Here is a 72,089-nt window from a genome sequence, read left to right on the forward strand (position 1 = left end):
GCAGTGGGGGAATTGCTTTTGAAGAACAACAATCCAGAACTTCTCAAAGGCTGGTGAATGCAAGAGAAAATGTACAATTGTGATTATGACTGCCATTACTGATTTCTTAAGAAACCCCTAGTCGCTGAAGAGGTCCTAGAACACAGTTCAAACCTGTCTTTTGTTAAGGAGGTATTGCACATAAAACAATAAGCAGTTAGCTTTAGGGCTCTGTGTAAAATTATACTTTATCTTAAAATGTGTGCAAGGAATTTTCGGCTCAGTTCTTTTGACACAGACTGCTGGTCCTACCCTGTTAATTGGCCAGAAAGTGAGCTTAGCTAGGCTCCTTAGGGAGATCTACATAAAGCATGATCTCAGCAACAGATGTCTTATTATCCAGAAACCCCTCTCTTGGCATGATGTGCTAACCACCTGCCTCAAACAATTGTGATTGCCTGTAGTTTAGAGAGCCTCTAATTTTGTCAGAGACAAGATGGTTCCAAGGGAAATGAGGGCATTGCTTTAAGACAATCAGTATTTATCACATTTTAGCGGTTTGTTTTGTTTTCAGGTCTGTTGTTATGACAGCAAAGTACAGTTTTGTTTCTTTATGGGTGATCATGTTTGTGTATCTTCTGTGAACTAGTAGCACCTCATGGATCTGTGCTCTTACACCACTGATATTGAACCTGCATAGATTTAGTTCTTGTACTCTTCAGTTTTGTATTACTTATCCCGATTTAATTCTTGTTCAGAATTAAAAATAAAGTTTGTTTCTGCACATTTTTAATCTTGCGAGTGATAAAACAATTGTTTATTGATGCTGTCATTAATGATTAAGACTTCTCCTCCCCAAATAAAAAAATAGTATGTTTGGGTGCATTGTTACAGCTGGCTTCTAGGACTGGACTTTTCAGCAACAGTGCATATCTGTAATACCCACTGCAACCATCAGTACTACAATGATTATTCTATACTGCTAAAACTGCAATGAATTGTTTTTAAGCAGAGAAAGAACAGTATTTCAGGACAGAATTATTTCCAGTAAAGAACTGGCATGCATCCTATTAGCTTTCTAGCATGCTGTAAATGACAACACTTAAGCATTGAGAATGTCAGTTACACTCAAGATTAGTACAGATCTTTATGAAGAGAGGATAGACTTGATGCATTACTGTATTAAATTTTCCACAACTGAAATGTATTGCAAATTGACATTTGTCAGATTATGGTTCCTCCATTATTATATCCAAGAAGTTTCTTTTTCACAAAACCTCTCCCCACAATAGATTTTTTTTCCAAGGGACCAACACTCATTTTAAAAAGTCTTAAAGATATTAAGTCTTAAACAAGTTAATGAAATTAAGACAAAGGCCTAGATACGTTGATCTAACTTTTCCACATTCATTTAAGGCGACATGGTTCCTGTAACACCACAGGCCCCCACTCATTGGCAAGTGTTTTATGTCGTTTACAAACCTAGTAACATGGATGTGGCAGCTGAGAGAGAATCAGCGGCAATGAGATCCGTTCTTTGCAAATCAAACGCTTTTTACTCTATCAGTTCTGCTTTAGAGTGGCAGTAGATCTCATCTGTAGTGTATGACCTAAACTAGATGTTATCTATGAAGAGACCAGAGGCTACTTTCAGAAAACCTCATTAAGTGAGAAATTCTGCTGGTAGGTAAACTAAAAAAGCTATCTGAAAAGTCTCAGAACAAACTGATTAAAAGTTTTAGATTTTTAATTTTTTTCAAATATAAAATTATCAAATGAAACCAATTACAAAATCCTTCATCTAATGCTAAGTAGCATACAGTGAGTATGCAATGTAAAATAAATACAGCATTTGTTAGTGGAAATAGAAATAAGGAAATGCCTTGAGAAAATACTATTGAACTGTCTTGAGAAAAGGCAAACAGATATGTATACATATGAATGTGCCTCTAAAGGCTGTTTTAAACTCTAAAGTGGGTCCTTCCCATTTAATGACAAACAGTCCTTCCAGTCAAGCTTAGCCTCCGGTAACAAAGTGGACACTGCCATGTAGTTTTCTTGGCAACAAAGAAAGTGATTTGCTTTGACTGGTCTCAGAAAATAAAACAGTCTGAACTGGTTAGTATTTATATGGGAGGCCTCCAGAAAGAAGCAAGTGGCAAATTATTTCTACATTTGTTGCCACAATAACTACTTGGATGTGACCATGAAGTCATCAGTAGTCAAGCTCAGCTTAAAGGAGACTTTCTCTTTGTAAATTTCAAGATTACATTCAGATCAGAAATGTCTGCAGGAGATGGGAGCATCAAGGGAGGATAACTGATAAAAGCAGTGTTATGTCATAAGCTTGTCCCTTTTTATACATATATTGTGACATTGTGCATGTATACAAAAGAGGCAGGGGTTACAGTGTGATGCTGCTTTCATTAATTACGTTGATGAAAGCCTCCAATCCTGCAGATATCTCTGATTCAGATCTTTAACAACACCGTCTTGTATACATCTACTCAGAAGTTATCTGGAATACAATGGGGCTTATTCACAAGCAGGTAAGTGCAAGATTGCACAGTAAGTCTCTTTAAGACTCTCCAGTATGAGTATAACAGTTTGCAGAGAGAGGCTACACCTAAGGCTGAAAGCATATGCCAGAGATAGCAGAGGCAATGGAGTTAGAATTTTGAACCAAGTTTGGGAGGTGGTTATTTTTATTAAAGTAAGTTTACCTGACGTTTTTCCTTAAAAAAAAATTACAGCCAGGTAAAAAATACAGTACCTGAAGTGGTCATGTTAGGCACTGATGGGGTTGACCATTACCTCCTGTAGCTTGAGTCAGTGCTGAAGTAAAATCTACATGCAAATTATTACAGATCTGGAATTCTAACCTAAAACTTTTCAAATCAACCAGCAGAAAAGCACAAAATCAGCAGCAAAATGCAGCTAGTAAGAATTATAATGAACAATACTTCTTCCAACTGAAGAAGCTGAATTAGAAATAACACTTTTGTAATCACCCAGAATTTTATCAGCAGATCCTAACTTTCTTTCTGCCTGCTACTGTAAGAGAAAGAACCTGAATTATTAGGCATTATTATATTCTGATAAGCTCCTGAGGGAGGTCCAGTATTCATCTTTGCTAGCCCTGTCTTTGTCACAAAACAAAGCATGCATTCTAAGCATATCCCACAACATCCACCAGAGGGCATTCCTGAAGCCTCACGGATACCCTCAAAGTGCTTCAGTTGTCTTTTTCTCCAGACTCAACCAACTAAATTTACAACTTTTCTGAAATTATAAAAATTTATTTTTTCTTTCAAATTTAAGAAAACATTAAAAATACTGAAAGCTCCCAATGCATTTTTCCAACATAAAGTTGCACATGGCCTATACACAGCTGTAATTATGTTTTCTATGTATTGAGAATGGGAATTATTTACAGACCAACCATTACTCTGAATCATATAGTCCTTTAACAATCTATTAATATATTTTTTTAAAAATGAGCAGCAACTGCCAGGCCCACTTGAAGTTCCCAACAATGTGGCTTCCAGGTTTTAAAAAAACAACACAAAGCATCTGTCATTTTCTATCAGTTTTAGCAGTCCTTATTTGCAACTCTAGTTGCCACCAGAGGCTGCAAAAATGTCCCAAGCTGATGAATCAGAGTGTAAAAAGCCTCCTGAAGAACCTAACAATAAAATGCAAGGTTCTCAGAACAAAGAATAAAATTAATTTTTAATCTGGTATTAGAGAAGCTTTCAAGAAGCTTTGCTGCCATGCAAACAAATTAAATTGCCAGGGAAATCTTTATGGAAAATCTTCTGTATAGTCAGGGGACACCACCTGAATTAGATCCCTTTCCAAATAGACAAGAGGGACATGCCAATCAACAAGCATCTACCTATGGAAACAAGATCAGCAGCAGCAATAGTACTACTACCACCAGCTCTCAAAAAGCTGAAATCACTCCACCACCATCACTCTGGTTTGAGTGCAGTAGAAAACAGTAGAGATCCCTTGCTACCTGCAGCACAAAGCAAGGGTGTGTGTGGGTGTGTGTGTGTGTTTGTGTACGCCTGGAGCCCACATTACATGAAGACTCCATTCAGATTTTTGTGGTGCTCCATGACACCCCCTGCTAACGGGTGCTGGCTAAGCGTACTTTCCAAACAGAATAAGACCAAATAGAGAAGGCTGCCAGTTTGATGGCAGGATGCCCTTTAAGATGGTACAGTAGCCAGACTATAGGCAGACATAAAATGGCAGTGAAGCTCAGACTAGGACTGCAGAATTCTAGAGTAAACCAAATCGTTATTTCCTCATGAAAAAAAGGGAGAAAAGAACAAGGACATCTCAAAAATAAGGAAGGGGGGAAGATGGGGAAGATCCTTTTTTTTTTTCTTCTCATTCGCTGATGCAAACTTCAGTGGCATGATTTTCCCATTCAGGCCAACTCTTAAGAGAGTTCTGAAGATCTCGTACATGATTAGAAGTCAGAAATCTCTAGCCCAAAGCTGGCCAGCAGACAGAGATGATCAGATGAACAGAAAGGATTTGGCAAGCCATTTGCTGACCAAAGGATATCTTCAGAGAGAAGGGAGAGGCGGCCAAGCAGCTTTAGGGCTCCATCTTGGTACATCCTGCGATCTAAATAAGAAACAGAACAGGAAGTATGAACAGGGCTCCACAAACTAAAGCTATAATGGAGCTGTCAGAAGATAAAAGAAATGCAGATAGAGATACAAACAACAGTCACAGCAATGCAAGAAATATTTACAATAGATACATTTCTTAGCCCAAACATTTACCCAGCCTCTTAATATCCTTTTCTATAACTGTTTTTTAAAATGTGACGTGACCATGTCTCAATGGCAAGTTCTCAAATGTCCATATAACGCATTTTCAGCATTCAGAAGAATGTGGGCAATGAAACAAATGAAGGAAGTTACACAATAAAAATGTGTTTCTAGTCGTGCTGCTGTCACTATATATGTGTCAATTTTTGGGCTTCCATGCTGCTGAATTTAAACTCGGTTTGCAACCAACCAGTTGCACTCATCAGGTTAGACCTCAAATGAATGGGAAGAGAGTGAACCCTAGATTAGAGTAGGATTACAACTAAGCACGCAGAACTAAGCAAAACAATAGAAAGTCAGCACTCTGGGCAGAATTCAGGGGTCCATTTCTCTAGGTAGATCAGTTTCTGTTCAGAGCTGGACAATTTCCCTTCCAGCCTGAAGTTCTCTCACTTCATCTCACAGCACTTGCACCAGAAAATTCTTCATCTCTTAAATAGGTTTTATGGATTTGGGAAAAGGGAACACAAGAGGGAAGGAGAACAAGGGGAAGCCCCACTGCATGAATAGAGGTTCATATAATTTTGGACACCTCCCCCGCATCTGACAATCATCAAAGGAAAGCCATAAGAAACAGAAAAGATACATACTCAGAACACTTTTTTTAAAAAGCTGAAGTTACAGAACTTGGGCCTCTATAAACTGATACATTCAATGGCCCACTAGAGGAATGTGACAAATCAACAAAGAGGTCTCAGAAAATACATATGCTTGCTGAAAGAAAGATCCCTACTCACATTCTTCCTTATCATTCTTGATTGGCGTTGCTGAGTAGAATATATAATCCACAGTGGCCCCCACTCCCATTGGCATGGTTGTAATCTCTGGGCAGCCTCTCTCAGGCAGGAAGTGGCTGTAAGCTGAGGTCAGGGTGAGGCCATGGTGAATACTGCCTGCATACCTGCATCCAGGAAAGAGATTCCACCCCCAAAGCAGAAGAGGGGGCAGATGACATTTAACAATAGAACTGGAAGCAAAAAGAGCAAACTCAGCATTCACTGTTTTTACTACTGCCATGCTTCAGAAATTTACTCCAGCCAAAGCTGTACCCTAAGGACTGATGGTTATCAGGGTCACAGCCCATGAAAAAGAGGTTAATCTTTTTCTCTCTTTCTGCATTCCTAACAAAATCAACTATTTGAAGCTGCATGAGAAGAAAACGTCAGTGATAGGCAACATCCCCACTTCCAATAGATTTTTTTTTTTACTGTTATTGAATGCTCATGTTATTTTCAGGGTGATTTCATGTCATTTTTAATTAGTCTAAGACATTATGCAAAGGACAAACATAATGTACTGCAGCATTTCCATGCAGAAATGCAAAGTTGCAAACTGTTCCAGGAGAACATACTGGCAAAGGACTCTAATAGGGCATTATCAACCAACACAACTGTATGAACTTTGCCCCAGGATTAGATTGCGATGGAAAGTGCTCAGAAAATTAAGGGCACTTTTCCTCAGGATTAACCAAGCAGTTGCTAACTGCTCAGATGTAACAAATGTCAAGGGAAATTTGTATTTATAAAATTCCCAAACTAAGAAATCATCTGGAACCTTATTAATATAACATTTAAAAGTGACATGAAGTAGTACATTGTTCTAGCACATCTCTCATTATAGCTTCAAGGAGATTCTTCACTTCCTTAGCCTTCCTCTGGTTAGCTGTATTTCTTTCACTACTGAAAGCAAAAAAATTATCTACGGTGACCAAAAGAGTTCAAGTGATTTAGAAGACAAAATGTCTACCTCAACCTCACTTTGACAAGCATTCTTTCATTACTTATTGCAGCCTTCCCCAATCTGGTGCCCCCCAGATGTGTTGGAATTAGAACTCCCCAAATTCCGACCCAGCATACAGATTACCTTGAACAAAACAGTTCTGGATCAGAGTTGTTCTCTACAGTGAGGGCCTTAGGCCAGTCTGCAGGACGGTCTGCAATGCAGCAAAACAAAAACGAAACCCTTGGTCAAACACAACAGCCAATTTGTATTATTTGGGGTCAAACAGACATAACAAAACCAGTTATCCCCAACTTCCTATAGCAAAATACAACGAAGTGTCAAGACTCAAAAGTTCAGTTCCAATGATGTATGCAAACTATCATATTTTTGCACAACAGCCTGGAAGAATTTCCAGAACTTTCTGGATAAATCCAAGCACCAGCATTTATCAAGTTAGAAATGCCTTTGACTGTTTCATTGCTGCATTCTAGCAGCATGTGTGCAGACATGAATCAGAAATAAAAATTAAAGCTCAAGAGAGAAATACTACTACTTTTTGAGTCGTAGATATGATTCAGAACTGAAACAAAATACTGAAAGCAAACAGTGATGGCTTCAGGAATTCTTCCCAAACTTTTCATTAGGCGTGGCCAGAGACGGTGCCTGTATTTTTTTTCTGTGTAGTAAAGTAGCATGTTGCATCTGTGTGAGGTGAATGTGTGCACACATGCACTTTTCCCCCAGGCACTAATCAAGCAGCATGCATACATGCTGCCTGTGCATACTTGTCTGGGAAAATCTAATCAGGGCAGGTGCCTATGTATCACCTCTGGGTGTATTTTTCTGCTCTTTCCTTAGGTTGTGTCTGGGCACTGAGAAGCACGGGGCAGGCAGCATACACTCTACTCTGAGTCATGTGATCAGACAGCTTAGAATGGAAGAGTCAGCAACATTCCAAGCCAATGCCCAACTCTTTCTCCCATATGGATGAAATGGGAGGATTTTTTTCTTCTTCTCTATAGTCCCTGGCCAGGTCCAGCAGATTTTTAAGCTCTTTGCCAGTTTCTCCACTCAAATCAAATTTGGTCCTGCTGTGTTCAGTTTTCAGAAAGTTATCTCACTGATGGACAGTGTCTTGACCCCTTTACATAATTTCTTTCCAGCTTCAGCTTCATAGGGCATACCACAAATTTAAAGAAAATAATCATAACACATGAACGCTCTGTTTATTGCCTGAATGATTTAGCCCAAAGCTCCCCACAGCCTGCAGAAGTCATTGATGGTTTTTTGAATACTATGAAAATTAAGCAAGACCATGCAGGATGTTTTTCCCTACCTGGTGGTCTCTCAATATGGGATTCTAAACTATCAATCCCTACCAAGCATAGGCAATAGTGCCCAGGAATAATGGAGTATAAAGTCCAATCTTCTAGAGGTCACCAAGTTGGGAAAGGCTGCTTTAACTCCACCTACAAGCCCTTGTGGAGTGTCTTGTTAAATATTAAAAGCCTTCTGCAATGAGGTATATTATTGCTGAAAAAGGTAAAAGCAGGAGAGAATCCTGGACACCTGGCATGGCATCTGTCACACCTTCCAACAGGATCAAGTCTGCAGGTCGCTCACAGGCAGTATCACAGTAACGGAACTGAAGCAGGAAGTCACGACTGTATTTAAGTCTGTCTGCAGAAGAAAACCAGATCCAAAGGAGGAAAATAGAATGGTTACAGTGTGTTCAAACTCATTATTCATATCTACTTTCCTGCTGACACTTGTTAAAATGAAGCTGCATGCCCCCATGCATCCATACAGTTACAATTTCAAAAACTAAGGATTCATGAAACCAAAAAAACTTAAACCCCTGGTATAAATACACACATACTTATAAAATCATATACACGTAGGTTACAAGGCTTTGAAGAACCAAATGCAAACTAAGCTTTCTAGCCTGGACCCATCCAATTATCCACATTCATATCCGCTTATACCCTTAGACGTGACTACCATGCCTTCACAACAGCTAGAAATTCAGATCACTGTCTTATAAACCTCTGTATCTGAGCACTGAGTAAACAGAGCAGGATAAATTGATATAGAATAAGATCAGCTTCTCGTTTCTCAGATAAAAATGGACATTTCTAATCAGAAAGCTCAATAATGTTGCTCACAGCATGTTGATTTTTTTTCAAAGCAAGGCTGTGCTCTGTGGAACCAAAGAATCATGGAACTAGCATGTAACCATTCGAATGTTCCCCTTCCTGACTTCTGAACCCTACTCTTGGGAGAAGGGTGAAGACTAATCAGTGTTATGTTTTCAAAACATTTGGAGCCATCAGGAATTTTAGCTGATGGCCAAGACCAGTGCAAATTGCTCGATTCCTGCCCATGATATGCATTTATTTTATCTAATAATTAATTATCTCTGAGGTTACTACACTATACGAATTCATCTAATTTTAATATGCAGTCCAAAAAGCCAACCACACACTCCAGTGTAGGATATAAGCTGGTACAAAAAGCTGGAAAATCATTAATTGTTCATTCCCAAATCACTACTGATCCTGTTTACTCAGTGAGTTTACTACTGTCATTGAGTAGTGTGCATGCAAGGGAAGTAATTCTTTAAACAAAATGAGGAACCCCAGAGATTGAAAAGCCAGTCATGCTGAGGAACTCACACTGAAAAAAAGACATTAGTTTCTGAGCATACATTACTAAAGAGCAGAAGACCTACGATTTCAATTTCACCGTGAGATTCACCTGACTTCTTGCTTTGGCAAAGGGTTATATACTGGCAGTCATCTGTTATACCCAGGCAGCTGGGCCACAGAGGAAACAGCAATTTCCGTTGGTGTGGGTTCTGGCAGAATTCCTCCTGTCCAGACACCTGTAGAGGCAGAAAAGACAGAACACAAATTTTCCTCACAAAGTATTCTGAGGAAAATAATCTCCAAAGATCCCCAAATCTACAATAACCATATGGAAATCAGAAAGCCAGAACTCATCATCTAGAACAGTGTTTCTCAACCATGGCACCTTCAAGATGTGTGGACCTCAACTCCCAGGTTGGCTGGGGAATTCTGGGAGTTGAAGTCCACATATCTTTAAGTTGCCAAGGCTGAGAAACACTGATCTAGAATGCAAGCATACTAGGCCTGTATTAGCATTAGCAAGCAAATTAGTAACTATTACAGAGAAATAACTCCTCACCCTAACCCCACATCCCAAACTCTTAACTTTGGAAATCTAGCTGAGTAAGACATGTTGATACTTCCAATCTTCATGTTTACTAACATAGTAAAATGCAAGAAGCATATATATAAATTCTACTTTAATTATTATTTTGCAAAAGGAAACCTTTCCGCCATGAGGACACATGTCAGATCACTGACCATAAGCTTCCTCAGGCAATGGCTTTCTCCCTACAAAGAGGCACTGCACTTCTTCCCCACTGCCCAAACAGTGGCTTGGTAGGCATAACAGGACTGGCGGGGGGGGGGGGGGGGGGCTGGGTAGGACTTAAAGCCAACTTCTCCCCCAGCAGTGCCCATCACAATATTTAAATATCTGGTTGGCTATTAGTTGGAAATAGCACTTTCTGTTGCGACATGATTGCGGATGGCCTCTATAATAACCAGGTCAGTGAATGAACTAAGCCTGAAAAAGATAGTGCTGTGATGGAGAGAAAAGCAAGCAAGCTTCTCAGGAGGTGTTGGAAACCATGAGACTATTTAAGAGCTAAACCAAGACTATCTGGTCCCCTTCCTTTGCTTACCTTCCAGGCTGGCATCCCGTGATAGTACAACTGGCCGTTCCTGATGAACTTATACAGTGGTGAGTCAGGCACAGAGTTCAGGTCCCCACATAAGATGACGGGGCAGTAACTGCCATCAGCCAGTTTGGCGGTTTTGTCAATCTCTGCCAAGAGCAGAGCCATCTGGGCCAGTTTGATGTCTCCCCGACGGGGACTGTACAATATGTGAGTGTTTGCCACACACAAAGGGCTGATTGCCTTGTCTCCCTGGCTTTCTGTTAATAAGGGCTGTAGCAGTAACACCAGGCCCACGTTGTCCCTGCTGAGGATATCCAAGCCAGGCCGGAGGTATTCAACAGGGCTAGCACTGATCAGTTGGAACTTGTTCTGCTTGTAACAGATTGCACAACCATCTGTCTTCCTTCCTGTCCGCCGCTTGTAGATACAGGTAAAGCCTAGCCAAATGACAAAAGCTTCTCGTTACACATGCCTCTTACGTCTAGCCTGACCTTTGAGATGAAGAAGCCACTGCTCATCTTGGCTCAACCTCATTCAAAAAGCAATGCATGGGAAAGGAGAAGTAAAACTAAGCTCAGTACACCCTCCCGTCCAAAACTTGATACCCACTGGAGCTTTAAAGGCATCCAGGAAGCTCCAAGCTCACCCAAACCATGTCTGCTATCAAAGTAAGGCCAATCATCCCAAAACATTGATGGCTGCTAAATACTGAGTTAGAGCCACTTTTACTGATCCTGCTTGGAAGCATCAAGAGGCATATTCTTGAGCTAAGCTGACTATCAAAAGGAAGTTTTACCCATCATCATCAGTGTTGGCTCCAGCTGCTCCCAAAAGTGATTCTCCTGAACTTCTTGGAGACAGAGAATCTAGAAGAAAATAACTACAATGAGTTACAACATAGCTTTCCAAGGCAGAATAATAAGTTATTTTACCCTAGATACATTCCACTTCTACTAAATATATTATCTTCATTAATTACATTTGCCACGGAATGAAAAAATACTGTATAGCGTATTTTGAGATTGTATTCAGCTATGTATTCAAGTGAAAACAGGGAGAGAAAGTGCAGAGCATCGAAGAAGCACATGATTCAACAGGCAGGATCACAGTTATGAATGGTATTAGCTAAAAAGCTAAATGGTTCTCTCCTCCTCAGAAGATGACCCCTAATTATTCAGAGAAGATAGGCTTAAGGAAAGGTGAACAATAGACTTTGGGTGAGGAATAATCTGAAGATTCATTATAATACTGTATAATGTATTATATTATAATGAGTCTTGCATATCCTTTTCTTCTCTTGCCGACCACTCACTCAGCAACCATTTGAATTTGCCACAGTGCTCAGTGGGTGGTAGTTATGACTGGTCCTCGAAGTTCTGGCCGTCGCAGCACCTGCATGGTCACGTGATTGAGAACTGGGTGCTTGGCAACTGGCTCGCACTTAAAATGGTGGCAGTGTCCTGCAATCACGTGATCGTCATTCGCAACCTTCCCTACCAGCTTCCCGCAAGCAAAGTCAATGGAAAGCCTGCAAAGTAGGTTGTAAGTCACTCTGGTAAGTCCCCCCAGCCTTCCTGCATTCACACCCTGCCGCGACATCCACCCCTCAGCCTTCCTGACCTCGCGCCTTGCTGCACCGTTCATCCCCCGGCCTTTTTGCCTCACACGCCATCCATCCCCCAGCCTTCCTGCACTGATGTGCGGGCCTCCCCCACCCCCTGGCACCACCACACTCCTTACCTGGGATTCCTGTCACTTCCCACTTAACAACCCACGTGTCTTGGGGTTATGACGGCATCCGGGACTACTGGAATTGTCATTGCTACACGATGCAGTCACATGACATCACACTTTATGCCCGCATTGCTTAGCAACACCAATTGCAGTCCCAATTGCTGTCGTAAGCCAAGGACTACTGTATACTCAAATACAGCAAAACTGCCAAGTTATACTCACATCAGGATCCCAGTGCTGGATCTCCTGTAAGAGATTTGCAAGACGATAGCTCCAGTTTAGGGTATCTGGATGGCAATGCATATAAAGATGAGGGCACTGCTCAATCAGGTCCTGGGCCAGAATGTTGTAAGACATTACTCTGAATTCAAATAAAGACCCACTCTCTGGGTTCAGCTCTGGGATGCAGGCAGAGAGATCTTCCCAGTCTCTCCACAGAATCTCTGCACAAGAGCAAAAAGTGGAAGACACAGTTTGGATCTATGCTGGAAATGCCTGCTTGTGGTTGATACCCTGATGTCGTCCTTGAAGGCAAAAAGCAACTTGAGAGAGGATTTAACTAGAGACTGAGCCTGTGCCTCATAGTAAGCTAATAAGCTGTAAGGACCAATTTATACAAATGCATCCTCTGACTCTTCACCCTGAGCAACTCATGTGCCTCTGGCTTGTTTTGAGTTAGTATATCATCTGAATGCACAATATGTGCCACAATTTTGTTAGCCGTCCAGAGTTGCTGTTGCAAGATGGGGGGGCATAAAATTGATTAAACACATTCATAAATAAATAGTTTGGAACTAATAAAAATGCAGCTAGGACTTTCATTGGTGTGTTTATGGCTACATTCTTTGGCTTGTTCCAGCCATAAGAAGCCTGCATTCCGCATTTGGATGATACACTTGAAAAGCTATGCATGATGTGCTTTAGTAGATGTGCTGTGACCCACAGGAAACTGTGCAGGGGAGAGGTATAAATTTTCTTTTCCCAGGACCACAGTGTCAATCTCTTTCAATTATTTCATTTTAAAAGCTTTTTTTTAAGTTAAATGCAGTACTCTGATGTAAAATCACCTATAATTTGACCAAAAGAGCAAAACTAGACATAATGTTATATACCTCTGTATTTAACCTAAATAAATCTTTGTTCGTAGAATTGAGTAATTCTTATTTTTCCAGAGTTTTTACTAGAACAAAAGTCTTCCTTCACGACTACAACAATCCTCTGCAAATTAATAAATGTGTTATACTTTACAAACACATTTTTACTGCAACAGACTAACAGCTTCTTTGCCAAAATCAAAAATGTTCAGAAGCTAGCATTTGATCAATATATTCAGAAATATCAAAGAAGCCTCTGGATTCCTCTTGGAACTGGACTCTAGAAATCCATTCTACACGGATGATGGTACTAGCTAAAGGTATTATTTTTGCCCTTCTAGTCTGAAGGCAACTATCTGAAAAGTTCCTGCCTATACCCTGTAACTGGGTATACTTCTTGAGCATAAATAATGCAGTGGATTAAATTAGTATGTACTATTTGTATATTTGTACTAGTTATTTTACATGTTTTTGCCCTTATTAGCACTCACAGTGAGTAGTAATAATATCTCTAACCATCAAAGGAATTTAGAAGATTCAGCAGATACTTTGAAGGATTTCAAGGGAAGGGAAGGCTGAGATGTTTCCACAATATTTAGCACAACTAATATTCACACACAGTAGAAATCATGAAGTCACATTGTAATGGCAAGGAAGGTCAAAATCACACAACAAAATACATTAGTACTCACCATGATAAGGTATCTCTAGTGGGAGTGGCTGGAATTGACCTGCATCTGCAAAAGGCCACATTACTCCCTCGGCTGATACCGCATCAGTCTCCTGGGCAGGACTCCAGGCTAACACAGCAGGATCTTCAATCCACACTTCTGTGGACATAGGAGCGTCCACATCTGGAGGATCAGCCTCTGTCCGTACTGCTGCCCATGGAGCATTGACTTCTAAATCCTCTCTTTCCTCTGTTGGTGAGCTTGCCAGGGTAGTTTCTACAAATTCCTGTAGTTCAGAAGATCCTTCAGTTGGGACCCCTGGCAGCAGCTGCTGCTGCTCTTCCTCCTCCCGGCCACCAGACTGGGGTGAGACAATCAAGTTGCTTAAGCTTGTCATCAGTAGCTCTGGGCCTTCTTGCCACTCCACAGCCGAAATGGCTGACACTTGGTCCGGTTCTGAAGCTCTCTCATTAGTGCAAAGCCCCCCAGCTCCCTTCTCCAGCCACTGCTGCAGCAGGGCTTGCTGCTCCTCCGAGCCTGGCTTCCCACCGACTGGAGCAGAAAGGCCGTCTATAGGTGTGCTCTTCGGCAGAAGCACGTTCTTTCGACATGTAAAGAAAGCATCTGTCAAAAATAGACACATGTTGACTTTAAAAACAACTTGCTTAAGTGTAGTAAAATGAACTGTAATAATGCCTTTAACAATTCAAAAAGACCAACAAATGTTGGCACAGGCCAAATCACTGTTTTCTGTTTCAGGGATTCCCAATCTCTCTGGGCCAGTGGGCAAGTTTCGAATTTTGAGAGCCCACTGTAGGTACATTCATAAAATGGTTGACTGGTGGCTGTGGCCAAATACCCATTATGGGAAGGCAAGCAAAGCCCTGGATTGCAGTCACTCACCATTTTATTTCATATAAGATGATGACGGTGATTATTATTTCCTAAAAAAGCCTCTGGGATCTACGTTGGGTCCAGAGGCATTCTAGGGAAGACAGGTTATGTTTGAGGGTAGTGTTGTGCTTTGCAGCATGCTGCCTTCTCATTCTTTTTTTTTTTTAACTATTTAACTAGTCCACAAAAAAATTAAGATTGAGTAGAGGAAGAAGCCTGGAAAGCACAAAGAAATTTGTTAGTGGATATGTTGTTGCTTTTGTAATCAAACTAGGGGGCCAAGATTTAAAACAATTCTGTATTATGTAAGTCTGACACAGGACTTTGAATATTTGGGTTTAGCAACTTCAACATTTCTTTTATCATTTTGGCTGAATTTGATATCAGCCAGCAAACAAGAACGGCTTACTGAAAAGTACAACTTTCCCAATCTTGATTCAAATAAAAGCAAATTAACTGACATTTGCTTTCAAAAATTAGTTGACCAAGTCAAGAGGCACTATTGTATTAATAAAGACCACAATGTAAATCCTAAGTAATTACTTTGTAAACAAGATTAAAAGAAATGAGACAGAATGAAGTAATACACAGGAAGTTTTAAGCCATGCAATTTAGTTGCTATCTGCATGCTATCTAGGATCAAGGGCCTTAAATTTGATATACGTGCAGTCTCAAACCATTCTGATTACTAGAAAGTAAGCAGTTAAACCAGTGGGTCATTTATATCCGACTTAAAACAGGACACGAAACGAGTCCACAAAAATAAAATGTTTTCAAGGCCATCCAGAAAATTGAAATGTGGCACATAATCAAAATCACAGATAGATTTTGTAGAAAAAAATACTAACTGAATGAATACCCATGAAGTCAAAACTTCGGATATTCCTGCTCTGGCGCCCTCTCCATTCCAATTACACTGCAGGGAAAATAAAGCTGGCCTACCTCATAAGGTTGCTACAAGAAAACAATGCAAGTAAAGCCTTATGTAAAAGTTAAGCATTACCAAAGTTATCAGCTTGTTTCTGTCTCCCCAATCCTACCAGCCCAACTGCCTCCTTATTTTCACAGACACATATACACACCCTCATGTCGCTCCAACCATTAGCTTTTTCTTACATGTTTTAAAACGCAATATTATTTCCGGGTGTCATTTCAATACCATCTTAGTTATGGCAACGTCGCGACCACCCCTGTCCGGCTGTTTTGATCCTCTGCGGAGGATAAACTTCACCAGCATGCCGAGAGGCGGGACGGGGAGGGGGCGGGAGGCCGCCAATGAAACCCCGGCTCCCAGCGCTGGGCGGAGAGGGGCGGCGCAAGCGGGACGCTCTTCGCGCGAGTCCTGCTGCTGTTGGGCCAGCCGCCTGGCGTAGGCCGGGGCCTGGCAGACGAGCGAGAGGCCTCCCCGGGGCGGCGGCAGCGAAGGGCGGCTGGGCAGCCGTGCCCCTGCCTGGTTGGACGCTCCGTCCCATCCCGCCCTGGGAGGGGAGCGAAGGCCAGCCTGCTTCTCCTGAGCGGGGGGACGAGTCCGAAGGGGAGGCCGTTACCTTGGAAAGCCTGCAGGAGCCGCGACAGGGGCAGCAGGACGTAACAGAGGACCGTCCCGATCATCCCGCCAGCCCGCTCCTCCCTCCCGGCCGCCAGCCAGCCAGCCACGCGGAAGACTGGCTCCGCCTCGCCCAAGCTCCCGGAGGTCGACGGGGAGCTGCGGCAAGGCGGGCGGCTCGGGCTTTCTCGGCTGGCTTGGAGGCTGGTGGGACGGAGGCCCTTCCCCGGAACCAAGCCGAGTGGTAGCTTGCGCAGCCCCGCCCGCTGTCTCCCTTCTCCCGGTTCCACCGACTTGCAACGAGAAGCACGCGGAAAGCCAAACTCCAGACCGCACCCCTTCTACGCGGTGCCTGTTAATCCCAACTTCGGCCCTGTTGGACAGTCCCGCGTGCTGGAGTTTGGCAAAAGGGCAGATTGAAAGGGGGCCGTGAGACTACCCTACCTCGCAGGGCTGTCCAGCGGGCGGGGAGTCAACTGTTTATGCCGCCCTTCCCCTCCCTGAGTTGGTCGAAGAGAAAACGGGATGGGTGGACTTCCCAAAGTTTAATGGAATGTAACCGCGGAGCACCTGCTCAGCTATAGACGGTGACAGAATCAAGGGACCAGTTCAGCTCGCGGTTTATAGTTAAAAGGGGTGTGTAAATTGGCAGCTAATGCTGTGCTAATTTGTTAGAGACATACAGGAGAAAACAGTAATCGCACTATAAGCACTGGTGCTGAAGACTTTGCTTCCTAGTTTGGCTGTCCAGATAGATGCGCAGAAGTGCAAATCAGGTTTACCCATTATCTCATAATCCCAATATATTGATAGTTTAAGTCAATACCTAAGAAGATTTCTTAAATTCTGAATTGAAAGATCACTGAGTTTCTTACACTGTTTTAAAATAAAGATGAAGTTTTTGTTTGCTAGTTTCTGTTACATATATTAGTGTCACCCATTTTAACTTTTTTGTTCTGCCATCAGTTAGAATAGCTGTCAGTACTCTTTTTTTAGTACTAATATCTTAAATTACCCAGTTCTAAGCTTTTAAAACCTACCATTTACACTGGTCCAGTTCTCTACTCTTTTGGCTTTATTCCACGCACACACACAAACACGACCCGTGAGGAATGGTTTTACTAAATTTACCCCTGTGATTGCTTCTCCCAGAATTATTCCATTTGAATTGTCTGCATAATTGCTCCTCCCTACCTGTGACTCTGGTTGAGTCTATTTACATGCTTTCTATGTAAATCAAAGATCAAACTAGATGAAAAACTGGAAACTCTTACCTGCTGGTTATATCCAGTATGGCCTTTATTAGGAAATACCAGAATATCCTCAGCCAGTTAGAATCATAGGCAGCTCATATTCTACTGTTACCCAAAATAACTAGCAAGGCTATATAATGTGGCAAACAACAGAATCTCATCTAGAGATGGCCATGCTTAGGATTCACATAGTTCATCTTTTAAATAACTAAGATCATAAGGGGATGACGGAAGCAGCATATAGCTTCATTCGTTCTTTTCTGCATCTAGCATGGATAATGGGCCATTTTATTATATATATCATCTCAGTTTGTTTGTTTTTCTTTTTTGGTGCCTTCAAGTCAGTTTTTGACTCCTGGCCACTGCCTGGACAAGTCCCTGCAGTTTTCTGGGCAAGATTTTCAGAAGTGGCTTGCCACTGCCTCCTTCCTAGGGTTGAGAGAGAGGGACTGGCCAAAGGTCTGACTTTGTGCCTAAGGCAGAACTAGAACTCACATTCTCCTGTTTTCTAGCCTGGTGCCTTAGCCACTACACCACACTGGCTTATACCACCTCTGGCCAGGATAAAACTTGTTCAGTGTTATCTGAAAACAGTAGTTTCACGTCTAGGGTTATGGAATATTTGAAATCTCATATATATAGAAAAGAAAGTACAAATAAAATTTCCTCGATCTGTTATTTGTAGAGAGTCAAATAGGGACAGCTCAGGGAATTTATTGTGGGTAGAAAACTTACTAGAAAATAGCCACAGAAAATAGAGTGTGAATATCTGTGATTCAGCTCATTTGTGCATTAGTTGTCACTAGTGTTTCAGCTCATATCAGACCCATATTTTGATGTTAATAGATCATCTAAACTGAATACTGCCAGAAATAGCCAGTATCTGCCATGGTTGTTGAAAGAAAATCCTGGCCAGGTTGTGCAACAACCACAAAACAAAGGTGTTTTTCATGAATGTTAGAAAAAACCAACATACACAATCTAATGTAGTTTCTCCTCACTGCCCCTTAAATTACCAACAGCACCACTTTCTGAAACAAGATCTCTGACCTGAATTCTGATCCATTTTGATCCAGCTCAGCAAAGAAGACTTGACCCAAGTCTCAGCTATGTGACTATAGGAGATATCATATATCTTAGGTCACAATGTCTAGGTGAGGTCATGGAAGACTTCAAATGAAATTAAAGTGACCTGAACTTAAGTTGAGGCAATCAGCATGCATAATATACAGGCAATCTTAGTGACGTGGAAATGTGGTCATTATAATCAGAAACAATGTAATCTGGGATTCTCCATCACCAGCTGACATTTTAAGACATGAACATTTCTGTGATTCATAATTGTTGTTGGAGGGCTCAGGTAAAGGTTTTGCTTTAGAAGGGCCTGAAAGAAAGAAATAAACTGTATTACTAAAATACAGTAAAGAAGAATCAACAGATTACCTGATTTCTCAGCAACATCATGGAGTTTTTGCAGTTTTTGGAGGAGGAGGAAGAAGAAGGTGAGATTGTAGTAGATGTGTTCATTTAAAAAAAAATAAACATGGCCAAAAGAATGCCATTCAACTTTTAGCAAATGTCATAATTGTGCAATGTTGACTGTATACATGTGAGATCCAAAAAGGGGAGATAGACACTGATGTCTTTGTATGACGATAAAGTGGGCCAGCAGCCAGATTTGTATAAATTCAGAAATGAAGAAAACTTTGCCAGTGCATTTCTTTTCAGGAAGAAACAGAAAATTGAGTAGAAGTTTACCTTTGTTGTAAGAAATGTGAACAATTGCATCCAATTAAGCAGCCAATAATAAAAAGTCTATCCCTAGCCCCAAAGAATAAAACAATACTATTATTACAAATGGAATAACACCTGTTGCAGGAATGGGATATCAGTGGCTTACTCACTGCATATTCCTCACAGGTTACACTGCTGGAATTCAGCTACACAATTAGTATTTGTTTTAAAAATGTAACTGATAAGCAAAATAGGTATGTTAAGCTTCCTGTGAACCTTCTTACAGTATTTACTTTAACCTTCTGCTTCCCTGCCAATTTTCTCTACGTAGTGAAGTCACCATCTCCCCTGATAAGAAAAATGTAGCTTGTGAGTGCAAAACATTACTCTCTTCCTGCAGTATCATAACAAAAGTTTGTTTGGCCTGAAACCAGGGGCTTTAAGAAATAGCCTGAGTAACAAATATTGCCTTTTAAGAGAAAGTTATCTAAGATCTAAAGGCTACCAGATTTTGGCTACAAAAATCTGAATATCCATTAGATATCAAGAAAGAGTTGGAGTTTTATGTATCTAATTAGAAATCCTGACTATGGTTTGAATTGTACTAATAATGTTTGTTCTTCACAAACTATCATCCCATGACAGGCAAAGACAAGAGCTGTTGGACAGGTTTCTTGTTCAACATTGAGAACAAAACCAGTGAAACAAGAGAGATCTGTCAATGGCCACAGCTAGTATTCTTTCTTTTCACACATATCTAGAGCTGGATGGCTCAATGTGGATCTCATGTCAGCTTTGAATATTAAGTAACACTTAAGAAGGGTCCAAAAGTATAAGTCAGTAACCTAATGACTGGAAGGAAGAGGCAAACATTCCTGCATACCCCCCCCAAAAAGTAACTATTGTAAAGCGCCCAGAGTCCCTCTGTCGGGGAGATGGGTGGTGGTGAAATTTGATAAATAAATAGAAAAATCAGAACACCAATATCAGATTTAATAACAATATTCCCTGGGGCCCTTGTATGGTTTTGACTTTCTTAAAGGGAAGCTTTCTAGAGTCTGCTTCTGCTTAGTTGTAAAATAAGTTATGAATTGGGAGTGAGAGAAGTGGTATCATGTCTAATGGCATCCAGTTACAAATCTTGCTTCCAATCCTTGCACACACTGGCATTCAAACGATTTCACTCCATTGAAGGAGAACCCGGCACACTACCTGTCTTCCAATTGTTACAGGAGATTACTACTAGGGTCTTTCAGTTAGTGGCAGGAAAGGAATACAAGAAAAGGAAAGGGAAAGGCGTAATTTTAGGTGAAAGATCAACAAATGGTGGGAAACATAACTGATAACAGAAGCAAGTAACAGGGAAAACAGAAGATGTTTTCTAACCTTAGCATCGCATCCTTTTGAAACTAGCAATGGTATCCTTTTGAACCAAGACTACAGGTCTCCAAAAGACTGCCTGTGGTTAACTCTTCTGACTCTGGCCATAGAGAACATCCATTGATTTTTAACAGCTTTTTCATGATTGTTTTGCACAACTGGGCAACATGAACTCAAGAGCAGGGGGAAAAAAATGAGCAGCCATCTAAGGTTCTCTGAAGTTCATTAATAGATTCACTAATGAGCAATGTGAACTTTCTGGACAGCATGCCACATACTCAATATCACAAGAACCTTCCATTCACACAGAAAGTAATTCATCTTGTTGCAGATGGCGAGATGTCGGAAATCAGCACATTTGCAGAGACATTGTCAGTCGCTGATGTCTCTGAGGCAGCAGAAGAGAAGAGGGAAGACAGTTCTGACACAGACCTTGAGATTGAAGGTGAATGTTTCTATTCTGTCTTTCATACAAACATTTCCCACCCCTTACCTTGTGAGAGTTGCCCAGAGTGCTCTGTAGCTGTCACCTTAAAATAGGGCTTCTGTTGTTCATTTAAAGAGATTGTTTGTAATGTAGTTCACCAACCCAAAAGAAGACAAAACTGTCATAAAGTATTATTTTCAACACCATTTGACAGGAATAGCCTAATCAAAGTAAATTCATAAATCTAAAATTGATCTGAAACAATCCACCTCTAACAGTACTTCATTGCATGGGAGGGTGATGCACGGCCAAATTGTTACCAGACTTCAAATGAAATGAAGACCAGTTATGTAGGTTGTGCATTTCTATCTGCTCTGTGTTTACCCCTTGTTATATTAGGTTGACCATGTTATCCTGATCATAAATAAGACTTGGTTGACTAAGCTTGATTGACATAGATGAAAGAAAGAAAATTGGATCTCTTTCTAATTTGGTGACTTTATTTGGTGACTTCATTTCATGGTGACTTTCGCAGTTGCAATGTATAAGGAGAAGTTTCTGAAGTACTTGTACACACAGATATGTTAAGGGTCACCAATTCCATTCTCTTTAATAATTGTCTTGTGTAGCCCTCGATGGGGCTTAGTTTGTTTTCTCTGTATTGAGCAAGAGTATGCACTCTCATCCATACTGTTTCCTTTGCAGATGCTGAGCGCTCATTTACAACTATAAAGGGTGCGGAGCTGTATCGAGAGGCGTGCAAACTGGTGGGAGTGATTCCTGTCTCATACTTCATCCGGAACATGGAAGAGCCTGTTATGAATCTCAGCCATCATGGTCTTGGTCCAAAGGGAACCAAAGCCATTGCTATTGCTCTGGTGGTAAGTACTTTTACCTGGTGCTGTTGCACTTCAACATACTTTTCCCAGTTTGGAGAAGAAGGGTTAACAGAACACATTATAACACTGCTAGATTAGGTTTAAGCACATAGTAAAACTGGCAATTTCCATGACTCTTCCTACTTCCTCCCACCTTTTAAGCATTTTAACCAGAACTGTAGTTGCTTTTATATTCTTTGTAGCATAGATGAGCAGAATTGACAGTAATCATCTACTGAATATTAAAGATATAATCACACAGCACTTTTTAAATTCACTTGATCATTGACCAACTGGTATACCAGCCCTCCTTATATATTAAACCACTGACTGGTGGTATAGGGATGACGAGCTGAAAGAGATATAACATTTGACATACTAGCTTTAATGTCTGCTACACAGACACAACAATGAAGAGGAAAGTCAGAGTTAAAGAGATGTTTTAATCTAACTTAATGTTTTAGGCATACAGCATTGCTAGCTAAAGACTCTCACTGTGAATATGTTCAGTATGATCTATGAGGCTGAAGACCCTCCAGAAGCTGCTGGTGGTCCAGAATGTGGCAGCTTGAATTGTTATGGGCACTTCTAGTTTTACCCAGATAACACCTGTACTGTAAGTGCAGCAGTGGTGGCATTTGGCTTCTGGGTGCATTTCAGGTGCTGGTTGTACATGGCTCAGGATCTGGATATCTTTGGGACCTCTGGTTTTCAGTTGTTTTTGACCAGGATTTGGAAATCACAGCTTGTAGCTTAGCGACTAAGTAAACCCAGTTGATTTTGGTTAAGCAGACTATGGCTTTTCATGATATAAAAACCCAATTAGTGTTTGGGGATTGTGAGTTTTCAAAAACAATATTTAGGGCAGATATAGTAATGGCTGTTTTTGTAAATTAATGTCACTAAGTGTCTGCAAATTTATTTACTTTTTTGAATTCTTCATTCTGTAGTCCAACACAACCATCACTCACCTGGAGCTAGAGGATAACTGGATTCTGGGTGAAGGAGCTACATACTTAGTACAGATGCTTCGAGAGAACTGCTACATCCAAGAGATGGTATTCCGTGTTTCCCTCATATGGAAATTCTCTCGTACTGGACTGTAAAATTATGGCTGGCTATTCTGCTAGGCTATTTCATGATTTTATGGATATGCTATGAGTTTCACAGTCTTTTCTTGTTTGACCCTGTGATTTACTATATCTTTATCAAAGGTGAACAACCTAGGGTCACATGCAGCCCCTAAAGCCTGAGGGTTGTCTTCAGGGAAATCCAAAAGTTGCTATTACATTTGAGTGTTTAATGTGACCAAAGGGAACATTATTAAATGGGACAGTAGGGACTATTGGAATCCTGAATAGCTGCATTCCATTCTACAATATCTGTGGCAGAACCTATATGTTCAGTACTATTATTATTATTATTATTATTATTATTATTATTACTATTACTATTACTATTATTATTATTATTACTATTATTATTATTTTCTCAATAAAAATTATATATGTGTTTTGTAATCAGCTTGAGCAGCTATGACAGCAAGAGGAAAAGTGTAAAATTCTTCCTACAATCCTCCCCCCACCCCCCACCCCGGAATCCTATAAAATTTGCTCTCCTTATATGAAGAAAGGTGAATAAACAGGACCATTGACTGTATTCCCAAAGTTACTAGAATGTCTTCTTAGTCTCTCAGTTTCATCACTCTTCTTTTTCAGAAGATGGAGGAAGGGTGGAAAAGGGCTTCTGAGTACATTGTCGTCTTCTGGGGGGTGGGGGTGGGAGGGGAGGCAAATCTTATATTGATAAAATTGGCCCATTTTCTTCTACTTGCTTTCAGTTGCAGGCCCCAGAAAGTGCTTTTCAGTAAAATAATAATACAGTCACATTCAATGGATCTACTCATTAGCATGCCCATTGTCCTTTAGAAACTTATGTTAGGTGCAGGAGAAATGGACGAAATGGTCAGTGTTTCTTCCATGTTTTGATTTGCCTGTTTTTAACTATTTTGTTTGATACAATTTCCACAATAATCTGCTAACTGAAAAAAGAATTCATTGCTAGATAATGAATATCTATTTATCTACAAATGAATATATCATTTACAAAAATTAAGTGTGTGTGTATATTTGTGGATACACAGAGAAACATCAGTTTAATGGACTCACTGGGGGAGGGGTTTGTTATTCCTGAATATCTATTAAACTGCAAATTACATCACTTGCAGCAGTACGCCATTTGTATAGTGACATCTTTACATAAAAGATTTAAATTGGCACAAATAGAGTGACCAAAATATAAATTTAACTGCCTGACCTAGACTACTTTAGGTGCAATAAACTTAACTGTTAAGTCTAGGTAGAAATTTGATCAGCTCTATCTGAGTTTTAAGCCTGTTGGTTGTGCTTGGGAGATCAGGCTGCTGGGCTTAGCCTTCTCTGAGTGTTCATCAGTTCTAAGATGTGCATCTTAGCCCTTCCAACCCTTCCCTTCTTGTGTCAATGGGGAAAACCTGAGAAAGTGCATTTTTGTGGCTGATTCCTCATACCTTTTTTTAAAAAAAATCTCTGCCTTTTGGTAGTCTTCATTCAAAGTTTGCAACAGCAATGACATGGCATTTGGCTAAATGTAGGTCCATTAAAGTATATGTAAACATACACACAGACATTTGAAAAAGAAAGCATTTGGAAAAGAGTAAACTCCTGCTAGTTAAGTTCTGACTGACATACCAGTCTGGATAACAAGGACCATGTCATTCTGTAGGAATTCACAAATATCCAATTGCTCAATTACTGTTAAGTGGATCAACTTCATCCTCTTATTTTTTTTTTCCAACTCTTCTCTATATGTTATTCTCCTTCCTCTCAGAATATTTCCTATAATCACCTGAGCACTGATGGAGCTGAAGCTATCTGCAGGATGTTTTTCAATAATATTTCTAATATCCGAGCCATTCGACTTGCAGGTAGGTTTCCTATACTTAGAAGGGCAGAATGATGCAACAGAGAAATATTCAGGCATCAGCTTTGCAGAATAAGGCATTTGCTCTTAGAAAGTAAAGATCTACTGAAAGATCCAAGGATTGTGGCTGGCGGGGATGGAATTATATACAGAATAATGATATGGCCCACATCCACACCTTTTGAGCCTGTATATCACAGGTGAGAAACCTGTGATACTTTAGATGTTGCTGCATGGTAACTGCCAACATATACCTCCTCTTTGAGCATACAGGTTGAACCCTAACTGTAGTTTTGGACCACAGATCTCCAGCTTGGGCACACAAATCCAAATATGAGGCACTTCAGATCAGAAATATTTTCTCCCATCATATAAGACTGTAGTGGAGATCTAAAATTCAACATGAATTTTCCAATCTCTAACTCAGTATCACAAAGCTTCATGAAAACTAAAAAAAACAAAAAACAACAAAAGCAATCAACCAATATTTCTTTTTACATGTAAGAAGCATGAGAGCCACACAGGATTAGTCATGTCCTCCCTCTCTCCCTTGCAAATGATTTTAAAAGCCACCATAGATCTTGATCTAGCTTTTACTTGCCTCTATCTGATTTATAGCATGTTTAATTACTTCTGTAAGTGCCAGCTGGCTTAATTCATCATATATGGCTTGGTAATACAATTAATGATTTGCATGTGTAAAATTCCAGGTTCATCCCTGACAGCTTACTGACTTAAACAATCTTAGGTAGCAGGGCTCTGATTCTAGCCTTTGAGAGATGTTGTCAGGATATGGAGAGGTCTGGATAGGCAACTCTGCAGCTAAATGAAATACTGGACTACAGATATTACCCTAATGCAGCTGTCTTAAATAACCAAAGTAGGCCAAGAGCATGTATTTCAGACATGTTTATAGAACTCAAAAGAAACAGTGCAAATTCTAAATGATGCTGACATATAATTCCAACCATGAGGGTTATCTAGCTAGTTTGGTTAAATTCATGAGAACTGGTTGTACACATTAGAGCCAAGTGAAAAACTCATGTTTTTCCTGCTCTTCCTGGAAAGGCTGGCTTATCCACACAGAGCAGGATAGAAATCCCAGATTGCATCTGATAGGCAAAGCAAAAACTCCAACAGAATAGCACTCCATGCTTTCCAGACAACCAGCTTGTCCAGGCAGAGCAGGGGGAAATGTGAGTTTATATTTTAGTTCTTGTTGTTGTTTATTCATTTAGTTGCTTCCAACTCTTCGTGACTTCATGGACCAGCCCATGCCAGAACTTCCTGTCGGTCATCAACACCCTCAGCTCCCCCAGGGACAAGTCCGTCCCCTTTAGAATATCATCCATCCATCTTGCCCTTGGTCGGCCCCTCTTCCTTTTGCCCTCCACTCTCCCTAGCATCAGCATCTTCTCCAGGGTGTCCTGTCTTCTCATTATGTGGCCAAAGTATTTCGGTTTTGCCTTAACATCATTCCCTCAAGTGAGCAGTCTGGCTTTATTTCCTGGAGGATGGACTGGTTGGATCTTCTTGCAGTCCAAGGCACTCTCAGAATTTTCCTCCAACGCCACAGTTCAAAAGCATCTATCTTCTTTCTCTCAGCCTTCCTTATGGTCCAGCTCTCGCAGCCATATGTTACTACGGGGAACACCATTGCTTTAACTATGCGGACCTTTGTTGTCAGTGTGATGTCTCTGCTCTTAACTATTTTATCGAGATTTGTCATTGCTCTTCTCCCAAGGATTAAGCGTCTTCTGATTTCCTGACTGCAGTCAGCATCTGCAGTAATCTTTGCACCTAGGAATACAAAGTCTTTCACTGCTTCTACATTTTCTCCCTCTATTTGCCAGTTATCAATCAAGCTGGTTGCCATAATCTTGGTTTTTTTGAGGTTTAGCTGCAAGCCAGCTTTTGCACTTTCTTCTTTCACCTTCATCATAAGGCTCCTCAGTTCCTCTTCACTTTCAGCCATCAAAGTGGTATCATCTGCATATCTGAGATTGTTAATGTTTCTTCCAGAGATTTTAACTCCAGCCTTGGATTCCTCAAGCCCAGCTTGTCGCATGATGTGTTCTGCATACAAGTTGAATAGGTAGGGTGAGAGTATACAGCCCTGCCGTACTCCTTTCCCAATCTTAAACCAGTCCGTTGTTCCGTGGTCTGTTCTTACTGTTGCTACTTGGTCGTTTTACAGATTCTTCAGGAGGCAGACAAGATGACTTGGTATCCCCATACCACTAAGAACTTGCCACAATTTGTTATGGTCCACCCAGTCAAAGGCTTTAGAATAGTCAATAAAACAGAAATAGATGTTTTTCTGAAACTCCCTGGCTTTTTCCACTATCCAGCAGATATTGGCAATTTGGTCCCTAGTTCCTCTGCCTTTTCTAAACCCAGCTTGTACATCTGGCAATTCTCGCTCCATGAATTGCTGAAGTCTACCTTGCAGGGTCTTGAGCATTACCTTACTGGCATGTGAAATGAGTGCCATTGTTCGATTGTTTGAACATTCTTTAGTGTTTCCCTTTTTTGGTATGGGGATATAAGTTGATTTTTTCCAGTCTGATGGCCATTCTTGTGTTTTCCAAATTTGCTGGCATATAGCATGCATTACCTTGACAGCATCATCTTGCAAGATTTTGAACAGTTCAGCTGGGATGCCATCATCTCCTGCTGCCTTCTTATTAGCAATGCTTCTTAAGGCCCACTCAACCTCACTCTTCAGGATGTCTGGCTCTAGCTCACTGACCACACCGTCAAAGCTATCCCCGATATTGTTATCCTTCCTATACAGGTCTTCTGTATATTCTTGCCACCTTTTCTTGATCTCTTCTTCTTCTGTTAGGTCCTTGCCATCTTTGTTTTTGATCATACCCATTTTTGCCTGGAATTTACCTCCGATGTTTCTAATTTTCTGGAAGAGGTCTCTTGTCCTTCCTATTCTATTGTCTTCTTCCACTTCCGCGCATTGCTTGTTTAAAAATAATTCCTTATCTCTTCTGGCTAACCTCTGGAATTTTGCATTTAATTGGGCATCTCTCCCCCTATCGCTGTTGCCTTTTGCTTTCCTTCTTTCTTGGGCTACTTCTAGTGTCTCAGCAGACAGCCACTTTGCCTTCTTGGTTTTCTCTTTCTTTGGAATGTATTTTGTTGCCGCCTCCTGAACAATGTTGTGAACTTCTGTCCATAGTTCTTCCGGGACCCTATCTACTAAGTCCAGTCCCTTAAATCTATTCTTCACCTCCACTGCATATTCCTTAGGAATATTAGTGAGCTCATATCTAGCTGATCTGGGGGTCTTCCCTAAGCTCTTTAGTCTGATCCTAAATTGTGCAAGAAGAAGTTCGTGATCTGAACTAGTCAGCTCCAAGTCTTGTTTTTACTGACTGTATAGATGTCCGCCACCTTTGGCTGCAAAGGATGTAGTCAATCTGATTTCAGTGTTGTCCATCTGGGGAAGTCCATGTATAAAGCCGTCTCTTAGGTTGTTGGAAGAGAGTGTTTGTTATGCAGAGTGAGTTGTCTTGGCAAAATTCTATCAGCCTATGTCCTGCTTCATTTTGTTCTCCCAGGCCATGCTTACCTGTAATTCGAGGTGTCATTTGACTGCCCACCTTAGCATTCCAGTCTCCCGTGATGAAAATAACATCTCTTTTAGGCGTGTTGTCCAGTAGATGCTGCAGATCCTCATAGAACTGTTCTACTTCAGCTTCTTCAGCATCTGTGGTTGGGGCGTATATTTGGATCACTGTGATGTTAGATGGCTTGCCCTGAATTCGAATTGAGATCATTCTGTCATTTTTTGGATTGTATCCAAGCACTGCTTTAGCCACTTTACGATTAATTATGAAGGCTACTCCATTTCCTCTGTGGTCCTCTTGTCCACAGTAGTAGATCTGATGGTCATTTGATGTGAAGTGGCCCATTCCAGTTCATTTCAGTTCACTGATGCCCAAAATGTCTATCTTTAATCTTGACATCTCACCAATAACCACATCCAATTTGCCCTGGCTCATAGATCTTACATTCCAGGTTCCAATGGTGTGTTGATCCTTAGAACATCGGATTCGCCGTTCACCACCAGCACCGTCGGCCGCTAGCCGTCCTTTCGGCTTTGAGCTCACTGCGTCATCACGTCTGGGGCTAGTTGAACTCATCCTCTGTTCCTCCCCAGTAGCATTTTGACCATCTTCTGACCTGGGGGTCTCATCTTCCGATGGTATACCGACATATCTCTGGTTGTACTGATCCATTTAGTTTTCACGGCAAGAATACTGGGGTGGGTTGCCATTACCTTCCCCAGGGATCGCATTTAGTCTGACCTCTCTGTCATGACCTTCCCAACTTGGGTGGCCCTTCACGGTTTAGCTCATGGCATCATTGAGGTGCTCAAGCTCAGCACCACGACCAGGTAACGATCCTTTGCTGAAGATTTTAGCTCTTAATGCATTGAAAATACTGGGATATAAGCACCTAATAAAGAATTTAACTTCTACTGATTTCTTTGTTAATAAAACTTGACGTACCTAATTGTGGTCTATGCCTGAACTTTTCCTTCAAAATTTGATATGCACATGGCTATTTAGTGCAGTAGGATTCTAGGCAGAAAACTGTATAATGTCAACCCACGTCTAACCAAAAATGTGGTCAGTGAGTTTAGGATTACAACTCATGCCTCTTAACTAGTAAAGCCTTTACAGTTGTTTGAATTATGTAACTGTATACCAAATCAATAATATTAAAAGAACAGGCAGAAAGTTAAATAAGGGGAAAAAAAATTCTAAGCACCCATGTTTTTACTATCCACATTCAAGAGGGAAGTCAAGCTATTTCTACTTACATCTTCAGTTTTCTCTATACAAAGCAATCAAATTTCATAACTCTGTAGTATCAAGAAATGCCATCTAGCCCAAAAAGAATTATTTACATGGGATATTTTTTTTCTGAAGATCTTACATTCCAAAATCAGATTCCTGAATATATAATTCAAGATGATGAAAAAGGTCTTACCTGAAATTTTATGGTATCTCAAAACTCCAAGGTTTGACAACCTGTCTTCTTATTGTCACTCACTAAGCTTTTTATCTTTTTTGAAATAATATGGCTTTTAAAAAAGGTTTGTTGGTATATTCTTATTAACTACTTTGATAGTTCTTATTTTTATGGGTTAACGTAAAATTTGAAGCCCTGTTGGAACGAATTGCTGTCTAGTTTTAGATAACACCCCTGTTCATGACTTAGAGTCATATGCTCTGGTTTACTGAAACAAAGACAATTTCCATTTAAAAAACTGAAATTAAGTCAGGGTTACATGCATCATATAAAGGTAAATGTGTATTAGATGAGATCTGTGTACTGTGCATTGACTGTACAAGTAGCCTTTGCAAATGGAAGTGAGATCTATCTAGGCAATTGTCTTATATAAAACAGCCCTCCAACCTTTTAGCAACCTATTTTCTTTGTCTTTAGGAAATCATTTTAGAGATGAGGCAGCGCCATACTTTTCTGAATCCTTAATCGTGAGTAATTTGCTAAAAGGGACAACTGGGTATCTGGAACAAGAAGGAGGCATTTAAGTATATAAATAGTAAAGTTTTATGACACCCTTTAAAGAAGAATTCCCCAAACTAGCTGGAGCTTTTAAAATAAGCTTCCCAAACTTTAGATGTGATGAATTACAACTCCAGTCATCCCCAGTCATAGCATAAGGCGATATTAGGAAAATACCTTCTGTCTACAAGTGCAACAAGCTTCTGCATGCAACCCCTTCCATTGTTCATTCAGGGGAGGAAGGACTAATCCTGAAGCAATAGTAGTGAATAACTCTGGCAGTAAAGATCTGATAGTAAGCAGTCCAAGAGGACAGACTCATCTGCATTGGTTGCTGTGGGCTTCTATATGCACTTCAAAGTGCTGATCGTTAACTTTAAAGCTCTGAACAGTGCCACACTGGGATACATCAGGCAATACCTCGGCAGAACTGAATCTGCCTGTCCAGTCCAGGCAGCATGAGAGGACTTGCTGAAAGTCCCTCTCCTTGTGAGGTCCCCAGCGCATGGGGTAGGACAGCAGGCCATCACTTTAGGGATCACTGCTCCTCCAGACATACACACAGCTCCCACCCTGCTGAGTTCTGAAAGTAGATTAAGACCTTTGTATTTCAATGAGCTTTTGGTCCCAGATGAATGACTGGATTCTTATCTTGGGTTTTATTGGGGTTTATCTTTGCATTATGTGATTGTTTTTTTTTTCGATATTGTTCAGATTTACTTATTTATTGTTATGGTTTTCGTTTTCTTTTCATTTAAATATGTTACCCAGAGTCTTGGGACTGAAAAGTCTTATAAATACTGTAAAATTTTCTCTCAAATTTTGATCAGACTTGGCCTCTTGGGTGGAAGGACTGTACTTCCTTCAAGTCTCTATTTGAGACATCTGCAGAAAACGCATGCCTCTTTAATAAAATTTCTTTTTTAATCATTCTTTAATAACTTTGAACTCCTCTCTACCTCCTCTGAGGGAAGCCCTAATCAGAACCAGAAGCAGGGATGAGGTACGCACTGAAATTGACTGTCTGTTTGAACCATATTCTCTAACCCAAACCACTGAGTGTCGTTTCCAGTGTCCAGTACTGTAGTTTCCCATCAGTCAGGTCTCCTGAGGAATAAACTGAAGTGGTTTTATTTTTTTTTAATAAAGCTTTATTAATTTTCAAGATATAATTAAAACACAAAATACAGAATATAGAACAGATAGAATACAAGTCTAAAAAAGAAACAAGGGAAACACAGTGCAAGAATAGACAATAAAACATAGAAGACAGGTGATTTCTGACCTTCTCCAACACAGATATAAAAGCACATTAATCTCTTGCTATTAATTAAACATTTAGTAACATTATTTCTCTAAAATCAAACCATTTAATCATCAAAACCCAAAATCAGAACTTCATTGTTTTCCATTACAAGCAAATAGCCCAAAAGCAGCTTCCAAATAGAAACAAATCCAGTTACAGTGTTTTCTCTTATCAATGCTGTCAGCTTAGCCATTTGCGCCAGTTCCGTTAACTTAATCATCCAGTCCTCCATTGAGGGAATTTGTGCATCCTTCCATCTTTGAGCGTTTAAGAGTCTTGCTGCTGTTATCATATATAAGAACAGAGTTCCATGTTGCTTCTCAAGCTGTTGGTCCATCAGACCCAAGAGAAACAGCTCTGGTTTCAATTGTAAGTCCACTTTGAGAATCTTTTGATACATATTTGATTCCAGAATTTCTTAGCTTTTCCACAAGTCCACCATAAATGATAGAAAGTTCCTTCACCCTGTAAACATTTCCAACAAACATTTGATACCCCATTGTACATTTTGGACAACTTATCAGGAGTTAAATACCAACAGTACATCATTTTATAAAAATTCTCTTTCATATTATAATTCAGAGTAAATTTCATACCTTTGTTCCACATATTCTCCCATTGTTCAAGTATACCCAAAATTCTTAGCCCATTTAATCATAGAATCTTTTACATATTCATCTTCTAAATTCAATTGCAACAACATTTTATACATTTTCTAAATAAGATGCTCATCACTTGTACAAAATTCCATTTCAAATTGTGTTTTTTCATGAACAAAATTATACACTTTCTTATGCAAATTAAAGCATTCTGGCAGTTGTGCATAATTAAACCAGTGACAAATATAACCTTCCAATTCTAGTTGTTCCCTTGTTTTAAGTTGAGGTATCCCTTCTTCAAAATTCAGCAAATCTTCATATCTCAACCAGCTTGGTTTGCCTGCCATCTCTCTTCTAAAAAAAAAGCTGCTTGAGGGGACAACCACATAGGTACATTAGGAGGCAATATTGGTTTATATTTATTCCAAACCCTCTGTATGGCACACCTAACAAAATGATTTTTAAAATCTTTATTAACTTTATCATACCACAAGTAGGCATGCCACCCAAATCAGAGATCATGTCCTTCTAGTTCCAATAATTTTGTGTCCTTCAAGGTCACCCAATCCTTCATCCATAGCAAACAGCAGGCAACAAAATACAATTTCAAATCAGGTGAACCTAAACCTTGTTCTTTGGCATCTTGAAACAATTTATACTTGATTTTTGGTATCTTCCCTTGCCAAATAAACTTAAAGATATCTTTCTGCCATTGTTTAAATGGTAGGTCTGTTGTCAAAATTGGTATTGTCTGGAACAAAACAACATTCTAGGCAAAACATTCATCTTAATCACAGATATCCAACCCATCATTGACAGTTGTAATTTTTCCCACCTTAACAAGTCTTTCTTAACATCACTCCACAATTTAACATAGTCACTCTGAAACAACATACAATTCATGTTTGATAATGTCATCCCCAATTATCTGACCTTTTTTTCAATTATAAAACCAGTCTTACCCATCAACATTTCTTGATTGTGTATAGTCATATTCTTGATCAACATCTTTGTTTTTTGTTTATTTACTTTAAGTCCAGCTAATGACCCAAATTCCTTTAATTTCTTCATCAAATGTTCAACAACATTCAAAGGGCCTTGTAATATTAAAACTAAATCATCAGCAAAGGCCCTCAGTTTGAAGACCTCCTTCTTTATCTTCAAACCCTTTATTTGATCATCATGTCTAATGTCTCTATTCAGGACTTCCAGAACTAGGATAAAGAGTAGAGGTGACAAAGGACACCCTTGCCTTGTTCCTTTCTGTATATGACAAGGCTCAGTTAAATCACCATTTACAATAATACATGCTTTTTGAGGCACATAAATTGATTTAATTCCTTGAATAAAATTATCTCCAAAGTCCATATTTTCCAAAACTTTGAACATAAAAATCCAGTTCAAACTGTCGAAGGCCTTCTCTGCATCTAAAAAGATGAGAGCTGCTTGCTGTTCATTATGGTGTTGTAGATATTCTATAATGTCCAGAAGTATTCTCAAATTGCCTCGTAATTGCCTTTTGGGTAGAAACCCACATTGATATTGGTGAATAAAGTCCTGTAAGATTTTCTTCATTCTTTCAGCCAATATTGAAGCAAATATTTTATAATCATTGTTCAACAATGAAATTGGTCTATAATTCTTAGTGAGAGTAATATCTTGGCCTTCTTTTGGTAAAAGTTCAATATTGGCTTCTTTCTAAGAGTCAGACATTGCAGAGCCATGCAAAATAGAATTCAACAATCTTTGAAAGGGCTGAAGAAGCTGATCCTCGAAGCACCTATAATACAATGCTGGCAAGCCATCTGGACCTGGTGCTTTCCCCAGTTTGGTTCTTTTTATAGCTTCCACTATTTCAAAAGTAGTTATAGGATTGTTCATTAATAATTTCTGTGATTGTGAGAGTTTTGGTAATTTTTGTTTCTCCAAATACTCATCTATCTTTCCCAGAGAAACTTCTTGCCTTCTGTACAAATTGGAAAAAAAAAGTTGTGAAACTATTTCTTAATTCCTTCATTTTCTATTAATTCAATATTTCCTTCTTGAATTTTTAATATAATTTTCTTTTCTCTCTCCTTCCTTAATTTATAGGCCAACCATCTTCCAGGTTTATTGGCAAACGCAAAATGTCTCTGTTTAACATAATGCAATTTTGTCTCAATTTCCCTCACAGTCAACATAGATAATTGTTGTGTAAAATACCAGTATCCACTGGGTTTTTCAGTAACTCAATTCCTTTTACTTTAATTTGATCCAAGATAGTTTGCATTTTTTGTTGAGACTTCTTTTTTATATTAGTTATGGTAGATAAAGTGACCTCTCATAACTGCCTTACTGGTGTCCCAAACAGTTTTTAGGTCAGTCTTTGTCCAAATTGATGTCAAAAAATTCTTTTAAACTCCTCTTGCAATCAACCAAAATGTTTTTTCTTTGTAAAATAGCTTCATTCAATCTCCATCAAAAAGCCATAGAAGGTCTCTTTATTTTCAAACTTACTGGATTGTGATCAGAGAAAGTCTTCGGTAAAATATCAACCTTACAACTTTTATTAGCTAAATTATTTGAAAACCATATCATGTCAATTCTTGAAAAGGATTTATGTCTTTATGAGTAAAAAGTATATTCCCTTGCCAATCCATGTTTGTGTCACTAGGAATCTAGTAATGCCAAATTGTCTATTATGTCAAATAAAAACTGTGGGAGACTTCCTTCTGTAAGCTTAATTTCCTTTTCAGATGTCCTGTCCAATCGTGGGGAGGTTACACCATTCCAACCTCCTAGTAGACACCAGCTTTGATATGAAAAAGACAACCATTCGTTCAGAAGATGTCTAAAAAATTTACTCTTATCCTCATTTGGTGCATATATCCCCACAACAATAGATATAAGTCCATTAAGCTCACCTTCCACTGCTACCTATCTGCCATGTTCATCTGAAAGCAATAAACGTGGTTTCAATTGTGGTTTAACATATATTACAAGTCCATTTAACTTCTTCAAGCCTGCTGAAATAAATTCCTCTCCTAAATTTTTATTCATCAAATATTTAATATCCTTTTTCCTTATATGAGTCTCCTGTAAGATTATCACATCGTGGTTTAATTTCTTCAAATAATGATTTTTTTTTCTTTTGTGTGGGGCATTTGCCCCATTCACATTCCAAGTAAGGTAAGTGCAAACCATGATTAAGCAGACATCTGATGAAAGTCCTTAGATGTAGCACCCATGTCTACACATTGTAGAACAGATTCTTGGGGTCTAGTTCCAGGCATAGGTTTCTCATCTACACCCCAATACAAACTAGATCTATATCTAGCAAGAAAGTCTTTGGCCTTATGGATGGAGGTCAATCTGAATCTTTGCTGTTGGAACATAAAACTTACACCTTCCAATCTTTCCCATCGAAAAACAATTTTATTCTTTTTCAAAATCTCTGTTAAAAAAGCATAGTCTTTTCTCTTCCTCAAAATCCTTACAGGAATCTCTTTCAGAACAGTTATATTCACATTGTCAATATTTAATCTTGATTCAAAGTGAGTTTGCAAAACCTGGTCTCTTGTTTTCCTTCTAGCAAAATGAACCAAAACATCTCTTGGTTTATTATTTATAGCTGCTTATCTTGAGTTGATGTGAAAAACTTTATCTAATTCATCCTCCATTCTATCTTCCTCCCAATCCAATAATTTTGCCAAAATCTGTAGGATTTTTTCAACAATATTCTCCCCTTTCACCTCAGGAACTCCTCTCATCTCAGACAAAAATCCATGTCCCTAAATTCTAACAGAGCCATTTTATCAAGCTCTTTTTCTCTCTTGCTCAGTATTATCCATCTCAGTTTCTAACACCTCCACTCAATCTGTTATTTGTTTCACCTCTCCAGATGTTTTTTCCATTTGATGTTCAATCTTTTTCTCAAAGTCAGAATATTTACTTTCCATCATTTTCTCTAAGTCTCCATAATTAATTTCCATCTTTTTCTCAAAGTCAGAATATCTATTTTCCATTTTCTTCTCAAAGGCATCAAAAGATTGTTTAAAGGTATTAGAAATTTCATTAATCATATTTCTCATCATCTCCCCATCATCAGAACCACAACGAGGTGGTCTCCTAGAAGCCATGGTTAGTTCCCTCTGGTGGTTAAAATTAGCCAATACAACCAAATCTTAAAGTCAGTGGAAAAATACTAGAGACTGAGATCGTTCAAAAGCTAAAGTCTTGCCACTAGAGGTGTTTACAGGAAGTATCCAATTAACTCATTAGGAAAAGAACAACAACACTCACTTTTTCACGGTAGCATGAAAGTTCTGATTCCAACAGGATAGATTCGTTAAATCCCAAAAGGAAACAATAAAAATACTGCCAATTAAATCCCAAAAAATATATAGTCCTTTGCTTCTATAAAATAAATCCACAGTTCAGATTTCGGTTCTTTTTGCCCAAAACGTAAAATACAAAACCATGTTCTAATGCTCAACAGTTAAGTTTCAAAAATAATGTAAAAGCTACCAAGAGAAATCTCATCTCTGTGTTGGAAAAAGTTTTTCTTAAACAAAGAAAAGGCAAATAAATTGGTGCATTAAGAAATGGGGTGGTCAGTTTTAGAGTCCATTTAAATGGCTGCAGTGCAGCTTGGGAAGGGATGACACTCCCACCTCCCAGCTGATCACTCACCACTCGATCTATAAACTCCATTTGCGATCTTCTGGCTATGATCAGCCATCTGGAGGACACAGGGTTCTCCTTTATTCAGGGAACACTTTTGGGCTCCAGGGGATCCTGCCCAAGCCCTAAAATGCTGCACTGCCAGGTCTACTTGCGAAGCTAATTTGCAAAGAGACACTGTTCAAAACACCATTCCCACCAGAAGCCTCCGCAGTGGTTTTATTCTGAAGACCACTAAAATGCCATCTCAAGACTGGATGGCTAATTACACACTGGCCCTCCACCAGTAGAGCCACAGAGGGAATACAAAAATAGCATATCTGAGATGGTACTAGGTCAACTAGGTATTTCATGTATATGTCCTAAGGTGGATAGACGCATATTCAGCACTATCTTGGAAACGTTATTCTTGAGGCTTTGGAGAAGTAGATTGTCACATTTCACAAAAGCACATTTGTGAGCAAGGGGAGCCTTGTTTGAAGGCCAGCGCTTAATGGGAAGGCAACAACTGAGCTTACCAGTCTCTGCGCCCACTCTTTCTGCAGGCTAATTACAGAGTGCTGGAGCTAGACCTCAGTTACAATGAGTTTGCTGAGAAGGCTGGAGAGCTACTGGGACATATGCTAGGTATGTTTTGTTTCCCCACTTCTTCAGAGAGGAGATGGTAATATTACCCGGGTTTGGCTTCCTTTTGGAAGAGGGACATTAGATATTCATGCTGGTTTTGGAATAATTGGGCTACACGCAAACTGTCGTAAGATAGGTAGAAGCAGGTCCTTGGAAGGACTTTTGTCCATTGACAAAAATGCCAAATCCAGGCTGTGTGACCAACCAAATAAACATTGTTTTTTTTTAAAATGAGTAAGAAATCTGATTTGGTTGAGCTCTGCATTCACACCTGTATGTTATGCTGATGGCTGCACTCTAAAGTGAATGCATCCAAGGAGAAAATGAATGAAGCCAGGGCTTTTTTTTTAATGCAGAATGATTTAGTATTAGTTTTATTCATAGCTACTATACCTTGCACTCATATTATCAATTTGGCCATGTTTCAGGGGAGAAATAGGTGTATTAGTCTATGGCAGTGTTTCTCAACCTTAGCATCTTTAAGAGGTGTGGACTTCAATTCCCAGAATTCTGCAGCCAGCTTGCTGGCTAGGGAATTCTGGGAGTTGAAGTCCAAACATCTTAAAGTTGTCAATATATACACTATACACTGCTGTATAGGCTTCATCAAACTGCCTTTGATGGACTGAGCAGCAGAAATGGTGGTGATGTGGAAAGTGCTCCTGGAATCATAAAGTTGGAAGATTCCATTATGTCCACTGAGTCCAGAACAAGTGCTCAATACAGGGATAGAAATGAAAGCATCCTTGACAGATGTCTGGCCCCTGCTTAAACGTATCTGAGGAAAGGAAATTCCACACCTCCCTAGGTTTTCTTATTTATTTTTCTTATTAATTATATGTCACAAATTCTGGACAGCTTGCAAAAATGCACATATACCATATGTAAGTGTTTGTGCGTCTTTTCTTCAGCCAACAATGAATCACTGGAGATTCTGAATCTGAGCTGGAATCATCTGCGGCTGAAGGGCACCATGGCTCTGAGTGCTGGTCTCAAGGTGAGAACCTGCCAGGCTGTCTGCTCTAGGCGTCTTGAGATCAAGGCCTGGAGCAAGGCAAGGTTGAGTATGATACTGAAGCAACAAAGACAGAACAAGCTTATGGCAAGATTAGCAGCAAGCAGAGACCCTTATTCACAAAGCATCCTAAATATTTTAAAACACGAGATGCTTTGGAAGCTGGCAGTGAGATAGCCATCCATTCAGAATTGACATTTTGTTTATAAAGCAGCACCATAACTATATGACTATGTCTAACCCAAATTTAATTTGCATCCCTCAATACACTTTTGGATTGTGTAGATCAGACAAAACAGGCACACCTGCAATAAGATAACCTTTCCCAACCTTTCCCAACTTGGAGCTGTGTTGGGCTACATCAGAATTTCTAGTCAATGATCAAGCTGGCTGGAAATGCTGGTGTCCTCAGCATGGTGCCCATGGACACTAATGTACCAACAATTTCCTTGACCTGCCAGACCCCCTGCCCCATCTGATTTCATAGGATTCCTTAATTTAAAAAATAAATAATGGGAAGATAGGGAATTTCAAACAAAGCTCTTTCCTGAATCATAATCTGTTTCCAACAATGCCTCTGGCTCTCACACAGGGCACTTCCACGTGGCCAATGTCACCCTTCCCAACACTCTCCCAACCCTCAGAGCCATTCCTGTGATGGAGTGCAACAGTCTTGATGTCAGTTATTGCTGGAATGGCCGGAGCCAGCCTCCATCCCTTCTACAGCATCTATGAGTGAGAGCTGAAAACAAACCTTGGCTACTCCGGTACCTTTCATCCCCAGCCGGATCCTTGCATCACTTTGTTTGCTCATCAGGAAGAGGCCTAGTGCAAGAGAACCATGATATCATGAGGCCTTTACTGTTGAGGGGAGGGGGGAAAGCCATAGAGTCAGGGATTGACAGGAATTCCCTCCAACGGAAAAGCTGCCTGCCCCTGGTCCTGTGGTACTCAACCAAATGAAATTACAAAGCAGAAATTTGACATTTTGGATGGGCAAGCCAGAAGAAAATTGGCTTTAAAAATCGAGTATGCTAGTGTGGGAACTGAGGGGCTCAGCATTTCTAAGGATCACACCAAAGCCCTTCATGAAAATACATACAGACCTGAATAGGGTTCTAGAAAATTAGATGGTAGATGGCTGTTACTTGTGCTTTATTTAGAAATGTGCTCACCTGCCCAGAAAGAAGAGAAAGATATATTTAAGTCAGTGTTTCTCAACCTCAGGAACTTTAAGATGGGTAGACTTCAACTCCCAGAATTCCCCCAGCCAACATGCTGGCTGGGGGAATTCTGGGTGTTAGTTCACCCATCTTAAAGCCTGAGGTTGAGAAACACTGATTTAGTTGGTGGAGAACATCCTGGGATGCTCAGACTATAGATGTTTTGTCATCGGCCATGTCTACCAACAATAACCTGTTTGTGCCCATAATGCTGTCAAGATTCCAGATTGGCTCACTAGCCCAAAAAGGTTGGGACTCCTTGGTTCCTTGTTCCAAGTTGGGGAAGTCTGTTCTATGAGATGGACGCCCTACCTTTCAAGGTTCCATACAAATTCTTGAAAAATCCTAATTCAGAGAAAAAGCATGAAAGCTACACAATATCAAAGCTGTCAGTGAGATTACAATAAGCACACATTGATTTTTATGTTATGTTTTGTTGGACTTTTATGCCACATTAGTTCCAAAGAGCGTAAAGCAACTTGCCCATGATGCCATGTGAACAAACTCCTCCAGATGCCGGTAAAGGCTAGACCTGATTAGTTTCAGTTGTGGAACTGCGTCATGCAGTATGGGCTACCTACATGGCTGCTTAATTCTGTTGAAGGACAATATGTCACTTAGGGGAGAGTAAAGTATGCTGCTGCCATTGTAAACAGTTCCATCCCAGCCCCAGCACCACACAGCATGTATTATTATATTGTATTATTATATAGTTACAGTAAGTCACTAGGTGGTTCCAAACACCACTCCAGCTAAGTGGTATCTTGAATTTTCTACTGATTTCTATTATTACCGATTTCTATTATTGAGAGATAATTATTGAGAGTTGTGTCTAGCTTCCTAACTGGGCACCATGACCAAGTTCTGTTCTAGCCTTCCATCTTGTATAAACCCATCACTGGCTTTATAAGCCACTATTCTTAAATGTAAATTTTCAGTGCCTGTGAGTGAAAAATTATATCAAGCACTTAGTGGCATTGTGGAGAATTTAAGAGGCAATGAAGTCAGCCTTGAATCACTGCAGCCACTATGCAGGCATTTCTCAATACCAGCTGGAATACTAGCAGGAGATCCTACACATCCTGGTCCTGCTGTGAGATTCCTAAAGTCATCCAGTTTGTCTGTGTGTGGAAAAATGTTGGGAAAGTAAAGCCTTCATGCTACGTGCTTGTTGATTTCAAACATGCTTTTCATCTGAATTGATTTCATTTCTGATTTCAGAGCTGAAAATAGTTTGAAAGATTAAAATATTTTTAAAGACACAGATGAAAATTGATTCTGTCCTCTCTTTTTTTTTGGAGGTTAATGGAGCATTGAAGATACTGAACCTTTCCTGGAATGGCTTTGGGAATGAAGGCGCCTTTGCCCTTGGAGAAGCTCTCAAGGTCAACAATGTGCTCACCGAACTGGATATCAGCAACAACCATATCAACAATGAAGGGGCAGTAAAGCTAAGCAAAGGATTAGAAGTGAATGGGAACCTTAGAATCCTAAAGGTGGGATGCCATATTCTGAGCTGGCCTACCAAACAGACAAACCCTCAGGCTGCCAGTGTTATGGCCCTGGGTGAGCTATTTACAGCACTGATAGAGCTATGCAGCTCACCGTAGAGTCTGAAAAAGTCCAAGTGTTGTTGTTTGGTTTTCCTTTTTCTAGACCTCAGGGCTGCAGAGACTGATTTCAAATCAGTTGAAGTAGCAAAGAGGGTAAGAAAGATGACCGCAAGAAAGGTCTGCCAGATGAAGATGTTTGAATGACCATGGTATTCCCATGCCATGCTGCTTACAAATTGATGGGCTGAAAGTGGTCATTCTTACAGCTTTTGTCTAAGTTTGGGTTGCAACTGATCACACACAGAAAGAAAGCCCTGACTACAGGTAGACCTCACTTACCGACTGCCTAGTGCAGTGACTGTTCGGAGTTATAACAGTGCTGAAAAAGTAACTTTGTGACCAAGGAGCACATTTACGACCTTCGCCGCGTCTCTCTGTCACGTTTGCCATTACAGTCAGTTGGTACACATTGTCCTGTGTCTGACCCTTTTTTTTTCTTTATTTCTCCATCGCAGAGTAAAGAGATTGCTTAAAGAAGCAATCTCCTTACGCAATCTCTCCTGTGCCTGACCTGTTGTTTCTCCCCTGCCCCCATAGAGTAGAGAGATTGGAGAAGAAGGGATTACAAGAGACTAAGCAGGCAAGAGTGGGGAATACACATCAAAAAAGAATGCATCTCTTGTAATCCTTTCCTCTCCAATAAAAGTAAATACAAACATTAATTCCCTTCTTGCTAATTATCCCAGCATTGGGGTGAGTATTCCAGAGGGCAGGGGAGTGGGGAAAAAGGAAAGCTGAAAAAGAAAAATGTAAGCACAGTAGTGGTCACATAATTTCACACTTGGCAACTGAGTTGCTGGTCCCAACTGTGGTTGCTAAACGAGGACTATCTGTAGTATTTGTCTGCTCCTTGTTTGAGGGCCCATTGTTATGTCAGAAATATAAGCAGCAGAAAAGTAATAAGCATAATTGCATCCATCCATCACCACCACCATCTTCATTTGGTTTAGAGGATGGTGTTTTTTCCCCATAAGTAAGCATAGAACATGAAGATAGCGCTTGCATCCCCTTCCCACCTTGACCTGGGTTAGCTTCCTAGCCCAGCTAAGTTTGGCCAAGCACTACCATCTGCTAGGACAGTATTAGGCACTACCATCTGCTAAGACAGTACTATATTTAGCACATTTAAGAAAAAAATAAAATGCAAAGTGCTTCAATGTCTTATGATAAATAAAAATTTCAATAAAGAAGTGGCTATTGCCATTAATAAGCTGTCAAGGAGGACATGAGAGCAGGGGAAACCACTGTTGCTTTCTGATGCAACACCATAGAAATCTGTTCAGAATTACAAACAATGAACAATGATATTGTTTGACTGTGCTGAACACAATCAACAGTTCTTCCAGGCAGCTGTACCCTGTTCCTTCTTCTCCAGCCTCCCAGAGATCCTTGCTAAAAATTCTTTCCCTGATCGGATCATCAAGCCATGGCAATGACTGAGCAATGTATTCTACTACTTCAGATGCCTAGTTAGCTACTGATCACTGTTATTTCAATTTTACAGATCAAGAATTTTGCTCATGAGCTCATACATTGTGTAAAATCATGCAACAGATCTATATCAAAATTGGAACAAAACCAAGCCTCCAGATCTATGTGTGGGGTTTTTTTTAGCTCCAGGACCAAAATAATTTATAATGTATTATTTCAGGATCCAAATTATTATTTATTTTCCTCACAGATGTCCCAGAATCCCCTCACAGTAGAAGGCGCTATTGTTCTTCTCACATCGATCAGGAGGAATTCAAGCTCCAGAATGGAAGAAATCAATATCTCAGTAAGAATGAATTAGCAGTGGAAAGGTTTAGAAATATATATTGCTATGTGCACACATCCACTTTTTGATAAATGAAAGGTTGCAGAAGTGAATTCTGGACTCTGTTTCCTAAGAAACACAAAGACAGCATTTCTGTGCTATAAGATTTACTTCCACTCTGTGCAGACTAAACATAAAATGGGAAGATTCACGAGATTAACATCTTAACAGATTCCTGTTTCCCATCAGATTTTTAGGGCATCGCACCATCAAATTTCCTGTCAAAAATAAAGTTATCTTTCTCTCTGCCCCATTATCAAGAACTTAATTGAAAGGTATCTTGTGCGTCAATCAAATAACACTGTCCTACTAATACAGAGTCCTCAAATTTGATAATATTGAAATCCTCTTAAAGCCTTCCATGAACGATTTTAGCTGCTTTTTCCAATACAGCCCATGTATGAATGACCAGAAGAATATTAGCTTGATGACTTTTCAGTTTCCTGAGTTAAATGAAGGAAATTGAAGTGGATCTTGAAATGGTTTGTACATTAAAAGAACAGCTCACTGCATACATACCAAGTGAACTTCAAGAACAGAGACATAAAAACTCATTTGAGAGTAACGATCTCATGCATATTTGTCTGGAAGTGCATGCCACTTTGTTCAAAAGAATATGCTAGCAAGCATATTTGTATGAAAGACTCAGCAAAGCTGCCTGTGATTGGCAAGCCAGAATTCATTGTGCAAAACAGGAAAAAGGGGGCGAATCACTTATGAAAACTGATGGCATATATGTAGATTTGTGCAAGTTACAGAACCCAGAGTTTTTGGGTGCACAGTTTGAAAAGCAGAAAATAAATAGAACTCTGTCAGAGGGCTCATCCTAAAGTTCCCCTGTCGATACCAAGAACAAATCCTGGTAACTGTTTTTATATGCTGTGTTCTCCTGATATTGCCCTAGTCTCTTCTTCAGGCTCAAAGTTGATTTCCACTTTTAAAGGATGTGCTCTCTTCTGACACAGTTTTTGGAATGGACTTGATTAAGGACACTTCATAGATAATTGGCTGACAGTGTGATTAGGAATGGGATCTCTACTGTGTGTATTGGCCTCTTCAGACTGCTGTGAACATGCTTCTTCCCCTGTAACCACTGGGTACCATTTTGGCTTTGACTGCAGGATCAACCAGACCCCTGGCTTCTACAGAGGCAGCTGCCTCCTTCTGAAACACTTGTCAGTTCTTACCCAGGCTCCTAATATGCATGGGTATGGTGCTCTTTTGAAAGAGCATTAGACATGTTTACATCTGTATTTAGAAAACAGGACTAGCACTCTCTGGAGAGAAGGCAGTTCTATGCTGCACTGAAGGTCAATCTAAAATGATCCAAGTTCTACCATCTGTGTTGCTGGTTCTCTTGGCCATAATGGCACTGCAGGTTTTCAGCTGTGTCTGCCAACGAAGGGATTTGTGTAACCACAGTGTTCACTGCTTTTATTACTTTGGGAGGCAGGTGGTGCCATTCTGCCTGTTTGTGTCCAAAACCCATGTCCAAAAAGAGACCAGTTAATGGGTCACGGGCATGGCAGAGGAGCACAAGTTGAAGTTGGAGTGAGGGTTCCTTCTATTTTCCTTCTGCCGGCTCTCCATACTCCTGGCCAGTGAGTCAATTTTAGGCCATAAATTTAATTCTCTTTCAAAAGAGTGCTAGACTTGTGTTCAGAACTGCTGCTTCTACAGCTGCAACCTGTCACTTGGGCAGCTGGGAAGGTGTCTAAACTCTCCACCAGGCCCCTGCTGAGGCTTATCTGACCCTGTCCTGCCACATGTTAAAGCAAGTGATTGGTGCTTGTTTTTCCTGACAGAAGATGATGCTTGGTGGGGGGAAAAAAATGAAACGGAGGAATCTACCATTGCTTTTATTAACTTTTTCCTGTGCTGAAACTGTAAGCACATCACCACTTGCTGGCCTCATTCCTGGGCAGAATTGTGGCGGGGGGGGGGGGCAGTTGCCATCATGCTTTTCTGCTGACTCAGAGACTGGAATACAGCACAGCAACACAGCCATCCAACAGTCCCTAGAATGACTTACTGGAGTTATATCAGGGGCTAATTCCTCATGGGAACCAATTCAGTAAATGGGCCTAAAAATGGGGGGTGGGATCCCTTCCTTCTGACCCCAAAGCTTGTTTTCCTGCTCTTGGCTCTACTTCAGAATGTGCTTGTGAATGAAGGCTTCATCAAGCTGTTAGATCTTGTTTGTGAAGCACGACCCGAACTAGATATCATCTACGGAGGGATTGGAGGCTGCCTTACGTCAAAGCCTGAGCAGCAGGAAGATGGTATGAAGCTGATTCAGGTAAGTGTAATGGTCAGTCACTCACTTGAGTCAAGTCTGTTTAGGCTTCTGCTCAGAATATGGGGTATTTGCTGAGCTGTCATGTCTTCCAATAATGCAAGGCTTAGCAGATACTCTGGCATGGCCAGTTTCCCCCCCCCCCCACCCACCCACAAGGCATCTAGAATAATGCTTTGTCATTCAAACCTTGCATTAATGAAAGACGTAGTAGTGGGTTAGCTGCAAATTGCTCCAGGGCTTGGAACAAAGTATTAAAAATAAATGCATAGTTTTTTAAAAAATATATCTGTTGTGCCTTTATGAATGAGCATATATTGTGTGTGTGGGTACAGCCTGAATCAACTACTGCAGGATGAAGTCCTCTTCATTGAAGGTTATGGACTATAATCTATCATGGTGGTGCATGGTGGTACAGTGTGGGTTGGTAGACATGTTTTTCAATTTCCCAGTCTAAGGTTGAGAGAGGGTGACTGGCCCAAAGTCACTCAGCTGTCTTCCATGCTTAAGGGAAGACTTGAACTTTCATTATTTGCCCTCCCCCAGCCCAGTGCCTCTGAGGTTCTCCCTAATTGCCTGCTGGACAATTTATTTATGTTTGAAGGCTACACCTAAAGTAGACACAGAGTTGGCCAGATAGAATTCTCTGGAAAAAGCACTATGTATCAAAAGTGCCACCGCTATGAAAGTTAACTTATTTAGCTTCAGGCAATTCTTCCAATCAACCAATAATTACATTTGCACCAAGGAAGGTTGTATAGAAGAAAAGCCTTTCCATTGCTGTACTGCCAAGCCACAATGAAATGGCACCATGTTACCCACTTTGTACTGTAAGTGATTGACTGTCTAGCACACAGATGTACAGGTAGTCCTTGTTTAGCATCTGCCTTGTTTAGCAACCATTCACAGTTACGACAGTGATGAAAAAGTAACTCTGTGACCAGGCTTCACATTTACAACCTTCACAGGTATGTAAAGCAAAGGGAAGCTGAAGTAAGATTGTAAAATTGTGATGTTTCACTTAGCGACCACTTCTAACAACAAGTTGCCGGTCCCAATTGTGGTCGCTAAACAAGGACTACCAGTATGACTCTCCAGCTGTTGTTGAACTCCAGTCCTCATTAATTCTAGCCAAATGACAACTTCTGATGGGTGGTGGGAGGTACAATCCAGTAACCCTTGCCCACATATTGCCCATCCTGATCTAAAGAAAGGGATTGGCAATCAGTGTAGAAATCTGCTGAATGTGCTACCATAGATATACCCATTTGAAGGCATCCATTGGGAGAAACATTCCTTAAGCAGCATCAGTGAGGTTTTTGAGCCTGCAGCTGGCAGTTCCAGAATAGTAGGATCAGTGCTAAGAAGCATTAAAACTAAGAGGAAGTTTGGCTTGGAGGCAGTGAGTTTGGCTTATGGAAAGTGGTTCAGTTGTAAAGAGGAAACTTTTTATAGTTTTGGCAAAACAATGTCATGTTTTCTGAAATGAAAAGTGAACATGGCTTAATAACTGCTTAAGTATTAACAGTCAAAAAGCAGAAAAAAATTCACAAAAACTTCATCAAAGAGTCATATCCAGAGGATACATGTTGAATTCAGCAGTAGAAAACTTAGCCTTCGTGTTAGAACTGCAAGATGTCACGGCAGATTTAATCTGAATATCCAAAGGTGCTTGATGCCATCCTGAGGTAAGTGGTTTGAAATGTTGAATTGGGACTTGTAGTCTCATTCTCTTCTTTTTCTTTTATCCCCAGAACTATTTAGATGCCAACAAGCTACGTCTTTGGGACTTTTTTAGGAGTATGGATAAATATGGTGACATGAAAATTCCTGTGGCAGAGTTTCGGAGAGCCATGATGCTGGTAATGTTTCAAAATGTAAAATTCTTTTAATTTTCACAGTTGCCCCAAAAGATCCCTGGGAATGTTAAATTCATTAGAATACTATAGGTTCCCAGCACTGCAGCTCCCAGCTCTTCTGCATCTGAAAACCCAGACAGATAAGCAAGCATTAAACAGTCATAAAATTATAGTGGTGATCAGAACAGGCAGTATGTGTGTGTGTGTGTGAATCTGCACTCCCTCCCACATTGGGTGGCCCAGGGCCAGAGGCCACAGATGACATGACTGTGGAGACAGATGGATTGTTTGGTCCTTTTCTCCATTGGAGGAGGGGAGGAAGGTTTATTTAAAAAGAAATAATTGAGCAAAGCCTGTTGCCTTAGTTCTATCATAGTTACGTTTTTCCCAGAGAGAAAGTGGAAAACTGCATCATTTTTATTCAACAGTTGCCAGATTTTGGTGGTATGAGGTTTAGAGATTTTGAGGGACCCCAAAAAGTGCTGAAGGAAATATATGGCTTAGTTTCCTTGAGTTTTCCATCTCTGATGGAGATGTGGACTCCAGATTCTCAGCAGTACATTAATTGAGGAGCCACTGTTGACCAAATGCTTCTCAAAGAAAAAGTGTGTGTCAGCCCCATTAGGTAAACCAGACCAGGAAATCAACTTCACAGGAAGGCTAAAACTACTTTTAATGAGATTGGCTAAAATAACAGAATCTTGCAAGCCCAAATGTTATCTGGACATCCTGGACTCAAAAAATGTTTTACTCCTTGTTGCCTTGGCAATGGAGCTTGTGCATCTCTGTCAAGATCATCTTCCCTACTCACTACAGTGTGCCAAGATAAATATCTATAGCTTAAAGGGGGATGTGGCTAACACATTACTGGGTAGTGGCTAAACCTGAGATTAGCAATAGCAGATCTGGGTGCTAAACTGATATGTCCAATTCAATTATGGATATTGGTAGGGAAATATAGGATATAATATCAGTAGAGTTGGGCTTTCTGCCTTCTGTTGTAGGTAGTATGGGGGTAAGTTATTATTGCAAGAGATGAAACCTCTAATCCTTTGGACTCCCATCCCAAACTCCTGTCACTGTAAGACAGCATGGATAATAATAAAGGATGATGGTGGCTGCAGCACAAGAATATCTGGAGGACACCAGGTCCATACACCCTGCTTTATGGCAGGTTACAGAAGACAAGTCAAGTCAGCATGCTCCCTGCAATGGTGCAGTTAGATAATATTAGACTCTGTTAGATCCTAATACAGTTAAACAACAATTGTCTTGTGCTCCCCTCTTCATTTAATTCATATTATGAAATGGCTGTGATCTGGAAGTGGGTTGCCTTTGCTTTCTTCTGGGAAGTTTTTAAACTTCCAAATCTAGTTTACAGCCCTTCAGTAGTACTTGGATCTCCCCTCCAAGTACTATTCAGATCTGACCCCACTTACTTTATTGAGATCAGCCAAGATTGGCTAGGTGCTTCTACCTTCTGAGACTTCTCAGATGGAACTCAGCTCCTGATGACTACATAATTTTAGCAGTGAAACTGGAGTGGTTGACTGCTGCCTTTTTTCCAGGATATTTTTTCAACTTCCCAGTTCAGCCTACAACTGTAGGTTTTCCTGATGGTTTCCCATTCTAACCAGTTCTGATCCTGCTTCAGTTTGTGGACTACTCAAGGTCAGCTAAGGGCCACCATCCACTGTGACAATCACCAAGATCTATGCAATAACTTTATTCTTGTGTCTCAAGCAATCAAAGATCCCCCTGAATCGGATTCAGGTTAGAGAACTGGTACACAAATTGGACCAAGCCAGAACAGGCTATGTGGACTACAGGTGAGTGCTATGTAGTATTATATTAAACAAATTTACCCTCTCTATAACTTTTTTTCACACACACACACACACACACTGTGTGTGTGTGCGTGTAGAGAGAGAGAGGGAGATGGACAAATATCATTTTGGTATGTGAAAATTTTAGAGCAGTAAGTGTTAAAATATATGTAATCTGTCTGCAAAAGCACACTGTAACAAAAATACTTCTGCAATTTCTGAAAGGGAGAGCAAAGTGCTTCTTGATTAGTCCAGGGATGGCAGTGTTGAAAGGAGAAAGTTGTCATGAGTGCCGTTGAGCTGAAGTCATCAGCGCAATGGCACACATGACAATAGCAAGGAAACAGGAGAAGGGGCTCAAGATAAGTAGCCATCAACTCACAACGACTAACGGCCAACAAACAATAACTAAACGGATCACGGAGCACACCCGAGCCATCAGCGCCAATACAACGGGGATCGCCCAGCTGACAGCAATCACCGGATGAATAGAAAACCCGATGATGGGCGATCCCGGAACGCCAGCGGGGCCTCACAACCCCTCACCCACCGGCAGGGCAACGTATTGGACAAAGGGGGGGGACGTGACCGCGAGTGAGGGGGCGCTGACCGGCGCGGGGTATTTAAACCCCGCACCGGCGCGCTCCTGTCACTCTCAGCTTTTTTCTTCCGACGCTGTAACTGCGCTGTGAATAAACCAGAGCCTGATCCATCGAACCAGTGTCTGAGCATTATTCAGAGGCAGGCAGCGCATGACAAAAGTCCACCATGGCTGGAATGGGAAGGTGGGTAGCTCCCCAAGGCTGTTCTGCCCTCATCCCCCCCTTTTTTCTCCCATGGGCAGCCCTGGGATGCCAAGTAAAGGGAGGAGAATTTATGCAATCACTACTTGCAGGAGCAAAAGGTTCAGTCTATTCTCTGAAATCTCTGACCTTAAGCCTTAAGCTTACCAAAATTGTGTTCTCAAGATGTGACATAGAATGGCAAGTCAATGAACATTCTCAAGAAAATGCAGATCTGAGGAAACATATTCTAGAATCATGGCATAAATATGGTTAAGAAACTGAATCCCCAGGGCTTCTCCAGAGATGCATAGATTTGAATCTTTCTGAATTTTGTAAAAGCAAAACAAGTTATTTTTGCAATTCCTTTTCATTTAGATCCTATGGGTACATGGTAAACAGAAACTTTGTAATTTCTTCTTCCTCTATGACTGCTAGTAGGTCAAGGATAGATGAGAATAAACCTCAGGGCTTCTTCATAGTTCTAGCTAGATGTTCAGATCCAAGAATAACATATCTGATTTATCCTCGAATCAAATGTATATTTTATAATGCCTTATCTATAATGGAAATGCTTCTGACTTAGGATTCTTCTGCATATTTTCTTGAATTCAGTAGTGAGGCCTAGCCCTTCTTCAATTATCTTAATTTACCTGAGATGGCTTAGCCAGAATTCATTCAATTACTGACCTTCTTCCAAGAGGCTTGTAATAGGACACACACATGCACACACAGCATGTGGTAGCTTGGACCCCAGTAATTCCCATCAAAGGTCTCCAAACCCTCTTCTATCTTATCTCCCCTAACCCTTCTTCAGTCTGAGCTAAACAGCCCCAATTGTTGTAGCTCTTCCTCATGGGAGAGCTGTCCACTCCCTTACTCACTTTGGTTGCCCTTTTTTGCACCTTTTCTAGCTGTATGTCTCCTTTTTAAGATATGGTGACCAGAACTATAGGCATAATCATATGTGGAATCCTTGGTGCTCTCTGAGCCTTGTTGTTTTCTTGCAGACGTTTCATTGCCAGACTAGGCAACAACTTCAGTGCAAAGAGGGAGTGGGCCTTGCTCTCAGTTTATATACCATGGCTGAGAGCAAGGCCTACTCCCTCTTTGCACTGAAGATGTTGCCTAGTCTGGCAATGAAATGTCTGCAAGAAAACAACAAGGCTCAGAGAGCACCAAGGACTCCACAGTTCAACCCTGAGCTACAAATATTCGCTTTGATTGATAACCATATGATGAAGCCTGATCACAGTTGTTCAGACTTGCTTTCAACCTACAGCCAACAAAGGTTATTTATGTCCCTTCAGTTCACTGAATTTGGATGCACAGAAGTACTGTTTGTGTTCTTTTTGAGAATTTGTGTTGATGTGCCCAAATGAATGTATGGGACAATGGATCTCCATGACTGTGAGTTAGGAGTCAATATTTGCAGGCCTTCCAGTCATTTAGTTCTTTTCAGCATCCTAAGGAACTGGGAAAAATAAAGGAAAAGGGAGAAAAGTTCAGGAAAATTACTTTATTGTTAATTCTTGCTGTTTTTTCCTCATCTTCAAATTAGTCAATATAGAATTGAGGAGCCAGAAAAGAAACCCAAGGAACAGGAGAAGAAGGACGATGATACGTTCTAAGCTGGTCCTGCAATCAGGTTGACTGGTGAAATATAAGTTCGGGCAGGAAGCTAAGAAATGTGCTGCGGGCTGAGGGATAAATGCTGGAGGCGGAGAGGCAATTGGATATCCACAGATCTTGAGTTTAGACAATAAAATGTATTGTAAAGAAGCCAGTTTCTATACATCTGAAGGAGGAAGATATAATCAGTGGCATTTGTGAAGGGCAGTCAAAAAGGCAAGATGGCAAGATGGCAGAAGCGGGCAATGGCCAAATATCAGAAAATTCTGGTCCAATACATCTGGAGACATCAGACTGAAGAAATCTACACTGGAAATTCTCTTGATGTTAGCTGTGGTAAACAGCATGACTCTCCCATTTCAGCTTTTTTCCATTTTTTTGAACATCCTTTTGTTATATTAATTGATTTTATTTATGTATTTAAAACATTTCCCTCCCACCTATCCTTTGTGAAACTCTAGACAGCCCACAGCATCAATAGTAACACAGAAATGAATCACTACAAAAAAAGAAAAGAAAATATTAAACAGCAATCTGACCAAAAAAAAAAAAGGAATAGCAGCATAATTTTGTATTGAAAGCTTTCCTGAGTGAGGAGCTTTTAAATACCTTCTGGAAAGAGAAAGTGGGCATACTCAAGTAACTGTTCAATTAATGAGTTCAGATGTGTAGCCTGGTCTGTCCCAACATCTCAGAACAGGTAACAAAGGCATAAACATTTCTTGAAATTGTCTGTTGGCAGTACGTTTAAAGTCCTCTGTAAATTTTCCATCCTGCTTGAAGCATCTTCAGGGCTCTTTGAAAGATGGTAATTTTACTCTTCTGGGCAAGCTGTTTTTTGAATCTGGGAAGAAAAAAACACTTGTTGATATGTGCAGCCTCTTATAATTCCTTTATATTTAAGCAACTTTGTGCTTCCCTGGTGTAAAAATTCACAGAGGGAAGCAATTCTGCACATTTACTTTGTGTATTTCTGTATATTTACCCAAACATTAGACCCACTGAGATCTGTTGGATTTAATCCCAAATAATGCCTCTTAAAGGGAAAAGAAGGAGGCAGGAATCAGGCTGTCCCCATCCAGTGTCCTGCCCCTTTCTGCCTCTTCTTTTAGCATGTGTATATACTAGAAATGGTGAGAGCACAGCGTAGAAAGCTTTATGATTGCCACTAGCCAATCTCAGCTGATTTCAGAAAGTGAAGGAGAATCAAGCCTGTGGTAATTGGATGGGACACCACCTGGAAATATCAGAGCTGTGGGCTAGACTGGGAAGCTGAAACTTCCTTGGCATACCACATCCATCTTGTTGCCAGGAAAATTATATGGATGTGTCTATGAAGTCACCAGGAGGTGAACTTTATTTAAAGGAGACTTTACTTTTGTTTCCTAAAGTGGTGAATTTAAGATATGTTGGGTTTCAATTCCCATAATGCCCAGCCATCATAGTCTTTCCAGGAGGATATTGTGGACCAAGTTGGGGGAAGGGTGCTTTAGGTCACAGAGTGTATGGTATTAAAGAGGGGGAGACGTATCACAATTATTCCTCCAAATGTTAACACATATGCTTTCACACACAGCACACCTTGTGGTTTTAGTGGGTTCGTGAAGGTGGAATATGGTGCTACCATCTACCTAGGTTTTGTGAATATTTTGTATATTATTTTTTTACAAAGCCAAAAATACAGGTTGTCTGGGTAATGGCAAAAGACCTCTCTATTCCTGAGTTCCTGTCCTTGAATAATGAAGTGCCAAGGCGGATACAAAAATCAAGGGTGGGACTGTAGCTTAGGAACAGGATACCTGTTTTGCATGCAAGTCAGAAGTTAATTCCCTGGAATTTCCAAGTGACGGGAAAGTTGTGCTTTGGGGATCCTGCAGAGCAGCTGTCCCTCAAAGCAACAGACATTTCTCACCTAGCAATGTAGTAAAACATTGTTTCTGGTGTACCTAAGTTTCTAAATATTTAATCAAGATTGCATACAAAAATACTACAGCATTCAAATATTTTATGTTGTTACCATGCTTCAAAGCAAAAAAATGTGGGGGCAGGCAGGGGAGCATCAAAGTTATTATTAGTCTGGCAGGCTCACACTAGATTGACCACAGACAAAGGAGGAGACTGGGTTCCTGTATTTCTAAGAGTGAATTTTAGTGGATTCATAATGAGGATCACCTACTTCAAAAATTCATATTCTGCACAAAAATGAATGACTGCAGGCTGTCTGCGTTCACACAGGAGGAGTGCCTTTTTCAATGCATACAGGGGCGTTTGTCAGATTTCACAAAGTAGCTCAGAGAAGATCTCACGAACACTCTCTCATTCTTCTCCTGCTTTATTAATGCAAAGGGCTAATATGTTTGAAAAGCAGATTAGGAAAAATGCAAAATGCAGGAAAGTTTGCAAAAAAGAAAAAAAAAGCCCAACTCTATAACTGTACTGTCAGAGGTCTAACAGGAGAGAGAGATCTTGGATTGTATGAATCAGAATTTAAATAATTGGCTGAATAACTATTTTTGTGAAGCCAAACATCCCGCGTGTAGAGATCCAAGCTTGGAATAACTTTGTGTAAAGAACATGATGGGAAGGGAGGGAGGGAGGGAGGGAGGGAAGAGTACAGATATGAAAACTAGGCAGTCATAATTTTCTTAACCCAGAGTTACTGGATTTCCACATTGTGCTAAGCTAGTGTGTATTTAAATGCGAATGATGGACCAGGATATTGTTTTCAGTTTCACTGTTCCCTCTCTTTGTTAATACTGTGTGCTATCAAGACATGGGGTATTCAGAATAAAGACTCTTCAAGTAACCCAGTACAAAAAGAACATCTTCAAAGACAGGAAAATATGTTTATGAAAATACACAGCAAAAATAGCATGTTGACTTAACTATACATAATTCCAACAGGTAGAAGTAGAAAATACTTTGTGATGGCTACATAGTAAGTTTCCATAGTTACAAAATAAGTTGTTGTTCCATTGGCAGAACAGCTGCTTACAGAGAACAAAGCAAGCCCAGAAGGTCTATATTTTGTACTGATTTCAGACAATTGAATTATCTCTTGGTTTTCCAGTTTTTGGTTTTCCCAGATGATGATCCAGTCAAGGACTGGGTTTGCCCAGGCTTCAGAGAAAGAAAGGCAGAAACAAAAATGATTAACTCAACAGTTAATACTCCCAGAACACTGAATTTCTTTTTAAAGCCTACTGTGAAACATCAGGGCAGGGTCTGTATCGTTTGTATAGTGCCTGGTTGCCTTTTGAAAAGAAACATTATGCAGCAATAGTTCAGCTCACATGGACAGATTAATGAACTGAGAAACAAAGAATGTTCCACTATCGTACCTACCCATGAAATATAGTGGTAAAATACACTGATGCTTGGCAAATGTTATAATATAACAGAAATCATCTAACTAGATGACATTCAAAGCCCAATTTATCTAACAATGGAGAAATATTTTGATTGTTCCATCCTGGAAAACTGCAAATGCCTTGCTCATTTTCAAGACAGCAGCCCAAAGAGTGTGAATCTAACAATTCCTAGGTGACAAGTCTTATGGCAGCCAATAATTACACTGTATGTAAAAATAATAATGCAAAAGCTGTGGGGAAATTCAGATCCAGCAAGGAAAAAAGGTGATCTCAAGAAAACAAAGGCAAGATCCTCAAACAGTAACTTGGCCTTTTGAGATGGCTCAAACATAGCATATTCGCCAGTAAAAAATCAGATCATTTACAGAAGCGCTCCTATACATTTTGATGATGGCCATTGGGAGCAGCGATTTATTAAAGGCTACCAGCGTTTTAGCAATACAGTGAAGATGATGGAACTTGGTGAAATGGCTAAATTGACTTATTTGATCAGAGAAGAGACAATATCTACATTTATTGCTGACTGGAAACCCCTTATGGATCTTTTGTGTAAAACAGAAAAAAAAAACACGTATGATTTATGGTTTTGATGATTAGTTAGGATAGAATAGATTATAGAAAGAAGAGAGTCATGTTGTAACTATAGAGTAAGAGGTAAACTTATAACTGTACTTATAACTGCTGTAAAGAAGATCAGAAGCCACTTCTCTGTATCTTTTTTCCTTCTTTTCTATTTTTCTTTTTTTCTTTCTTACACTTTTAGCTTTCTCTTTCCTTTCTTTCTTTTTCCTTTCTTTTCCTTACTTTATATTAGTTTGTATGTTATAGGTCCCTTCTATGAGGGAAGTTCATCTAGTGGCACCATGAAAAAGGGCCTTCTCCATGGGGTTTCTGTCCCTGTGAACATCATTCACCCAGAGATTAGATTCATCCCCCCCCCCCTTGATACTTTTCCAAAAGGCCCTGAAGATGTGGTTCTGTCAGTGGGCCTGGGGACCCGAGGTTGGGATGGAGCCGATCAAGTGGTTGATCTGATTGTGTCTGTAACCACTGCTGGGGGTGGGGGGTTGATGGTTTTTTTATATTGTGGATTTTAATTTTGTAAGCCACCTGGAGTCACTGTGTGTGAGTTGAGTAGCCATATAAATACAATAAACAAATAAATAAATCTTGAATGAGGACTGTGGGAAAAATAGGTTTTCACAGTGATAAACTCAAGTTTATCAAGTTTCAGCTCCCTTTAAAACAAGGGCAAAACACCCTTTCATGTAATAGAAGGGAACATCTTGGAAACAGATAGCAGCACTGCATGGCCAGCCTCATAAAACCTAAACTCTACTTTATGCCAGAACTCCAACTGGGATATACCAACAGCGCAAAAGGCATTTTGTACTTGGCCACTGCAAGCTTTTACTCCATCAGTGTGTGGGTTGAACTGATCCAGATTATAAACAATGGTTTAAAAAAAGCTGCTAAACTAGGATGTCAAATCTCGATTCCTGACTGAGCACTGGATCATTGCTCAGTCTTCAGAAGGTGCTGCACCATGGAAAAGAGATTGGAATAAACATATAATAAAGAATAAACAGAATAAACAGTGGAGTGCTGAACAGATGGGAAATGAAAGCAGACAAGTAACTCTAAACTATTCTATGTGCTTAATTATGGTTTGCAAAGCCATGATTTGTTGTGATTGGAGCCCCTGTGGGAAAACTCCCTGAACTGATAAGAAACTATTTTTAAAATTATTTTAAATTTGAGGCAGTTTCTTAGTAAGGAAGTCAGACCTAATTTTTCCATAACAGATGAAGAATTTTCCATTTCACTGCTTCACTGTGGGAAGTCTCTCCTTTTCAGCTGTATACTCCAGATGGAGTTCTGGCATAAAGTAGAGTTTAGGTTTTATGAGGCTGGCCATGCAGTGCTGCTATCTGTTTCCAAGATGTTCCCTTCTATTACATGAAAGGGTGTTTTGCCCTTGTTTTAAAAGGAGCTGAAAATAAAGCTCATGTTACATCTGTTTCATAGTATGCAAGTCATCATAAGAACCACGTCTCATAACAGACGGAAATCAGGAAGGAATAACATAAGGGAGCATCAATAACTCAATGAATCCCTGGGGGGTATGCCGCAGTTGTAAGAAAGGTGGATCCCATGCAAGAGATCAGAATTAGGCTGACCATGCATACCATTCTGAACAGGACAGTCCCATTTTTTTAACACTTCCCGACCGTCCCGTCATTTTAATATAAATGTCAATTTTGTTCCTTTTTTAAAAAAACATTGGAGCCGTTATTGGGAAAAGCGGGAAAAAATTGAAATTGAAATTGAAAAGTAGGCTGCCTTACCCATTGGCAGTAGTTCTCAATCCGGCGGGAAACCTAGAGGGGGAACTGCAGGAACAGCTGATTGGTGGTGAGCAAGAGGAAGAGTCGCTGCTGCCAATCAGTGCAGTGGAAAAGTGTGCCCAGCAGAAAAGAAGCCGATTGGCTCTCAGGCCAAAATGGCGGGAAGAAAATAAAATAAAAGCTCGCGCCAGAGAGGAACAGGTTGTTGGGGACAACCGTTCACTAGACTCCTCCGTTCCTGTCCTTCTGCCCCAGCTCACTGCCGCCTTCAACTCTGCTGCGCTTCTCCAGCCTGCTGCCGCCTCCATTCCTGTCCTCCCGTCCCAGCTTGCCACCGCCCTCAGCCCTCCTGCAACCTCTCCGCCCAACGCCACCCCTGCACCAGCCTCTCCGGACCCAACCACTGGACAGCTGCAAAGTCAGACAATTGGTGGGAATAACTATACTATGAGGAGACGTTTGAGCTCAGAAAAAGGGAATACAATAGTACGGTGATGACACTTTACAAGTTTAAAATATGCATGCCATGAAAAGGAAGGGGAAGAAGCTTTTTTCTCTCCTTCTCTTTCATAATATTACAACCCTAGCAATTCTGGGATATTAAATGATGGGGGATTTTGGCAGACAAAAGGAAGCCCTTCCTCACATAGCCAGTGATGAACAGGGCTGTGGATGTTTTGAAAATAATTCTGATAAAAAGCAAATAAGAACCCAGCATCTTTCTGCTGTTCATTAAAGCATCCCATCTTTTTCCAGGCTTCCCCTGAAGCCTTATGAGCCACATTAATTTTAATCTGTTGACTTCTCAAAGCAGCTGCACGGTTTTTCAGGTTCAAAGCATTTTTTCCAATCCTTTAGCCCAGCCTTAACAGTGAAAAGTGCAGAATCCAGGACTGCACAAGGGGTCAGAGTAGCTTTTAAAGGATGAGACAAATTCATAAAGTTGTATGACAGCCAGTTTGGTGTAGTGGTGAAGGTGCTGGCCTAGAATCCAGGAGCCTGGGAGTTCTAGTCCCGCCTGAGGCATGAAAGCCAGCTGGGTGACCTTGGGCCAGTCACTCTCTCTCAGCCCAACCCACCTCACAGGGTTGTTGTTGTGCGGAAAATAGGAGGAGGAAGGAGTATTAGGGTTATATATAAAATTAAGTTATATATTAAAAAGGCAGAGAAGAAGGAGAAGGAGAAGAAATATTAGCTTCAGAATCAGTGGCTGCTTCATATGCTCCATATACTGTGGAGCCCTTGGTACTCTCTGAGCTTGGCTGTTTGCTTGCAGACGTTTCATTACCTGACTAGGTAACATCATCAGTGCTAGTGAGTGCGGGGTTTGCTCCCTGTTTATACACAGTAGCTTGCCCTGCCTGTTTTGGTGGGGGAGCAAACCCCATACTCACTCGTACTGATGATGTTACCCAGTCAGATAATGAAACGTCTGCAAGCAAACAACCAAGCTCAGAGAGCACCAAGGGCTCCACATTCAACCCTGAGCTACAAATATTCCTCTCTATTGGCTTCATACGCTTCTTGTGGGTAGTTGGAAGGCTGTTTTGGCTTTTAGTTTGATTCAGCGAAAGCCCATTTATTTTCTTAAATAAAAACACCACCGGAGGTCTGCTGGCTTTATCTTTCTCTTATTTTTCTCTCCATCATTTTGCATCCTCCTTCTTTACCTTACTGTGTTGAATTTCCACCTTCACCCCTCCTTTTTCTGCCTCTTCGTATGGTTTGAAGAAAGAGAAATCTCCGTAATGCCCATAAATTTAGTAGGACAGAGCTCAAATGCTTTTGGGTGCTTTGTCTTTTCAAATGGTCGGGGAGGTGACTGTTCAGAGGGTGGCTTATCCCTCAGGGCTGGGGCCACGATGGGAGTGGAGCCCTGTCTGTACAGCATTGTGAAGAGATGTGAAATGGTGCATTAGGAGCCTTGGTGACATTGTACTATTATGTGTTGTCTTGTGATTTAGGTTTCTTAGCCACCCAGAGTCACTAGACTGAGATGGGTGGCCATATAAATTCTTTAGATGAATGGATGGATGAATGTCCATACAAGCTGCTAACCAAGCCTTGATTTTATTTACTTATTTATTTATTTATCAAACTTTATCACCTCCCATCTCCCCCATACTGTTCTGTATCATATATTTACATTTATTTAATTGTCCTAATTTATTCTTTTTTGTACTTTGATTGCTTTCTGTATAATTCTTTGGCTTAATTAATTAATAACTTCCATTACTATGTTTAAGTTCATTCTATTTTGAAGTAGGTTACTTTCAATGTTATGCTATATTGCATTCAGAAGCTTAAGCTGGGTCTTTTAGCACAAGCTTGTTAACTTGTCTTTGGCCCTCTTACCTTTACACTGTGCTGATAACTAGAGGGAGAGGGAGCCCACATTAATAGGTGAAATACCTGCGTTTGCTGCTATATAATCTTTAACTATAACTTGAGATTGTTTGTTTGTTTGCTTGTTTGTTTAAATCCAGAGGACTCTTTGCATACTGGGTATTGTTAAGCAAATTCGGCTTTTTTTTCAAACTGAGTAGCTGTTTGGTGTTATGACCACTAGATGTCGTTGCAGCCCCAGGATTGAAAGGAGCCTAGTGTATCTTCTTCGGATACCTTGCCTTTCTAGAGAGAATTATCCTTAAGGGCAAGAATAACCTCTCCGATGCCTGTTGTGAAAGTCTGCTTAAACAAGTTCCCCTTATTGGAGACAGTTGGCCACAGTATGCTGGCCCATCTTTCTGTCCATTTTGAACTGCAATTGCTTTCCTAACAAAGGAAGTTAAGCTTCTGAAAACCCGAATTGTCTTTAATTGCTTCTGTTCTTATTATTGTTCCACAAAAGGGATATTTGTTTCTTTTATATTTAGACTGCAGACTGCTTTCACAGAATGTAAAGGTTGGAAGGGATCTTCAAGTCCAACCACTTGTCCAGGGCAGGAACCCCCTACAGTACTATGACCTAGTAGTAATGCAGTAGTAGATTCTTGCAACCTGCTTTTAAGGACAAAATAAGAGATCTTAGGAAATAATTGGCTAAAGGACACTGTAGCCAAGGCCTATATCTACTTCCAGGGACTATTCCAAACAATTTGATCTGCATAAAATAATCATGGGAAGCACTCTGAATTTATTAGCACAGTAGCATCAAGGAGATGGCTTAATCTTTCCTCCAGTCAATTTCCATCACTGAAATTCTGCCCTTTTCCTTCCCTCTTTCCTATCAGTTGGACCCAGTTTTCTTCCTCATGGTCTCCGTAATGCACATTCCTCTAGTCTTTAAGATGGAGAGTGCTGAGGAAGAGGTGACTTTCAACAGATGTCTGGCTTAAGTCATCTGTCAAAACTTGTTCTCATTTTGCACCAGTGTTTTGTGCAAGTGTGTTCAAAGGAGCCCACCTGTCAGCTGATATAAACAGAAAGTTGGAGTCTTTTCAGATACATTTGTATGGTTATTCTGGAATATTGCTATTTTGAAAGAGCACTAGTAGGGGATAGTGTAAAACCATGTTTTAAAATATACAAAAAAACCTGGCTGACAAGCACAAAGCTTAGTGAGCAGCTGGAGTAGTGCACCAATCAATTGCATGCACATACACACCTGTAGCTGTGGGGGGGGGGGTGTCATTTGTACCACTTGGCAGCTCCCTTGAGACAAGAGCTCCTGAAGTCCTAGATATGAATGCATCAAATCAAACCACAGAACAGTCGTTTTGTGCTTAACAAGGGATAATAATCTGTCAAATCAGTATGTCATCCCCTATAGATGGCAATAACAATCAGAATGTTCAGTATGTACTGGATGGCTCCTTTATGGTAGTTGTTAGAAGACTTGAGGGCCAACAATCACCGACCCAAGCAGACAGCCAGTTTGGTCTAGTGGTTAAGGCACCAGGCTAGACACTGGAGACTCTGAGTTCTAGTCCTGCCTTGGGCATGAAGCACCTTGGGCTGCTCACTCTCTCAGCCCTTGGAAGAAGGCAATGGCAAACCACTTCCAAAATCCTGCCAAGAAAACTGCAGGGACTTGTCCAGGCAGTCACCAGGAGTCAATACCAACTCAAAGGCACCCCAAAACAAGACCCACCCACACAAAAATCGCCCACCCAACCTTTATTGAGAATATGTGGTAGAGACTACTTAGATACGCCTTTTATTTCAAGATGTGTGATGAGTGCTTTTAATCTCTTGATCTCTCTTGCTACGGTGATGTGGAAAAGAGTTGATGATCTGCAAGCAAAACAATACAGATGACTGCAACGTGGGGCTGTGGGGAGAGGTCCCTCCCTCCCTGGTCACAATAGGAATCAGATGGCTTTCTGTGCTGCTCTGATAAACAGGAATAACACTTGCGCAGTCTCCAGTTGTACAGATGGAACAAGAAAAACTCCCTCGGAGGGCAACTTCCGTCTCTCGCCTCTTCATGGGCTGCTGCTGTTTTCAGAGAAGTTTGAAGTGCGCACATTCACAGGCAGAGCAGAGCAAAGGAACAGCCTTCAAGTTGCCTTGCCAAGGCAACAGAAGGAAGCAGGTGGGAGATGAAGGAAGAAGATGAAAGGCAGCATAGTTTAGCCCCAAATGGAGAAGAAAGCTGCAGAGGAAAAAGAAGCAGCAGCAGCAGCAGCTTTCGCAGTGGCTCCTCCATGTGGTAAACCCATGTTTAAAATGAGTCTAGCACTCTTTCAGAAGAATGCTGAACCTGGGTATATATGAGGCCCATGTCATGCCTCACTGGCGTTTTCTGAAACAGTTGCAGGCAGATGCATCCACAAATGTTTCCTACTGCAGTCCAAGCCAAGTGGACTTGGAGGGCTATGCCCAGTGACCCGGGGAGAAAGTTGTGCCTACAGCAATCTGGAGAGTCCAACTGAAGCAGATCCCAGCCCCTGGGTGTGTCCTCAGCCACATCACACTCTGAAGCCATTGACAAATCTCTATAGGGGGAAAACATTATTTTAAAATGGAAACAGCTAAATTTGAAGTTAAGCTGCCTCTTTTGGGGGTTGGAGATAGACAAAATTCAGCATCGTGAAGCTACGTCCTCTACAAAGGTTGGTGGGGCATCTTTATGCCTGAGTGGACAGGATGGGCCTCAGAAATTCCTGTGAATTCTGGGGCCTAAAAGTTCAAATTAGAAATTATTCTGAATACTTATGAAAAGCATTGCATGCTTTTTCTCTTTTGCTAAGTTACAGTAGTCTTTCCTTTCTTGTAAGAAAATACTTGGTGAAAGGTGTTTGGAAAAAATGCAGGGTAACTCTTAAAGTTTTAGGGTTTGCTGAACAGAGATGCTGTTTGAACTGAATCATTGAATCAGGTTGATTCGGTTCAGAAAAGACTTTTCTGAGAATTTTCCGCCAGCACCAATCCAGATCTGATCTGTGAGGGACCCAAGTTGGCGATGGACAGAACCCACCGACAGAGCGGCGGCGACCCAAGGACCGGCGACAGGTCACCTGGCTCCACGGAAAGAGCGATCGGCAGGACCCATACACCCCGACACCACAAAGTCCGGAGAGGTTCGGGATCGAGCTCGGAGGAGGAGACCGGGAGGAGCGGGACTCTCGAAGCCACGAGAGTCGCAAGGCGAGTGGGTCACCCTGGACGAGATGGCGGGATCCCTGCCAGGACCATTCGGGGCGTCGAAAGAGGCAAAAGAACAGCGCTGCATGACAACCCCAGGAACGGAGGGAAGGCGGCAGAGCGGACGGCCCGTGGACAGCTCCCCAGCTGATGAGCAGCTCAGCACGGTGGAATCGAGGCTGGAGTCGATAGAGCAGCTGCTCCTGAGGTTGGCGATCGGGTGGGAAACCCGAGGGAGAGGTGAGCCGGAACCAGGCTCCAGAGGCGCATCACCCCCCCCCCAACATCCGAGACGGGACATCGGGGGCGGGGACGGAGGTGGCAAGAAGAAGACGCGGAACCAGGCAGAGGTCTCCGTGCTGAACCGAGGAGGAGGTCGTCTCCCCCCCCATCCCAGAAACGCGACATCTGGGTCGAGGGTGGAGCAGGCACGAGACAGGAGCAATGCCACCCGGAACCCGGCCGAGGGAATCCCCACAGAGAGGAGGAAGAACCCCGACAGCCCGGGAAGTGCCCACATGCCCAGAGGTGAGGTGGAACCCACCGGGAGCAGGAGTCAAAGATCTCGGGGTCAAGTTCGATGGAGACCTGACCACGCTGTCCTTCTTCATCACCAACACAAAAAATTACATGGATGAATATGGACAATGTTTCAGATCCGAAAAAGGCAAGATCAACGCTATAGCAAACAAACTACGGGGAAGGGCAGCTGATTGGTACGTACAGATGTGCCAAGCAGGTGCTCCAGAACTAGATCACGTCGACGACTTCATATGGGCGCTCGACCTACATTTCAGAGATCCCCTTGAAAAGGACAGAGCAAAAAGAGCATTAAGGGGAATCAGCCAGGGGCAACATTCTGTGGCAGACTATGCCATGGAATTCCAAGCCCTGGCTGGAAAGGTGGAGGACTGGTCACAATCAACCCTGATCGAGCGTTTCAAGGAAGGTCTGGACTTGAACGTCTTGAGGTGGGCGTTATGCAGGGACGACCCTACCACTCTCATTGAGTGGATACGGCTAGCCGGAAAGGCAGAAAATGCCCAAGAAACTTTTTTGCAAGTAAAGCGAACAGCCCTGCAAACGACAACGACAAGGGGACCCCGAACCGCGGCTGGACCGGCGAGACCAGCACCCCAATCCTGGAGGGAGGAGAGGGAATGGCGATTCGCCAAGGGGCAGTGCCTCCGTTGTGGGAAGGAGGGGCACAAAGCCGCATCCTGCCCGAACAGCAAAACCAACAACAGACCGCAGAAACCACCGGGCAAACCACCAACACTGCCTAAAAAGATGCCAGCCGCTACTGGAGAAGTCACACGGAAATCTTTTCCCTACCTCATGGACAAGTCAGCGAGCGACGACGACGAGCCGGCGGGAAACGCCAACCACCTGCCCTAAGAAGCGCCGGGGGGCAGGTGAGGGATCAAGAAGGGCGCAGCAACAGCTGGGTGAGTGAAAACTGCCCCACCTTGTATGTCAAGGTTGAACTGAAATCACAGCTGAAGTCTGTAAAAATTTGGGCCCTAATCGACTTGGGCTGCTCTAGGTGCTTAATGCACCCGGACCTGGTGGCTGATTTAAAGCTCCGCTGCTATCCACTTCAGCACCATATCGTATTCACTCAATTGGACGGATCAGCAGCGGGGGGGGGGCGGTCACCCAATACACCGACGAAGTGGCACTGCAGCTCGGCAGCCACCGGGAAAGCTTGCAATTTATCGTGGCACCGGTGGGCCAACCACTAATAATCCTGGGTATCCCGTGGTTGGTGTGACGGAACCCACACATCAATTGGCAGACCAGGACAATCACCTTCCCAGACGGCTCCTACCAAGCGCCTACAGGGGATCAGGTCCCCCGTGCTGCGATGGGGAGGGCAGCGTCCACAATTACACATCTGGAAGAAGCGGCCCTGGCAGGCTTGCCAGAAAGGTACGCAGCGTTCACAGATGTGTTCGGGGAAAAGGAGGCAGACAAACTCCCCCCCCCCACAGAAAAACAGACTGTACAATAGAACTGGTTCCCAACACACCCTTACCAAAGCCCAAAATTTATGCAATGACCCAGAAGGAGCTGGCAGCATTGCGAGAATTCGTGGACAAAAACCTGGCACGCGGCTTCATTGAGCCTGCTAACTCACCAGTCGGAGCCCCAGTCCTTTTCAGGGGAAAAAAGGACGGGACATTGAGGCTTTGCATGGACTACCACGGCTTGAATGCCGCGTCCATCTCAAACAAATACCCCTTACCCCTCATCAAGGACATCCTGGCACACCTCTCTAAGGGAAAAATATTCTCAAAACTGGACTTGCGGGAGGCTTATTTCCACATACGGATACGGGAGGGGGACGAATGGAAGACGGCTTTTAATTGCCCCCTGGGGTCGTTTCAATATAAGGTATTACCATTTGGTCTGGCGGGGGCACCAGGGGTATTTATGCAACTGATTAACGAGGTCTTGCACGACCACTTGTTCAAGGGGGTCCTCGTCTACTTAGACAATGTACTAATATACTCAGAAACGGAAGAGGAGCATGAACGCTTGGTAAGCAAGTGCTCAGGAAACTCCGCAAAGCAGAGCTATTTGCCAAGCTCTCCAAATGCGAGTTTCATAAATCACAAATTGACTACCTGGTTTATAGAATCTCGGCGAGGGGCATCGAGATGGACCCAAGTAAGGTCCAAGCCATCCTGGCATGGGAGCGCCCACGCATGAGGAGGCAACTGCAAAGTTTCCTCAGATTCACGAATTTCTACAGGGGTTTTATCCAGGAACTGGCAGAAATTGTGCTGCCTCTAACCAACCTACTCCGTACAAAGGGCTTGGAAGACACACGAAAGTCACGGAACCCGGGAGCGCTCTTGAACTGGACTGCTGACTGTCAAAGGGCTTTTGAGCACCTCAAAAGCCTCTTTACAGCAGAGCCAGTGCTGCAACACCCCGACCCCACCAAGCCTTTCGAGTACAAGTCGATGCTTCCGACTTTTCCATTGGGGCACTCCTGCTTCAGCGGGATTCTGACAATCAGCTGAAGCCATGCGCGTACCTTTCCCGCAAGTTCTCCGAAACAGAACGGAGATGGCACGTGTGGGAAAAGGAGGCGTTCGCCGTCAAAGCCACCCTAGAGGCATGGAGGCACCTCCTGGAAGGGGCCACCTGCCCCTTTGAGGTATGGACGGACCACAAAAACCTAGAGGCTCTCAGCACTCCAAAATGCCTCAGTCCCAAACAGGTTCGCTGGGCGCAGTTCTTCAGCCGATTTGACTTTAAACTAAAATTCATACCAGGGAGGAAGAATTTCCTAGCCGATGCTCTCTCCAGGTGGCCCCAAGATGCCAGTCAGGCATCCGACATTGTAGGCACTGTGTGGACCGACACACAGCTGGGTTGCTAAGCCGTCACACGCAGCCAAACCGGGACACAGCACACACCAGCACAGCCACACGCAGGGGGAGGGAAACGCATGTCAATTTCACCTAGCTTGCAACAACAGTTCACTCAAGCCCTCGAACCAGATACATGGTTGCAAACCAACCAACACACTGTAACTTTCACAAACAGTCTGGCTTGGAAACAGAATAACTTGTACGTGCCAGAACAATTGCGAGCGGAGGTTTTGAGCCACTCACACGACAAAACAGCTGGGCACTTCGGGTTCGTGAAAACACTGCATCTAGTCAGACAACAATTCTGGTGGCCCACCCTTAGGCGGGATGTAAAGGAATATGTCGCTGCTTGCCCCACATGTGCCATGGCCAAACGATAAGTGGGGAAGCCCCAGGGACTGTTGCAGCTGGTAGCGAGCCCCTCCCACCCCTGGGAAGAAATATCGATGGACTTTATTGTGGACTTGCCACCCAGCCAGAGAAAAACAGTTATCTGGGTGGTAAAAGACTATTTCTCCAAACAGGCGCACTTTGTACCCTGCGCCTCCATTCCCTCCGCGCAACAGCTGGCACGCCTCTTTTTAAACCACATCTATAAATTGCACGGCACCCCCTCCCGTTTGGTGATGGATAGGGGCACACAATTCACATCCAAATTCTGGAAGGCATTTTTAAAATTAATTGGAACCAAGCAAGCACTGTCCACGGCTTGGCACCCCCACATGGATGGCTCTACGGAGATTCTTAACTCCACCCTGGAGCAATTCTTACGCTCATTTATAAATTATCAACAGGACGACTGGGTAGACCTGCTACCTTTTGCCGAGGTGGCCTACAACAATGCAGTGCACCAGAGTACGGGTCACACCCCATTCAAGGTCGTATATGGTAGAGACTTTGTTCCAATCCCGGAACTGCCCCAGCCAGACACCCCGCCCTGTTCCCCAGATGACTGGGCGGCGCAACTGGCCATGGTTTGGCCCGTCATCCAGCTGGCTCTCTTAGACGCTCAAGCAACATACAAAAAGTTCGCGGACAACCACAGGGTGGCGCAGCCAAACTTCAAGGTGGGAGATAGGGTCTACCTCTCCACCAAGTTCATCAAGTCTCCGCAGCCCTCGAAGAAACTAGCACCCAAATTCATTGGCCCGTTCCCACTCACGGAAATCATCAACCCAGTGACTTTCAAGCTGGACCTACCACACAACTTAAGACGCATACACCCAGTGTTCCATTGTGCCCTACTGAAACTGGTCACCTCTTCAAAGTGGCACAACGAACCCCCCCCGCCCCCACCCATCATGATAGATGGACAACAACATTTCAAAATTAAGGAGGTACTAGACTCCAGAAGACTAAGGGGCACCTTACAGTACCTCGTATGCTGGAAGCATTTCCCCCACCTGGAGTGGGTGCAAGCGCGAGAGGTATCAGCACAGCGGCTTGTCAAACGCTTCCACGAAGCATACCCTGACAAACCAGCACCCTAGAGTTTTTGTTGGGGGGGGCAGTATGTCATGTTCCCCGTTGCAAGGCATCCATGCATCACAACAGGGAACATGCCTTTCAGGAAGGAGGAAGGGATAGCCCTAATCCGTTAAGCACTCAACCACTAAAAGCAATCAAAAGACAAAGGAGGCACACCTTTGCCAGAACCAGAAGGGCCATCAACAGATCGGCGGAACTTCCACACATTACCCCGGGGCACACACCTGCAACGGATAAGGAAGAGGAGACAGAAGAAACCAGAGGTGATCACCCTAATCACCCATCAGCAGACCGGTATCGCTTCCAGATCGCCCATCAGGGATCCGGATCCAACCTGTGGGACAATAGGGGGTGGAGGGGGACAAGGTCTGCCACGCGGGTATATACGGGGCACCCCGCAACCACACCCGCATTCCTGGCTTTTTGCGCGTATGCACTCTGTATTCAATAAACGGAAATCCTTAGCCCGTCTAAGTGAGTCCGTGCCTTATTGGGTAATGAGGCAACCGTTACACTCAGGCATTCACTTCAGTGATTTAATTTTTCCAGAGATTCAGTCAAATCATCATCAATTTCAATCTCCAGATCAAATCTTTGCATAGTCCTTCTTACCTCTAGTCACCAGTACCATCTTACCTTTATAACATCAGCTTTCACTTACCTTTCTTATTCTTTCCTTACCAAATCATGGGCTGAACATGAGCACACTTTCAATCCTCTAATTTAATACCTTCTTGGCTTGTTGTTATGTCCTCCAATAAATTAAAGTGTTCTACATAAATCTACATAAAGAAGTATTTTATATCTAGTTCGTGAAATCAAACCTATAGGTATATTCCAAGAAGAAATTGGATTTGGCAGAGGGAAAGAATGTGGGGTGGGGTGTGGTGGCAGGATAAAAAGCTCCAGCATTCAGGAAATTTCTGGCTATCTGGTATATGTGAGAGATTAGTTTGACTTTTGTATGGAGACATGGCCATGTGTTTGCAATTGTGTATACATGTGGAAAACAAGAGTCAGTTTATCCATCATCTGCTTATTGCATGTTTATTGCTCTATCCTTTGAAATAACATCCGATAGAAAGGTAGAAGGATCAAACGTTGAATCCATTACTGTAATTCTTGGATTTTAATGGTTGATGTTCTTGTGAAATATTGTGGGGAATTCCTTCAATGTGCTCACCATATGGATCATTAATGCAGTAACTTGAATTAGACCGGCTAGTCTTACCACAAGGTTGAATAATGTCAAGCAATGGATGAGGCCTGTATCTTATATTGCAGTAAGAAGCAATCAGAAGAAGAAACAATGGCAGAAAAGGTGTCACAGGAAAACCAGCTGCTTATAAATAAGGCATCAGTATCATAGTCCAGTGCTATGATTGTATAATGACTTTTAGTGGTCACTGGTGCCTGGAGCCAAAACCTGATTTGGGGTAAGGCCCAAGAATTTTTTTCTGGGGCCTGTTATAAGAACAAAGGAAAGCTGCATTTTCATGAGTCAAATCATTAGTGTATGCAGCTCAGTATTGAAGTCTGCTACACCAGCAGTTTTTCCACTTGCTAATTGTAACGATTGCCTAATCCCAAATACTCAGTCTCACAAGCTCGGGCTTAAAGATAACTGATTTATTAAAGGAATAGTATGCAAATACAGAGAAAGCTGAGAATGAGCAAAAGCGCGCCAAATACAAACTTAAAAGCCTTGCCTGTAAGCAAGTTCCGCCCCATCCCTCGTCAGGACGCTCCCCCTCCCAGGTGCTAGAAGCCGTTAGACGCGCCTGGGAAAGTAACCTTGAGCAGGAGCGCAAACCCAAACATACATTCCAAGCCCTCAAAACAACGGAGGGTGAAGGAATGGAAAAACCCCGGGTGAAGGAACACGGAACAGAAAAGGACATGTGAAACGTTACAATGTTAACAGCACATTGAAATGAGAACATGACATATTGCCCCTCCAAAAAAAAATTATGGAGCAGGTTTGTCAGGGTAGGCAGAGTGGAATTGGGCTACGAGACGAGGGGAAAGCATGTCCGGAGCAGCAACCCATTCAGGATGAGGGAAATGTTTCCAGCGGACGAGGTATTGTAAAGTGGAGCGCTGGCGTCGGGAGTCGAGGATGGATGTCACCTCGAAGTGTTGCTGGTTGTCGATCATGAGGGGAGGTGGTGGAATGGGCTGCGGATGCCAGCGGTCCGACGACAGGCAGGGTTTGAGTAAACTACAATGAAAAACAGGATGTAAACGTTTAAGGTTGTGAGGCAAATCAAGTTTAAACGTAACAGGGTTGAGTTGAGCAATAATTGGAAAAGGTCCGACAAATTTAGGGCCAAGTTTCTTAGAGGGCTGTGGGGACTTGATAAACTTAGTGGATAAGTAGACTTTATCCCCGACAGCATAGGATGGTTCTGGGGAACGCTTTGCATCGGCATGGCGTTTATAGGTAGCCTGGGCATGGAGGAGAGCCAGTTGAATATTAGACCATGAGTCTTTTAGAGAGTCCGCCCAGTCAGTAAGGGAGGCTGGTAGCGGTTGAGGATGAGGAAGTTCAGGAATAGGAACAAACTCACGTCCAAAAACTGTTTTAAAAGGAACTTGACCAGTGGTTTGATGAACGGCATTGTTGTAAGCGACCTCAGCAAATGGGAGTAAGTCGACCCAATTGTCCTGTTGGTAGTTAACAAACGCCCTGAGGTACTGTTCCAGTGTGGAATTAACCGCCTCTGTAGATCCGTCCGTTTCCGGATGCCAGGCGGTGGAAAGTGACTGTTTTGTACCCAAAAGTTTTAAAAATGCCCGCCAGAATTGTGACGTAAATTGTGTGCCTCTGTCACTCACCAAACGGGCGGGGATACCGTGGAGGCGGTACACGTGGGTGAGGAAGAGGCGTGCCAGCTGTTGTGCGGTGGGGATAGACGCGCATGGGATAAAGTGGGCTTGTTTGGAGAAAAAGTCTTTGACCACCCAAATGACAGTTTTGCGTTGACTAGGGGGTAGATCAACGATAAAGTCCATGGAAATGTCCTGCCAAGGGACAGATGGGGTGGCAACGGGTTGAAGGAGACCTTGGGGTTTGCCTGGTTTGCGCTTTATCGCAGCACATACAGGGCACGCAGTCACATATGCCTTCAGGTCTTTGAGTAAAGTTGGCCACCAGAATTGCCGGCGAACAAGGTGCAAAGTTTTTACGTAGCCAAAATGTCCAGCCAGCTTGTCATCGTGGCAGCGCTGGAGTATGGTTTTTCGCATAGCATCGGGTACATAAAGGCGATCGTTGCGCCAGGCAAGATCGTCGGTGAAAGTTAAAATGTGTCTATTGGTTTGCAACCAAGTATCTGTTTTAAGGTGGGAAAGCAACTGTTGTTGCAAATCGGAGGGAATTGACAAGTGCGGCGAGCGGCTGGAAGGCAGAGCGGCTGGAGGCTGCGTTGATTGCGCTCGGGTCTGGCTGCGCGTCACTGCTGCCAAACTTAATTGTTTGTCGGTCCAGACGGTGCCTTGGACCGTTGGCCCTGGGCCAGCATCTTGGGGTCTGCGCGAGAGTGCATCAGCTAAGAAGTTTTTCTTGCCTGGTATAAATTTAAGGGTGAAGTCGAAGCGGCTGAAAAACTCAGCCCAGCGCAGCTGTTTGGGACTGAGTTTTCGACTGGTGCTTAGAGCTTCCAGGTTTTTATGGTCAGTCCAGACTTCAAAAGGGTTTGAAGTGCCTTCCAATAGGTGTCGCCATGTTTCTAAAGCCGTTTTTACAGCAAAAGCCTCTTTTTCCCAAACGTGCCATCTTCTCTCTGTTTCAGTGAATTTGCGAGAGAGGTAGGCACAGGGTTTTAAAGCGCCGGATTGGTCAGATTGTAACAAAATTGCTCCTATGGAGAAATCAGAAGCATCGACTTGTACAACGAAGGGTTTAGAGGGGTTTGGATGCTGTAAAATTGGTTCTGTGGTAAAGATTTGTTTGAGCGCTTCGAACGCTTGCTGACAGGCTGGAGTCCATTTAAGGAGCGCGCCTGGGTTCTTGGAACGTCGCGTATCCCCCTGTCCTTTAGTTTTTAACAGTTCAGTAAGGGGGAGGGCGATTTCTGCAAAATTTTGGGCGAATGCCCGATAGAAATTAGAGAATCCAAGGAAACTTTGTAATTGTCTCCTGGTACGGGGAGGCTCCCATGCCACAATAGCCTCTACTTTTGCAGGGTCCATTTCAATGCC

The 72,089-nt window shown here is 41.9% G+C and overlaps 2 protein-coding genes across 4 annotated transcripts; one reads left to right on the forward strand and one right to left on the reverse strand.

Moving 5' to 3' along the window:
• Positions 1-517: 517 nt before the first annotated feature.
• ANGEL1 (angel homolog 1) lies at positions 518-16,439 on the reverse strand. 3 transcript variants are annotated; one of them, XM_063290152.1, is made up of 10 exons: positions 16,264-16,439; positions 13,844-14,446; positions 12,280-12,500; positions 11,120-11,189; positions 10,327-10,760; positions 9,312-9,438; positions 8,145-8,234; positions 6,696-6,765; positions 5,570-5,733; positions 518-4,623 (listed from the first exon to the last, which is right to left on the reverse strand). In XM_063290152.1, exons 1-10 carry the CDS (start codon positions 16,325-16,327, stop codon positions 4,463-4,465), a joined length of 2,004 nt encoding a protein of 667 aa, XP_063146222.1. In that variant the 5' UTR covers positions 16,328-16,439; the 3' UTR covers positions 518-4,462. The 3 variants fall into 3 exon arrangements, with proteins under 3 accessions (XP_063146222.1, XP_063146221.1, XP_063146223.1); XM_063290151.1 differs by having other exon boundaries at positions 8,124-8,234; XM_063290153.1 differs by lacking the exon at positions 16,264-16,439 and adding an exon at positions 15,833-16,012 and having other exon boundaries at positions 8,124-8,234.
• Positions 16,440-18,977: 2,538 nt separating this feature from the next.
• On the forward strand, positions 18,978-51,766 carry LRRC74A (leucine rich repeat containing 74A). Its single transcript, XM_063293664.1, has 14 exons — positions 18,978-19,017; positions 20,961-21,074; positions 21,762-21,937; positions 22,885-22,992; positions 24,803-24,899; positions 30,368-30,417; positions 37,561-37,642; positions 38,554-38,639; positions 41,182-41,376; positions 43,175-43,270; positions 45,465-45,608; positions 47,360-47,467; positions 49,208-49,293; positions 51,634-51,766. The coding sequence occupies exons 1-14, from the start codon at positions 18,978-18,980 to the stop codon at positions 51,701-51,703; spliced, it is 1,452 nt and encodes a 483-aa protein (XP_063149734.1). The 3' UTR covers positions 51,704-51,766.
• Positions 51,767-72,089: the final 20,323 nt, after the last annotated feature.

The sequence above is a fragment of the Candoia aspera genome, chromosome 1 (assembly GCF_035149785.1).
Source record: "Candoia aspera isolate rCanAsp1 chromosome 1, rCanAsp1.hap2, whole genome shotgun sequence".
Lineage (NCBI taxonomy): Eukaryota > Metazoa > Chordata > Lepidosauria > Squamata > Boidae > Candoia > Candoia aspera.

Coding starts and splice junctions, on each gene's coding strand:
- LRRC74A (XM_063293664.1), top strand. CDS start 18,978: ATGGAGTTTTTGCAGTTTTTGGAGGAGGAGGAAGAAGAAG. Junction 21,075..21,761: donor CACAGACCTTGAGATTGAAG/GTGAATGTTTCT, acceptor TTTCCTTTGCAG/ATGCTGAGCGCTCATTTACA. Junction 21,938..22,884: donor CCATTGCTATTGCTCTGGTG/GTAAGTACTTTT, acceptor TTCATTCTGTAG/TCCAACACAACCATCACTCA.
- ANGEL1 (XM_063290151.1), bottom strand. CDS start 16,327: ATGATCGGGACGGTCCTCTGTTACGTCCTGCTGCCCCTGTCGCGGCTC. Junction 14,447..16,263: donor GCTCCTGCAGGCTTTCCAAG/GTAACGGCCTCC, acceptor TATTTTTGACAG/ATGCTTTCTTTACATGTCGA. Junction 9,439..10,326: donor ACGGGATGCCAGCCTGGAAG/GTAAGCAAAGGA, acceptor CTGCCTCTACAG/GTGTCTGGACAGGAGGAATT.